The 53,140-nt window shown below is 36.4% G+C and overlaps 2 protein-coding genes and 1 long non-coding RNA gene across 4 annotated transcripts; all 3 read right to left on the bottom strand.

Annotated features, from left to right (window-relative positions):
* Positions 1 to 11,664: 11,664 nt before the first annotated feature.
* LOC141640591 (F-box/LRR-repeat protein At3g58900-like) lies at positions 11,665 to 40,114 on the bottom strand. Its single transcript, XM_074449328.1, has 3 exons — positions 39,335 to 40,114; positions 14,195 to 14,341; positions 11,665 to 12,157 (listed from the first exon to the last, which is right to left on the bottom strand). Exons 1-3 carry the CDS (start codon positions 40,112 to 40,114, stop codon positions 12,098 to 12,100), a joined length of 987 nt encoding a protein of 328 aa, XP_074305429.1. The 3' UTR covers positions 11,665 to 12,097.
* On the bottom strand, positions 34,840 to 36,065 carry LOC141642660 (uncharacterized). Of its 2 annotated transcripts, none has more exons than XM_074451519.1 (5): positions 35,926 to 36,065; positions 35,728 to 35,851; positions 35,469 to 35,651; positions 35,295 to 35,372; positions 34,840 to 35,175 (listed from the first exon to the last, which is right to left on the bottom strand). In XM_074451519.1, exons 1-5 carry the CDS (start codon positions 36,063 to 36,065, stop codon positions 34,996 to 34,998), a joined length of 705 nt encoding a protein of 234 aa, XP_074307620.1. In that variant the 3' UTR covers positions 34,840 to 34,995. The 2 variants fall into 2 exon arrangements, with proteins under 2 accessions (XP_074307620.1, XP_074307621.1); XM_074451520.1 differs by having other exon boundaries at positions 35,815 to 35,851.
* LOC141642661 (uncharacterized) lies at positions 36,644 to 38,298 on the bottom strand. Its single transcript, XR_012543387.1, has 3 exons — positions 37,714 to 38,298; positions 37,322 to 37,631; positions 36,644 to 37,228 (listed from the first exon to the last, which is right to left on the bottom strand). It is a non-coding gene; the product is annotated as an uncharacterized LOC141642661 (long non-coding RNA).
* Positions 40,115 to 53,140: the final 13,026 nt, after the last annotated feature.

Raw genomic sequence — 53,140 nt, 5'->3', positions numbered from 1 at the left:
AATAGTATGTAATGTTGTGCTCCGAATTTTTGGTTTATAACCTGATGCATGTTAGACACGATGCGAAGAGTCTGAATGACTGTAGATACCTCATTTCTGCACATCTCGCAAACCACCCGGTGATGATTGGGCCGCATGTTTGGTACGCGGAACGATTTGTGACAATTCATAAGTTTATCGTCGAGTGATTGCTCAAATATTAATGTCTACCTCTTAGTTGTCATCTACGTGCCGATACGGTCGTTTTGACAGTAATTAGAGTACATTTGGAGTCCGAGCCTAAAACCGTCTCCATTTTCTGATGATCGTTCAATCCCGAGTCGGAATGTTCTGGAATGTTCCGGATATTTCTATTCCATATTTTATAAATATTTCACAATCTTGATCTTTTGGCAAACAATTTCCCGTAATATTCATATAAAGTATTAAGGAAAACCAAATTATTCCGTCCTTCCATAACTCAAACACGGAAATCTTTCTTCCACAGGAGGAAACCACTAGGAAAGACGCAGCAGTCTTTGCGCCTCTTCCAAGAGACGCAGTGCTTGCTGCGCCTCTTCCCAGGTCCTATTCTGCGTAATTTTCGTATCTTTTTCATATCTTTCCGAGATTCACTTCCAAAGAGTCTCCGAAACCCTATTTCCTCCACGTGATTAGTATAAATAGGAGCCTTTGCTCCTCATATTTCTCACGCGAGTGTCCGCCCTTCTCTTCTCCCTTTGCATTCTAGACTTTTGTTCTTACTTTTTGGCGTCTACGTGCTTGATCTTTCAACCACGTAAGCTCGGATCCTTCTGAGTACCAGCCTCGTTTGCATGACCGACCAACTTGACCAACTCCACAATCAATCAACTTAATTAATCTAATCGTTTTCCTCTTACGAGGGCACTTTCTTTACATTCGCGTTGAGCATCACTAATCGATATCTTAGTCCTTCTCGTTTCGTCAACATGTAAGTCTGAGGGTGTAAATCTCTCTTTTATTTATTGTATTTTAATTATTGTATCACAATTGTAAGGTTTATGTCGAAAATACCTCTTAAAACCGATTTCTAAACCGTGCTTTAAAACCTCTTTTTTACGGATTTCCAGAAGACTGACCGTCGAGAAAGGACGCAAAGAATCGCTGCGCCTCTTGAAGGAGCGCGAGCACTGCTGCGCCTCTTCATGAGGCTGCCGCAGTTCCTGCTTCCTTTCTTCTTCCTTCGTCCTCTGTAATTCGTCAAATTCTTATTTGTTTATTCGTTTGATTGTTAATTCTTCGTTATAATAGTCTAATATTTGACATGTATATTATTCGTCATCATTAACACGTTTAATTCGTCATTAAATCCGACTTAAATCCCTTATAATCTCATATTTGCGGGTTTTCGTCATTAAACTCAATCCGGGTTGTAGAAGTTCGATTTGTTCATATTGAGTTTCTGGAATTCGTCTTTGATATATTTTAATCTGTCTTTTGTCACATTCATCGCATGTTCATCATTAATTCGTTATTAATTTGTCATATTTAACCTATTTTGTTCACCCATGTCACTAATCAATCATTAATCATGTAATTAACCCGCCTTATCTCCGTCTCATCCATGTTTTATCGTTTTCATGACCCATTAATCGCATGTAATTGACCTACTAATCACTTTCATCCGAGTAAATAAATTAATCCATCGTCAAATTCACCAATGAGCATTAACAACACGCAATTCCGGCTTCACAGCCAGAATTCAGGTCAGGAACAGACGCAGCGTCTGCTGCGCCTATTCCAAAGGACGCAGCTCTGCTGCGCCTGTTCCGGGTTGAATTCTGTCCCTGAACTCCGTGGTTGCCTTGACTTAGTTTAATTAGCTCACGTATAATTAACTACTAATCGTATTATCACCTTCTGATCTGTTCGTAATTTTATTCTTTTTCTCAAAACATCCGTTTTAAAGGTATTTTCGACATAAATCGCCTAATCCAATGTAATTATTGTAATTCTTTTATTGTAATTTTCTTTTATTGTATTTATCATTATTTCTTGTATCATTTGAATGTTCTCACATGTAATTGAGCATTAAATCCTACTTCGACCTTAATTGTATGCTAAATTGATTGTTCACCGACTTAGTATTAATTCTCACATGCTAGGATTAAAACTTGGATGTTGCATTGCATGCATACCATCGACGATATATCGAGTACTAATAACTTCCCTAATCATTAGTAGAGGCCGCTATCGAGGCGGGCGGGATTAGGTGTTCAATCAAAAGAGCTTCCTAATACGTACCCTCACCCCTTACTCCAGATCTCCGTGAACACCCGTGTTCATTGGCATCCACGAGAGTCATTCTAGACATAAAATGCTAAGGGTAACAATTGCTTAGTGTTCATGTCTCTACTTTGTGTCTTGACATGACACGAGGTATTCGAACGGTTCTGATTTCCCATAAAAATTGGTGGCGACTCCAACAAAAATGCAAACGCTTGTTTCTCCTCTCTCCCAAGCGCCCCCGTGGGCCCTCCGCTGTCCACAATGACACAGGGTCAGCCATAGGAAACCACTTTGATCAAACTTATCCTACATGAACAAAAGTAGAAAACTTCGGAGTATATTACATGTTAGTCGTAAAATGCAGTAACAATGAAAAAGAATAGAGATAACCGATTTGTAGTGACGTGGTAAGAGAGCCACTGCCTTGAAAACTATATTTCCGGTACGACCGTGGTGGCGATCATCAGATGACCGGTAGTTCCCCAAGGATTTACACTACTGCACTCAGGTACGCCCACTCAAGGCTGAGAGCATTGGAACGACAGAATTTGCTTTACCCAGAATTATAGAGAAAAGAAGAAGAGAAGAAGAGAGAGTGTTATTGTGTTATTTTTCTGGAATGAAGAAGGAGGTCTTATATAGGAGATATTAGCAGGTGAGGAGCCAAAAAATTGATTCCGCATTAACAGCAGTCAAACGCAATTAAAGAATCATTAACACAGATGATATGATTCTTAATTGTAGAGACTGTGTTTCCTATGTATGAACCTGGTCACTCCATCCTAACCTAAAAACACACAGCTCTAGCCCAAAAAGATAGGCACAGCCCGCCGCAGGCCAAATCCCAAATCCCGAATCACGAATCCAGGCCGGGCTCGGGCATGCGCGCGTGTGCGAGCTGAATTAAGCACCTCGCAAAGCTTCCACAAAAGCCTCCCATGACCCACTAGTGGTATGGTAAGGAGTGTGGTCATATATAAACACATGACAAAAACTACATTCTACCAATGTGGGACAAACTGGAAAAACTACAAAGGCATAACAAGCCCCTATTTCCAACTATCCCCCACTAGGGGCGACAGAGATAGAGAAAGAAATTCCTGGGTAAAGGAAGGATTGGATACTTAGGTATCAATATCTTTCGATTTGAATTGACACTTTAGTGAGATGAGGAAACAACTTACTTACAGCGAGAGAATATCTTGCGATTTGAATTCCTAGCGGAGCTTCGGCCGATACCCCCCACAACACATATCATACCTTCAGAATTGTGATCGTTCCGCGATTTCAAAGTGCAACGCGCTCTTTTAGAGCATTGCATTTACCTCGGTACTAATAGATGTGTTCACAAGACTTCTCATAGTCTTTATGATCAACACACCTACGTAGGTGGCTCAAGTGCTTCTCAATAGCACTTCTTGCATGAGCCATTAAGGACATAAGTCCAACCTTTGTGTATGATTTATCAAGTGCGTCTCAAAAGCACCACAAGTTAAGGCTTTGTGAATCATATAACGCAATAGGAATAGAAACTTTAGGCCTAGTCACTCTTGACTTAAGGACTTAAGTCCCATTCCCCTCGACGTTTCAACGACTAGTCTCCTAGTCAATCCCTTAGTAAAGGGATCAACCAAATTGCTTTTGGACTTCACATAGTCCAAAGCGATTACTCCATTATCAAGGAGTTGTCTAACTGCAGCGTGCCTGATTCGAATGTGTCATTTCTTAGCATTATAGACACTATTCTTAGTAGCACCAATAGCTGCTTGTGAGTCATAGTGTAAGGAGACCGGGATATTTTGTCCCCCCCACACTGGTACATCTGCCAACAGGTTTTTCAACCAATCAGCCTCTTGTCCTGCCAACTCAAGAGCTATGAACTCCGACTCTATGGTAGAGCGTGCAATACAAGTCTGTTTAGTAGACTTCCACGATATGGCACCTCCACCCATGGTGAAGACATAACCACTAGTAGAACAGATCTCATCGTTACCTGAAACCCAATTTGCATCACAATATCCTTCTAATACAGCAGGAAATTTACTATAATGCAAGCAAAGGTCAACTGTTCCTTTTAGGTATTTTAGTAAACGACGAAGAGCATTCCAATGTTCACTACTAGGGTTATGTGTGTAACGACTTAGTCGACTAACTGTATAGGCAATATCTGGTCGAGTACAGTTCATAAGAAACATCACACTACCTAGGATTTTAGCATACTCTTCTTGGGATACACTCTTACCCAAGTTCTTACATAAGTGTATACTAGCATTGTAGGGTGTCCTAGCAGGCACATCATCAAAGCAGTTAAACTTTTTCAAAACTTTTTCCATATAATGAGATTGACTTAAAGAAATTCCTTTAGTGTTTCGAATAACCTTAACTCCTAGGATTACATCAGCTTCTCCTAAGTCCTCCATCTCAAATTGTGATGACAAAAATTCTTTGGTTTTAATTATTACCTCCAAATTATTACCAAGTATTAACATGTCATTAACATAAAGGCATATAAGCACACAATCTGATTCTATTACTTTTGAATAAACACATGAATCAGAATTGTTTACTAGAAAGCCATTACTTACCAAAGTGTTGTAAAATTTCTCATACCGCTGTTTAGGTGCTTGTTTTAGACCATATAGTAATTTATTCAGTTTACACACCTTATTCTCTTGACCCTCTACCACAAACCCTTCAGGTTGCGACATATAAATATCTTCCCTTAGCTCACCATTCAAAAAAGCAATTTTGACATCCATCTGATGTATAAAAAGGTTATGAATAGCAGCTAAGGCGACAAGAGTTCTAATAGTCGGTATTTTGGTCACAGGTGAATAAGTATCAAAATCATCAATATCTTTATTTTTGTGTAAACCTCTAACCACAAGTCTAGCTTTGAATCTTTCTATTGTACCGTCAGGTCTCATTTTCTTTTTGAAAATCCATTTACTCGTAATGGGCTTACTACCTTTAGGTAAATCAGTCAACTCCCAAGTCTGATTAGACACCATAGAATCAAGCTCACTTTTAATAGCATCTTTCCAAAATTTAGCATCAATGGATTTCATAGATTCATTATACGTTTTTGGATCATCTTCTATTAAAAATGCTGAAACAAACTCGTCACTAGCACAAACAGTGTAACCATGTTCAGACAACAAAGTTGAAACAAAATCAGGTCCAAAGTTTTTAGGACATCTAGGTCTCTTAGTCCTTCTAGGTTCAACAACATGATTAATAGAAGTGCTACTACTGGCATGTGAAGAGATATCAACAGATGCAACAGGTAAACTTGGAGATGAATCAACATTCTTCTGTAATGGAAAAACATGCTAAAAAAACACAGCATCTCTAGGTTCAGATATAGAACGATCATTCAAAGACATGAATCTATATGCAGAACTATTTTGAGCATAACTAATAAAAACACAATCATAGGTTTTCGGTCCAACTGTAGGTCTCCTAAAGTCAGGCAAACCCACTTTAGCCAAACACCCCCATAACCTAAGGAAGCTCAGGTTAGGAGGATAGCCCTTCCAAATCTCGTAGGATGTCTTGTCTAGTTTCTTATGAAGTACACGGTTAAGAATATGACAAGCCGATAGAATTGCTTCCCCCCACATATCGTCAGATAGGCCAGAACTTAAAAGCATAGCATTCATCATTTCTTTTAAAGTTCTATTTTTCCGTTCAGCTACTCCATTGGATTGAGGTAAGTAAGGTGGACTAGTCTCATGTATTAGACCGTTTTTCTCACAAAACTCGGCTAAATAGTTTGATTTATACTCGCCTCCTCTGTCAGACCTTACCCTTTTGATTTTCCTGTCAAGTTGGTTTTCGACTTCATTCTTAAAACTTATAAACGAATGTTCTGCTTCATCTTTTGTCGTAAGCAAATAAACACGGGTGTACCTTGAACAATCGTCTATAAAAGTGACATAATAATTTTTGCCACCTCTACTTGTAACACCCCCTCATACCAAGGTACCTTACCAAGGACTACCCCAGTATGAAAGACTGTTACCATCTCGGTTTCCCGAGGTTAGCATATCAAAGTTACCAATTCCAAACAACCTTTATTAAAGTATAAAGAGTTAGTGATTACATGTTTCCAAAACCAAACCAAAGTATAACTGTGAAAGGTTTAACAACTACAAATAATGCAAGCTAAGTCTCTTGACGGCGGAAGCTAGACTCGAGTGATGACTCCCCATGATTGTCCCATAGCTAAACATCTGCATTACCTGTCATAATCTGCTCACCATCCCCGAATGGATCACCGTAGGTTTTACAAAACAACAACAACAACGGGTCAGTACCGTTCAATCAAGATAAGACAAACAAACAATGTAACCGGCTGATCATCCTCCGTCCTCGGTCTCCCGATCTCACACAGTAACCGACTAAACACTGAAGTGTGTAGCCCCGCCAGATTACCCATCGCAACAGGTAATCCTCGCCGCCAGTGGGTGACCGCAGCCCATCCCCACCTAGTCGAACTCATCAACGAGCGATTAACAATCCATGTCCCTTAATGTGCACATCCCCTCCCGTGACGGGTTCCACGAAGGGTGAACTAGGTTGTGAAGCCACTCCCGCAAGTGACTCCACCATAATCACACAACACCACAGCATCACAGCTGTCACAACTCCACAACCGTCACAACACAACCACATCACCACCGCCATCACAACCCCCATACTCCGATGATCAGCAGATAACAACAATTACAACACAAGCACAGTCTTAAATCAATTAACAGTAACTGAGTAGGGAAACCCTACCTTTTCGCAATCCGCTTACGCTGCAATCAACTATACAAATGCATAACAAATACCACATCGTCACCTACACCAACTATCACATAATACAATCACTAACTGCAAAACACCCATTTCCCCCAATTCATAATCAAGAACAAACCCTAAAATATAACTCAGTGAATATGAAGATGGGGACTTACCGACGATGAATCAAAAGGAATGAATGCAATTGATATGATCACCCACACACAAGGAGAGATTCAGAGATGATTATGGCGTCGTAGAATGTTTTTAGGTTTGTAAAGCGTAATTAGAAACCGTCTAGCGTAATATATATAATGCCCTAATCATTTCCTAATCAAACCGCGGAAAAACACTCGACAGACCGGATACTCGGTCGAGTATAAAGTATACTCGGCCGAGTACCCTCTACTCGGTCGAGTATTCCACATGCTCGGCCGAGTATTCCTAGGCAGTAGCCAAACAGGGACCACGACACACTTTACTCGACCGAGTAGGCCGTACTCGGTCGAGTACCAGCCTATAAAATCCGTAGTATTACAGTCTTCCCTCCTTAAAAATAACTTCGTCCCCGAAGTTCCAACCCGACCTATAAAACATGAACACCTAACACTAACTCCACCAACCACGCTTACTAGATAACATATCCTCTCGATATTGACTCCATAATATTATTGAATAACCATAAAATAATGTTGCCAACCTTGTCTCACTTCCATAACACTCACTAGAACCTCAATACCAAGACAATCCACAAAATAAGATCAATCATCAAAACAGAATGTTACACTACTTGCAACATTTTTGAAGTCAGCTAGGTCGGTGTGAATTAACTCAAGAAGACTCGTTTTCCTAGTGGTAACTGGTTTACTAGGTTTCTTTGTGAATTTAGCCTCAACACAGCTAGCACATTTAGAGAATTCTTGACTCGACAAACTTGGAATTAAACTCATAGTTCTAAGTTTTTTAATGTAGTCAACATTCACATGACCTAATCTATCATGCCAAACATCAATAGACTCAGCGATATAAGCAGAAGTAGAAGCAATATTATTAGAAACTGAATCAGTGTTCAATACAAAAAGACCCCCAGAAAGATAACCCTTGCCCACAAATTCCCCATTACGCGACATTACCACCTTGTCAGCCTCAAAAACAAGTTTCAACCCAGCTTTGTTTAATAAGACACCAGACACAAGGTTTCGACGTAACGAGGGTACATACAAAACATTATTTAGAGCAAGTGTTTTCCCCGAGGTGAGTTTGAGAAAGATCTTGCCTTTGCCTTTGATCGGTGCGGATGAAGAGTTACCCATGAAAACGTATTCCCCATCAGCTACCTCCTCGAACTCAGCAAATAACCCCTTATCAGCACAGAGGTGTCTAGAAGCGCCAGTGTCCAAGACCCATTCAGCAACATTACCCACCACATTGGCTTCCACAACCACAACAGCAATGATGTCATCAGTCATAGCATTGGCTTCAGCAGATTTCTTTTCGGAGCATTGGTAGGCTTTGTGACCAGCTTTTCCACAGACATAGCAAACAATTGGCCCTTTTGGTTTCTGAATCTTAACAACTGGTTTGGTATGCTTCCCTGGAACATTTTTCTTAGCAGGACCCTGGTTCTTCCCCTGACCAACCCTGGCCTCACCCTTACCCTTGAATTTCTCAACATTGGACGGACCACTCGACTCAACCAGATTAGCCTTGACAGAAGCATTAGAAGAATTTAGTCTTTGAGACGATTTTCCTCCTCGATCCTCATGTGACTCACTAATTCTTGGAGAGAAAGGTCTTTTTTCTTATGTTTCAGATGGTTTCTATAGTCAGATCAGGAAGGGGGGAATTTTTCCAGTAACACATTTGTTAGAAAAATCTCATCTAGTTTCATCCCTTCATTAACTACGTCAGCACAGAAATTCTCATAGACATGAACTTGTTCCATTATAGGCTTGTCATCTACCATCTGTAACCCAAGCCATTTCCCAACGATATATTTCTTTTTACCCGCGTCATCAGTCCCATATTTTTTCTCAAGTAATTCCCATATGGTTTTAGCAGATTTATGAACCATAAACAAGTCAAATAGGGTATTAGTCATAATATTAAGGAGGTGAAACCTAACTGTTTTATTATCCTTATCATGTTTTTTAATAGCCTCTTCATTTGACTTGACTATAGAAATTGCAGGAGGTGTGGTCTCAACAGATGATGCAGCAATTTCGGTTACAGGCGTAGGCGGGTCAGAAAATAAAACGTAATCAATTTCAAACTGCTTAAAAAACATCAGTAATTTTTGAGACCAACGCTTATAATTCTGACCATCTAAGGGTTCGACTTTTGACAAATCAGGAGCATTCTTAGACATGATCGACATTGTTACAACAACAATAATATAGTTTTCAAATTGTTAGTCGTAAATTGCAGTAACAATGAAAAAAGAATAGAGATAACCGATTTGTAGTGACGTGGTAAGAGAGCCACTGCCTTGAAAACTATATTTCCGGTACGACCGTGGTGGCGATCAGCAGATGACCGGTAGTTCCCCAAGGATTTACACTACTGCACTCAGGCACGCCCACTCGAGACTGAGAGGATTGGAACGACAGAATTTGCTTTACCCAGAATTATAGAGAAAAGGAGAAGAGAAGAAGAGAGAGTGTTGTTATGTTATTTTTCTGGAATGAAGAAGGAGGTCTTATATAGGAGAGATTAGCAGGTGAGGAGCCAAAAAATTGATTCCGCATTAACAGCAGTCAAACGCAATTAAAGAGTCATTAACACAGAGGCTCTTACCTGTTCACTCTATCCTAACACAAAAAACACGCAGCTCTGGCCCAAAAAGATAGGCACAGCTCGCCGCAGGCCAAATCCCGAATCCAAGCCGGGCTCGGGCACGTGCGCGTGTGCGAGCTGAATTAAGCAACTCTTAAAGCTTCCACAAAAGCCTCCCATGACCCACTAGTGATATGGTAAGGAGTGTGGTCATATATAAACACATGACAACAACTACATTCTACCAATGTGGGACAAATTGGAAAAACTACAAAGGCATAACAAGCCCCTATTTCCAACATTACAGACGGAGAAACAAAATAAAAATGACACACTAACAACGTATCACGATATACACTACATTACATATTCTAACTTTGGGCGACCTATTGATCCTAAGCTAAACAAAATAACCATGGCAAAAGAAGAAACTTGTTAATTAACATACAACGTCTTTTACGTACAGATCCGATTAGAAAAATGCAAAAGACACGTACTGATACGATTCGAAATGATGACATATTAGAAAATTCAGTAGGGGGAGGGGATCGAACACGGGTGAGCTGAGTTCGGATTATAGGAAGTAGTTTAGGTTAATAAAAACTTATCATTCTATCAGATTTAGTTGTTATGAATTGTTAGATTAAGTTTAGAATTATTTAATTACTTTTACTTAGGTTAGGAGTCTTGTCGGTTAAGAAGACGTTAGTTATTTATTGAGAGTTGTATGTTATTTTTAGGTAAGAAAGTTAATAAAAGTTAATGATTACAAACTGGTTGTTGTTTGTTTCATAATTTTGAGAAGTATTTCGAAATTCCTGAGTTAGATTGAATAGGTCTACAATCCAATTCACTAAATCATACGAAATAAGGCTTTCGTAGAATTATATCCCTTTGTTTTCGTTGTTTCTTGTTTTATTACTCTTTCATTTTAATCACAAAACCATCAAAAAAAGACAAATCTGTTTGTTCGCTTCTACATACTAATCTTTTTTCGTATCACTTACACTCTTGTGAATAAAAATGGAACATTACCAAATATAAGTGTTGTCAATGGGAAAATGTGTTCCACAATATATTACGAATTTTTTTCTAAAATAGGGTTGAAAATCAAAGAAATTATCAAAATGTGTTCAGTTTCAAAGTAATTACCCAAAATGGGTCCACGTCAGCACCGAAGCTAGCTTCGGATTCAAGTCGCTCTCCCCGTAAGCGACTACATCCCGGGCAACAAGTTAATATTATTGATTTTTAGGCTTGGAGGTTTTTGGCCCAAATCGCTTAGGGGGAGAGCGACTTGAATCCGAAGCTAGCTTTGGGCTGACGTGGACCCATTTTAGGTAATTACTTTGAAACTCAACCCATTTTGATAATTTTTTTGGTTTTCAACCCCATTTTAGAAAAAAATTCATATATTACCCTCTTGAAAAGAGTATGTCTCTTACCAAGGCTTAAAAACACACGCTAAATAGTGTGGAGGTTATTCCAATTAGCACGTAGTGTATCGTTTATCACTTTGTTGTACATGGATAAAGAGTAGTACCTTAGATCATGACGATAATTGACAATGAAGAGCCAGAGAGTAATCAATTCGATAATGAGGATAATAACATACATTCAAATAAAATGATTAGACAATGACGATCATCACACACCATTGGAAAACAAATGGCGAGAATATGGGTCCAGATATTGAAAACGAATATGAATCCGTATTGCAAATGTTTTGATAAGGCACCTTCAAAGTGTTTTATCAACTAATCAGATAAAATACGGAGTAATCAAGTTGAAACCCTTTCACTTCGCCGTCTAAAATTTCTTGATTGCCAGTTTGCAAATGTTGCAAATAAATTATAAACTCTTCTGCTCATAGAATTTAAAGGATTTTTTCCATATTACTCCATTAATTATACAAAGCATCTTGCTTGTGACGGGCTAATACCCTATATGCTTCCCCAATCACCTCTCATGGATAGTTTGTGAGAGGAAATGGTATCCGTTACAAGCTTGTGACGGATATTGCCGTCTTCAATGAGATTTTGTGTTAAATTATAATTGTGATAGAAAAAAAGTTACCTAAGAAATACTTGAAATAAAAATGGCCTTTAAAAGGGGTGATTGTTGAACAAAGCAATTGCATGCATCTAGTCGAAATTAACGGACCATTGATCATCGATGAAATGTAGAATTACAATCCCTGTATGATATGCTTTGCGAGGAAATGGAATGAAATACCCGTAGTGTAGATAAGTTGGGAAAAGTGAACATAAAAAGGCGACCAAGGCTAGCAACCCGTTACAAGAAAGTACAAGGTAATCGGCAGTTCATCACTACGCCATGTAATCTGCACGTTTACAATAATAATAATAACTGAAACTTATTATGCTGCAACCCGTTACAAGAAAGTACAAGGTGAAGCTTGAATTGTTAACAATCGTTAAAACACAATTGATCAACATCACTTCATAAACAACTTTGAGAAAAAAAAAAGATTTGTTCTCCTAATGATTTGGATTAGACAACATAAATCAATCATATAAAACCGTTAATATGAGTTGACACATTAACATATAAATAGGATGTCAGCGGGGCGGGTATAAGTGGGTACCGCCCCACACCCGCCCCAGTTGGGGTGGGGATGGGTAGAGCTTTGGCGGGTGGTGGGGCGGGTGCGGGTATGAAAATTGTACCCGCCATGGGTCATGGGGCGAGGATGGATTTTGTATCTTACCCAGCTAATACCCGCCTACCCGCCAATCATTAAAAAAAACTAGTAGGATTATGACAATTTTATAAATCTTATTTAGTTATAATTAAGATATAAGGTTAATAATAACAACTATTTTATAAAGTTTTTTACTAACTTATTTGGTGAAAAAATAAAATTATAAAGATAAATTAAAAAAAAAATAGAAATTAATAATGACTAAACCAACTTTTACGAAAAAATTTATATGTTGAAGATATTACGGTATATTGTAATATACCGTAATCAGAATAATATAATATTATAGAATAAAGTATATTATGCTACTAATATTAGAAGATACGATTATTATCTTCGGATCTTTAGACTAGTATAAATGCGTTATCATTGTAACGGTTTCAGACACGAAATATTATCAATAACACGATTCCCTTTATGTTTTCCTCCCTCTCTATTTCTAATATGGTATCAGAGCCTCACGCTCTTGAGGCCTAAAAACACAGAATTCCGCTGCCTGCCGGTGGGTTATGATTAATGTATAACACCCACCGGCGGGATTTCGTGTAATAATATTTACTTCGTAAGTTTTAGTAATCAAAAAAAAAAAAAAAAAAAAAAGAATTTTGATCCAAACTTCCCTTCCATGCGATACATAATGATTACTTGATTAGAGCAAAGTGGAGGACGTCCATTTTGGCAATTGTTTTCTTTGACGAGATTCGTTTACTTGTTAAATTGAAATTTTGTCGGAGTTCGAAAAAAAAAAATGGTGTTCTCTTTCGATTGACGACTTTTGTCAGGTTCGAAAAACTGCGGCGTTCCTGACAACGATATTTCAACGAGTTCGAAAAAAATCGACGTTCTCGTTTCATTATAATTTCGACGGGTCCGAAAAACTACGACGTTCCCGTCCGCCGATTATTTTTTGACAGGTTCGAAAAGTTGCGACGCTCCTGATCTCGAAATTTCAACGAGTTCGAAAAAATCGACGTTCTCGTTTTGTTCGAATTTCTACGGGTCCGAAAAGTTACGACGTTCCCGTACACCGATGATCGAAGATTGAAGATTAAAGGTAGAAGAAATGGATTTTTTTCTTCTTTCCTTGTTTGGCAAACCCATGGAAATTCTTACAAATTACCATGGGTTTGAGGGGGGATGTTGAAGATATTACGGTATATTGTAATATACCGTAATCAGAATAATATAATATTATAGAATAAAGTATATTATGCTACTAATATTAGAAGATACGATTATTATCTTCGGATCTTTAGACTAGTATAAATGCGTTATCATTGTAACGGTTTCAGACACGAAATATTATCAATAACACGATTCCCTTTATGTTTTCCTCCCTCTCTATTTCTAATATTATAGAACAAAATTATGGTGTAACGGGTTAATGGGTAAGCGGGGCGGGTACGGTTTTATACTTCCACCCGTTGAGGCGGGGATGGTTTTGGAAACTTGTACCCGCCACGGGTTGTGGGGCGGGGATGGGTACGAGTTTTTCTTGGTGGGTACGGGTACGGGGGAGCCTATATCCACCACCGCCCCGCCCCAATAACATCCCTACTGATATAAAGATAAAAAAAGGAAAACATCTTAAAAAAGTGAGACAAATCAAAACATGTAAATAAAACGTGAATAACTTGCAAGTGAAACAAACATAACCTCCAGCGTGAATTCCTGCAGCGCTGGGCATGCCTTGAGAAAGTGACGTATGACGACAAGGTCAAACTCGGTATGACCTATAACAATTAAAGTCAACTGCTTGACCTTGCAGAAAGTTGGAAGAAGTCCAATAGGAATCGCCAGGCACTAAGACATAAAAATGGATCAGAGTTAGCTCAAAAGTATACATACTTGCACAAGAGTGCCTACAAAGATAGTTGGTGATAAAAAAAAAATTACTAGTTTTATGCCCGTGTAAATTGCACGGGATTGTCGTTTAGGGTTGAGAAGTAGGGTTGTTAATAGGAGATGCTCTTTCATGGTAGTATTAATTTTGGAATTCTAGAATAACAGAAAAAAAATCTCAAAATTATAAGAGTTAACAAAAGTAGACAAATTGCAAAGAAATAAGTACAACAAAAACTGTTACGGGGTACAATCATAAGTTAATTGAACTATAGCTTCTCAAAAACTTCTTTATATACTACGTTGTTTGTTCTATTGGACACGCGTTTATCATTATCGCAAATCAGAACCTTCAATCCCTTTTTGCTTGTCACTCTTGAAATAGCGACATAGAGTTGACCATGCGTAAACACCGACCTTGGAAGATAAAGCCCAACATGTGCTAGTGACTGTCCTTGGCTCTTATTTATCGTCATTGTAAAACACACCGCAACAGGGAATTGTCTTCTGTCAAACTATACCGGGAACTTACTGGAATCAGATGGAGTAAGTGTAATACGGGCAATATGCACTTTATCGCCCTTATGACTACCCGATAAAACTGTTGCTCTAATCACACGTGATCCCAAATCATCACTTTATCGGTCCGAGTGCCATTGCACAATCCGCGAGATTGGTCAATGTTTCGAAGAAGCATAACTATAGCACCAACCTTCAGCTTTAATTCGTGATTTGGAAGCCCCGAGCACTTAATAGAGTTAAGAAATTATGTGGTGTACAAATCACGTGTTGGGGCTGGTGTCCTTTACAGTTAGTGCAAGGACTTATAAATCTCTAAAAGGATTAAAGGGTATACTTTTGTATCATAATCAGTTGGTCCACGCTTATCAATAACGGTTGGCTTGCTAGATAAGTTTGACGTTATTGTCATACAGATGTGTGGACAGCGGGCGGCCCACGGGGGCGCTTGGTGAGAAACGGGGACAAGCGTTTGCATTTTGTATGGAGTCGCCACCAATTTTTATGGGAAATTGGAACCGTTCGAATACCTCGTGCCATGTCAAGACACAAAGTAGTGACATGAACACTAAGCAATCGTTACCCTTAGCATTCTATGTCTAGAATGACTCTCGTGGATGCCAATGAACACGGGTGCTCACAGAGATCTGGAGTAAGGGGTGAGGGTACGTATTAGGAAGCTCTTTTGATCGAACACCTAATCCCGCCCGCCTCGATAGCGGCCTCTACTAATGATTAGGGAAGTTATTCGTACTTGATATATCGTCGGCTATATGCATGCAATGCAACATCCATAGATTAATCCTAACATGTGAAGAATTAACTAAGTCGGTAGACAAGTAATTAGGCATACAATTGGGTCGAAGTAGGATTTAATGTCCATTTACATGTGAAAACATACAAGGAATAAAACGATAAAGATTACAATAATGAAAATTACAATAATTACAACGGAATAGGCGATTTATGTCGAAAATACCTTTAAAACGGATAATTTGAGAAAAACGAATAAAAGAAATAAAAGAAATAAATAAACGAACAGAAATCAGCGTGATATTACGAATAATAGTTAGTTAATACGTAGACTAAGCAAACTAGGTCAAAGCAGAAACGGAATTCAGAGACAGAGCTCAACCTGGAACAGGCGCAGCAGAACTGCGCCCTCTGGAAGAGGCGCAGCAGATGCTGCGTCTGTTCCAAGGGTGAGTTCTGGCTGTGAAGCCGGAACTGCAAATCGTTAATGTTTATTGGTAAATTTTAATGGATCGATTGATGATATTACTCGGATGAAAGTGATTTAATGGATTATTTACATATGAAGGGGTCATAAAAGCAGTAAAATATGAATGAGACGGATGCAAACGAATTAATTACATGATACAAGATTAATTAACGAATTAACAAACTAACTAAACAAATTAATTAGGCTAAACATAATGAATGATGACGAATTAACAATGAATATGGATGCAAATATACCAAAGATAAATTCCAGAAACTCAATATTGACGAAATTGAATCTCTAAAACTCGGATTGAATATTAATGACGAAAACCCGCAAATATTGATTACTTGAGATTTAAGACGGATTTATGACAATTAAAACATACGAATTAATGAGTGATGATCAAAATATACATGTGATTATTAAACTACTGTGAACGAAGAATTGAAGAAAACAAACGAAAACGAATAAAACAGGAAACGAATTACAGAGGATGAAGAAGAAGAAAAGAAGCAGGAACTGCGGCAGCCTCACGAAGAGGCGCAGCAGTTGCTGCGTCTTTTCTCGACGTCTGTCTACTGGAAATCCGCAAAAACAGGTTTTAAAGAAGGGTTTTTAGAAATCGGTTTTAATTAGATGTTTTCGACATAAACCTTACAATTGATACGATAAAGTAAATACAATAAATAAAGAGAATTATACACCCTCAGACTTACATGTTGACGGAACGAGATGAACTAAGTATCGACTGGTGAATGCTCGACGCGAATGCAAAGAGAGTGCCCTCGTAAGAGGAAAACGATTGATTAAATTAAGATTGATTGAGTGTAGTTGGTCAAATTGGTCGGTCATGCAACGGAGAGGTTGGTACCCGGAAAGATCCGAGCTTACGTGGTGGGAAGTCCAAGCACGTAGGCGCCAATTAGTAAGAACGAAGTCTAGAATGCAAAGGGAGAAGAGAAGGGCGGACACTCGCGTGAGAAATATGAGGAACGAAGGCTCCTATTTATACTAATCACGTGAAGGAATAGGGTTTCGGAGACTCTTTGGAAGTGAATCTCGGAAAGATATAAAAAAGATACGTAAATCATGCAAAGAAGGGCCTGGGAAGAGGCGCAGCAGCCACTGCGTCCCTTGGAAGAGGCGCAGCACCTGCTGCATCTATTCCCAGGAGGTTTCCTCCTGCTGAAGAAAGATTTCCGCGTTTGAGTTATGGTAGGACGGAAATAATTCGATAATCTTGTGAATATTACGGGATATTATTTGCCAAAAGATAAAATTTGTGAAATATGGAATAGAAATATCCGGAACATTCCAGAACATTCTGACTCGGGATTTAACAGCTATCGAAAAATGGAGACGGTTTTTGACCCGACTCAATGTACTCTAATTATCGCCAAAACGACCGTATCCGGACGTAGATGACAACTAAGAGGTCGACATTAATATTTGAGCAATCACTTGACGATAAACTTACGAACTGTCACAAATCGTTCCGCGAATCAAACATGCGGCCCAATCATCACCGGGTGGTTTGCGGGAGGTGCAGAAACGAGGTGTCTACAAGATGGCGGTGATCAACTGGTCCCTAAAAGTCACACCTATAGGATACGTTTGAGAGATGTGACGGTATGAAAATACAGTCATGTTGATGCCAAAGTTGACTAAGCAGTTAGTCGGAGTTATTGACTAAACAATTAGTCAAACGCGATGTTGAGATGATTATTTAATACGGATTAAATAATAATGGCTAAGACGAATTAAGCAGTTAATTCGTAAATTGAATATAAACGATTTATATTTAATTAATGTATATTGAATTAATTAATTATACAATATTGTCTTTGTCGGACATGTATTAATATTTCAACTAATCCGTGTTATTAGTCGATATATTAATAACCGATAACCGATGACGATTTATAATAAAACCGCATCATATACATTTAGCATTTTACGAGCCAGACCACGAGTTAAAATTAAAAGGAAGTGGAAGCCCACTTCCCATAGAGGCTCACGGTTTTGGCCGAATGAAGCAAACAAAAGAGAGCTCTCTATCTTTTGTAACCTAAGGATTTTTCATTTGCAAAAATATTAGGGTTTTGGAGGCACTTTTCCTCTGAAATTTCTAGATCTCACATCGTAAAATTCACAACAATTCTCTCAATATTGCAAGGCAATTAGAGAATACATTTCTAGCACAAGGGCATAGTCTCAGACGGTCTTGGGTGCAAATATTAGGAGGAAATCTACTTTGATTTATGTTCTTCGGCCGCATCTCAAAGGACCCAAGGTTATTTCTAATGCTTTATCGTTTCATTGTTGTTTTTCGTTTATGACAATAAATTTCACATGTAAATTTGCGTTATAATCCTTAAAATTTAAGGGAATTTTACGGATATTTCCCTTCAAGTGGTATCAGAGCGAGGCCACGTAAATTTTCATTGTGATTTTTCATAAATCGATTTGAAACGATTTTGTTTTTGCATAAAAACCGTCTGGCGTATATATATTTTTTTACACGGCTGAATTTTTGTGCATTGAAAACCGTGCCATGTAATACACGGCTGATTTGTTTTGCATATTGTTATTTTACTCGATCATTATAGCAATATGTTAAAGTTTTGCAATTTGTTGATTTAATTTTACACGAATTAGATCAATTTTGAAATGGTTTTGTTTCGACAAATCTGTTTTCACGAGGGTTTCAAGTTTTCAGAACTTTTCTGTCATGTTTTTACTCGATCGAGTACATGTTTAACTCGATTGACCTGTTTTAAAACCCCCCACTGCTCGATCGAGAAGTCCTCGTACTCGATCGAGCAGTATTGCTAATATAAGTCCTCGATCGACCACGAGTTCTGTCGATCGAGTACTTCCTGTTTGGCAAACCTCTCGATCGAATGGCAGCATCATTCGATCGAGCCCTTTTTGTCCTCGATCGAGAACTTTTGTCCCTGGATCGAGGGATTTCGTTTTTGGCAGCGTTAAAATTTATTTCTTTTGTTTTAAATTTTATTTTGGCCATAAAATGTACTTTATACGGATATTGTACACTCGCTTGATAGTGAAACGGTTCACTCACGTACCATTTAGTTATTTTAAAACGATTTAAAGTAACGGATTATCACGGATTAAAATTAAGTTGATTAAAGCGGTTTGTCACATAATTTTAATCATTAAAGGTGGTTTGGATAAATTTAACATAATTACGGAATTATGTCACGAATAAATTTGTTTTAGTTGATGCATTTTATTTATCGTTATTTTGAATGTTTTGAATGCTTTTAATTACGTATTTAATTTTTACAATCGATTGTAACTTAGTGTGGCCTTAGGAGGACGTGTTACCGTAATGATGGAACACGGTCTTGGTTGTATTTTGAGATCTCGCATCTCCGTTTTGGTTTTTCTTTTATAATTACAGTTTTTATTTAGAATGTAAATAGGTTTATATTTTGTAATTTTAATTGTAATTTTGAGAAGACCAAAGATGGAGAATCGGATGCTCACTCCCGCTACATGAAAAAGATGGAACATCAAGACAAGCTTCTCGGGTCCAACGGTGGATTCCAAAGTTGTATTATGTTCTTTTTACTAGGATAGGCGACACTAGGAATTTTTTATTTACGTTTTGCATTCTTTTATTTATTTTATCGTAACGATAGATTGCATAATTTTCCGCCTAAAAACCAAACCACCTAATAATTGCATGAAAACTGACTCATATAGAGGTCACGCGTTAGTTTTCTATGACATTCTTATGTCACACGATCAAGTTTAAGCCATCACCTAAGTTAATTCATTCACGTAATGCTAGTTATTCGTTCACTTAAAATGAATTAAAACTAAGTTGATGGGATCTTCCTCGTATAAACAAAAATTGAGAACAGTCTTTATAGGTCAAACTCCAATGAATCCCTTCTTCGTCGGTAGGCATAATATTACCCCTTCTACGTCGGGTAAGTTGGAACTGATTGACTTATTTTATCTCAACACCATGGTCACTCGTACGATCCTGTGATTATGGTGGACTATAGATAGGATTTACGGAAATCTATCGACCAAGAGTTCTTACAGAAGAACTAGCTAAACAGTTGGCTTATCAATTTACGGAAATTGAGTCTTGGGATCACTTGTATTATTCTTGAGGGAGATCAATTATGCAAGTGCAATGAGTCTACACGATTAAAATGAATTTTAAATAGACTTAAATCACCTCGATGAGTTGCTTATTTCGTTTTTGTTTTTCTTTCTTTTTCAGCGTAGATCACGTTTTTTCTAAACTGCTAATAACATAATGGCTGGCATCCTCGATGACCTAATGCCAAGTGCCACATTGGACCGTGAGTCCTGGCTTCGGATCTTTATGAATCAGATGAATCAGTCTACTAGACTGAAGAATGATGGATCAAACTTCGCGGAATGGGAGGCGGCATTACGGAATGCTGCCACTGCTGACGGGAAGCTCAAGTATTTGATTGAGCCCCTCCCGCCAGCCCCAGGCCCCACGGCTCGAGTTAACGAGGTCTCACGTATAGCGACTTCGTCCTGGAAGCGGGTGCGATTAAAAACGTACTCATTTTTGCAATGTAATCCAATTTGCAGAAACGCTTCATAGCCCAAGGTGCAAACAAGATTTTCACCACGCTCACTAAGGAATTCTCGAAAGCACCGAGAATCGTGACCTATGAGCATACCACTCGCTTCTTTGATGCGAGACTCCAGAAGGGCCAACCGGTTAGCCCACACATTCTCAGCATGATTGAGAATGTCGAGAGACTGGAGGCGCTTGATTGTAAAATCAGCGAGAACATTGTGATTGATCGCATGCTTCATTCACTCCACGATGGTTTTGCGCTCTTTAGAGCGAATTACTATATGAATGATTTGAAGAAAAGTCCCCATGAACTGCACTCCCTTCTCGTACAGACCGGGAAGGACATGAAGTTCAGTGGGAGCTTGAAACAGGATGTTCTCGTTGTGTCAAACAAGGGCAAGGGTAAGGGCAAAGCTCAAGCAGACCTAGCTGTAGGTAAACCGAAGTTTAATAAGTCGGGATCAAGTAAAAGTGGGCCTGGTGAGGCAAGTAACTCATCAGGCACGACAAAGAGCAAAACCGATAACATGGAATGCCATCATTGCCACAAGACTGGGCATTGGAGGCGTACATGTCCTGTTTACCATGAGGACATAAAAGCAGGTCGCGTTAAACCTGTTGGTATGTCTTCATCCTTTTCTACTTATATTCATATGATTGAGATTAACCACGCAAGTTACGGAACTTGGGTACTAGATACTGGTTGTGGTTCTCATCTATGTAATCATGTGCAGGGGCTCCGGAACATCGAACCCCTCGTAAAGGGTGAGGTGGACCTGCGTATCGGGAATGGAGCACGATTGGCTGCCGTCTCGAGGGGAACATACGTGATCCAGCTTCCTAGCGGATTTGAGTTATTTTTATATAACTGCTATTATGTACCCAGTCTTTCTAAAACATTATTTCAGTTTCTGCACTTGACAAACTTGGTTTTTCATTTGTAATAGAGAATAATAATTGCATTTTCTCATTACACGATATGATTTTTGGCAAGGCAGTCTCCATGAATGGAATTTATGTTTTAGATCCGACCACCGAAATATTACACGTAATGAATAAGAAGTTAAAGGTTGGTGACAAAGATCAAACGTATCTATGGCACTGCCGTATGGGACACATTAATGAGAAACGTGTTAAACAGCTCATACAGAATGGAGCTATCTCGGCTTTTGATTTTCAATCATTTGGCACGTGTGAATCATGTCTCATCGGTATGATGACTCGGATTTCCTTCAAAGGTGTTGGAATGCGCGCTGCTGACCTATTAGGACTCATACACACGGATGTATGTGGCCGTATGTCAATCACCGCATGAGAAGGCTATAGGTATTTAATCACTTTCACGGACGATTTAAGTAGATATGGCTATGTCTACTTAATTAAGCACAAAAGTGAATCCTTTGAGAAATTCAAAGAATACCAGAATAGGGTACAGAACCTACTGGGAAGAAAGATTAAAACACTGCGCTCAGATCGTGGTGGCGAGTATCTTTCTCACGAGTTTGATCAACACCTTAAAGACTGTGGGATTGCCTTACAGTTAACTCCACTTGGAACACCTCAGTTGAATGGTGTGTCCCAACGGAGAAATCGAACACTACTTGATATGGTTCGATCCATGATGAGTCACACCGTGTTGCCTGACTCATTGTGGGGTTATGCTCTTCTGTCAGCTGCTCTAATACTTAACCGAAGTCCGTCTAAAGCTGTTGACAAGACTCCATATGAACTATGGAAGGGAACGGTCCCTAACTTGTCCTTTATACGGGTTTGGGGCTGCGAGGCTTATGTCAAGTGGAGACACGAGGATAAGCTCGGCCCGCGATCGGTCAAGACATACTTTATAGGTTATCCTAAAGGAACACTTGGTCATTACTTTTATTCGCCAACCGAACAACGTGTTTTTGTTGCGGCCAGTGCGACATTCTTAGAGAAGGAATTTCTCGAGAATGCAAAGAGTGATAGAACCTTCGACCTGTCGGAGATTCCAGAACCAAATACCGAGCAACCATTGGAGGAACCAATTCCTTCAATCCCGGCTGCGGTGAATATTCCTGAGGAACCTAGGAGGTCGGAAAGAGTCTCTATTCCTCCGGACAGATACATTGGTATGGTCGAGGAACATGACATAGATGACATTATACTCTTAACGAGTAGTGAACCCGCAACCTATAAAGGAGCCATGACTAGTTCCGACTCAAAGCTTTGGCTTGAGGCCATGAAATCCGAGGTGGACTCCATTTATGGACTTAAGCAAGCTTCTAGGAGTTGGAATCATCGTTTCGACCAAGTGATAAAAGACAATGGATTTACTCGATCAGTCGAGGAACCATGTCTATATATCAGGTCAAGTGGGAGAAAGATTGTCTTCCTAATATTGTATGTCTATGACATACTCCTGATTGGGAATGACATACCTCTCTTAACTTCGGTAAAAGTATGGTTGAAGAACCATTTCCAGATGAAAGATCTGGGTGAGGCACAAAGAATTTTGGGCATCCGTATCTATCGAGATAGATCACGTCGGATGTTATCTCTCAGTCAGGAGTCTTACATAGATAAGATCCTAAAGAGATTCAGCTTGACTAACTCCAAAAGGGGTTTCTTCCTATGGCTCCAGGGGTGCATTTGAGCAAGTCTCAGGCACCAGAGACACCGGAAGAGAAAGAGCGCATGACACGGATTCCTTATGCCTCGGCTATAGGATTAATCATGTATGCCATGATATGCACACGTCCGGACGTGGCATATGCATTGAGTATGACAAGTCGATTCCAACAAAGATCCAGGTGAATCACATTGGATGGCTCACAAGAACATTCTTAAGTACCTACCGAGGACTAAAGATTGGGCATTGACTTATGGAGGCGATCAAAAGCTATGCGAACCGATTCGCAGATGCTAGCTTCCAAACGGATCGAGATGACTCGAAATCTCGGTCTGGATTCGTTTTTACTCTTAATGGCGCTCAGTCACCGGAAGAGTTCCAAACAAAGTGTTACAAAGAGATTCTACGATCGAGTCCGAGTACTATGTCGCGTCTAGACATGTACAACGAAAAGCTCATCTAATCCGAGATTACGTGGAGCAAAAGGAAGTAGTGATAGAAAAGATTGCTACACATGATAATATAGCAGATCCTCTCACTAAACCATTACGACAAGATAAGCATGAAGGGTATGTTAATTCCATGGGAATTAAACGTGTTCCTGAGTTGTAGTACTCTTTTATGGATTAGAATCATTTTCTTGTGTACTCTATACGACATCATCGTTTTGATATTTATATATTTTGTTTTTCATGTGGAATTGTACGACAATTTTGAACACCACAAAGTGAACTGAACAAACATTATATTTTTAGTCCTTAATTGCCCACGTGAGCTGATAACTCAAGGTAATTATTTTGTGACGTTGGTTGATGGTGGGTTCAACGAGCCATAAGTCAACAAAGTTGACCGACCAATCACAGAGGCGATTTATACGGATATCTCGTAGGACACAATTGTGACATCGACGTGGAGTCCTAAATGTTTTATAACATTCGGTGCCCGGTCGTGGATAGGACCTCCATGGTGATCCTAAGAGTCGATTCTTTTGACTATCGACTGTCTCTTGAGACTAAGGCAGATTTTGGGTGACTTTAGTTTCTTTCTCACGGTCATCCGTAACAGGGGGCTAAGTAGATTTTTTCTGGGTCATTTCATGTTGTGCTTAGATCGGAAGGAGTCGAGTTGAAGGAAATATTCAGCCTTTATCAGGTACTCGATATTTCTCAGGGCCACTCGAGGAGTCAGAATCGAAATGCATGGCCATGCTCGAATACGAATTCGTTTTATCAGTTGAGTTACTCTCTAGTCGGGGAAACCACTCTTGATACAGATCGATTGTAAAATACGACCTTTGCGGATCCGGATCTGCAAATTGTTTTACATTGAGTGGGAGAAATTTTAAATGAATATGAGAATCGGTTATCGCACATACACTTGTACGGACAAGTGGGAGCTTGTTGGGGCTGGTGTCCTTTACAGTTAGTGCAAGGACTTATAAATCTCTAAAAGGATTAAAGGGTATACTTTTGTATCATAATCAGTTGGTCCACGCTTATCAATAACGGTTGGCTTGCTAGATAAGTTTGACGTTATTGTCATACAGATGGCGGTGATCAACTGGTCTCTAAAAGTCACACCTATAGGATACGTTTGAGAGATGTGACGGTATGAAAATACAGTCATGTTGATGCCAAAGTTGACTAAGCAGTTAGTCGGAGTTATTGACTAAACAATTAGTCAAACGCGATGTTGAGATGAATATTTAATACGGATTAAATAATAATGGCTAAGACGAATTAAGCAGTTAATTCGTAAATTGAATATAAACGATTTATATTTAATTAATGTATATTGAATTAATTAATTATACAATATTGTCTTTGTCGGACATGTATTAATATTTCAACTAATCCGTGTTATTAGTCGATATATTAATAACCGATAACCGATGACGATTTATAATAAAACCGCGTCATATACATTTAGCATTTTACGAACCAGACCACGAGTTAAAATTAAAAGGAAGTGGAAGCCCACTTCCCATAGAGGCTCACGGTTTTGGCCGAATGAAGCAAACAAAAGAGAGCTCTCTCTCTTTTGTAACCTAAGGATTTTTCATTTGCAAAAATATTAGGGTTTTGGAGGCACTTTTCCTCTGAAATTTCTAGATCTCACATCGTAAAATTCACAACAATTCTCTCAATATTGCAAGGCAATTAGAGAATACATTTCTAGCACAAGGGCATAGTCTCAGACGGTCTTGGGTGCAACGATTAGGAGGAAATCTACTTTGATTTCTGTTCTTAGGCCGCATCTCAAAGGACCCAAGGTTATTTCTAATGCTTTATCGTTTCATTGTTGTTTTTCGTTTATGACAATAAATTTCACATGTAAATTTGCGTTATAATCCTTAAAATTTAAGGGAATTTTACGGATATTTCCCTTCATCACGGACCCCAATATTACTCTCATCTTTACTAACCTCGTTTGAGCTGAAGTAAATTTTCTCTGTTGCATCTATTCGAGATAATACGTAGTCATTAACCAAATCAACGATCTCATGTGTAGGTGCAAGGATGGCCCTTTCCTGAAGATACTCGGGATTCGATAGTTGATTTTCGAGGGATGGGTAAATGGCATCTACAATCGAAGCGATAGGATCTCCAGTGTGCTGAATCAAAATGTCATTCGGAAACTCTAATTCAACTTCCCCATCATTCGGATATCCAGCTACCCCGTCTCCAACTTTTAGTATCCATTCTGAAAACTCCTTTATCTGAGCAAGTTCGGAACACGAATCTCCGCCTCGAAGGCGCATGTTTTTTGTCAATTTCAGCACCTTGTACGAATAAACAAATATGTAATTTATGAGATTATATAGAATAAAGTAAATTTTTAACCGTTACATATGGAATAGTTAATTCAAAACGTGCATTATTTTTCGTACCTTGCAAGAAGACCACAAATTTGAAGAACATAGTGACGCATTCACGATTTCCGATCTGCTGCCTTTAGGGATAACGGGAAGTATTTGTCGAAAATCACCTCCAAATACGACAACCTTACCACCAAATGGTTGATTGATATCTCCGTCGTTCGAAAAACGCATGATATCTCTTAAACTCCCCACAACAACCTCGAAAGCATATCGTAAGTCGTCATTGGTGCTTCGTCCCATATAATAAGTTTTGTCCTAATTAAGAGTTCGGCTAAATCACTTCCTGGTTTAATCCTTGAACACGTAGAATTTTCAACTACATTGAGTGGGATACTAAGTCTCGAATGAGCAGTTATTCCACCGGGAAGTAAGGTAGCTGCAATGCCGCTGGATGTTACAGGAAGCATAATTTGTCCTCTACTTCTCAATGCCGCACACAAGGTTCGCCAAATAAAAGTTTTACCCGTCCCTCCATATCCATATACAAAGAAAACACCTCCGCGATTATTACGGACTGCGTCCATTATCTCATTGTAGACAACCATTTGCTCGTTAGTCATGGAAGATAAAAGGTGCACATGTTCTTCCCCTAAAGAAACTCTGTCATAAGATAGCTCGTCGGATACTAACGTGTTCACGGGATGAGGTGTGGATGATTCGGGAAAAGGCATGTCTTCAAACCTACGTAAGCTACTGCCGTTGCGTTGAAGACATGCTTCAATATCTAGCAATGCATAATTCTTAAGTTCATCCTCCGTTAATCGCAACGCTGTGAATTAAGCAATTATTACACGGCAGTGCTTAAATAAAAGGGGAGTTACTATAATATTATATGAATTTACAGTAATCACAAAATGCTCATAACAACTAACCTTGGTTTTGAAGCGCATTACGTTGTTGATATAGGATGTCATCTGAAAGATGCTTCCAAGTTTTCTCCCACACTTTACTTGGCATCGCTATAGTAGCAGACAACAATAAAGTGACAAAGAGGTTTCTTAAATAAGACCCGGAACCCCAATGACTTGCTTCCTCTATAGCGTCAATGTACTCCTTATCATCTCCAAGTAGCCTACGCGCATAACATGCACATCTGAATGTAGGATGCAAAACATCACCAAACCACTTTAAATCCTCATAAGATTTAGGACCCTTGACGAAATTTAATAAAGTTCTCATATAATATAGTTCACCACAATTAGGGGAAACATTATGCATTCTTCCAAGAGCAAAACCACTTTTTCTAGGATGCCAAGCACGTTCTTCTTGTTTCCACACGAATTTCGTCGGGAACTGGCTATATAATAGTTGTTGTGCCTCCTCGCTAGATTTATTACAATCCATCCAAGCCAAGAACTTTGTCATACCGATTGTGGGATTATCGATGACTGAATCAATAGGGTCTTCGTCGTTAAAAACAACGCTTTGCTCATCAGGAAGGTGAAAGCGCAATCTTTCAACAGGAGGAGTCCTATAATGGATTTTAAAACCAAAGATTCTCCACACAGCTTCGCATGCTGAGATATAACGACAATCATGGAACCTCTGTATCTCATCTATTTGGTCGGGATTCTCCTCCTTTCGATGACGATAAGAAGATTGCATTGTGGCTCGATCAGGCCCCTTATTTATGTACTTGAACAAATACTTGATTGATCGAGCTTGATTACACCATTCGACATTTATGTGGGCACGATATTTTAACAATAATTGCGCATTATATGGAACTACCCACTCATTGCCCAGTTTCCGTCCACTCTTCACCACGGTAAATCCCTTCTCCCTCCTCTTATATACAGGATACCCGTCGTCGTCAACTGTTGTGCTTTCGATGCACCTCTTCGGAAAGTTTCTGGAGCACTTAGATGCAACCATACACGGGCAAGTAGGGAAGTCTTTGCCACATGGACCGTGTATTATATTCTCCTTCACAAGAGCATATAACAAAGGGTTTTCATCAGGATCGGGTATCTCGGCACTAATAATTTTATCTACTTTTGCGGCCTCCGGGAATTTGTCGTCACGATGAAGAAATATTAGAATATGAGCATGTGGCAATCCACGTTTTTGAAATTCAATAATGTACGTGCCTGAAAGATTAGCCAAAACAATTTTAGGTCTTTTTTCATACGACATTAGGAAGAAACATGAATGGTAATGCTCGAAAGATTTATGTGTAATCTCACCTCCAATGACACGTCCGAATATGTGATGTTCTTTCAAGTCTTTCATTAATTCCGCCAGTTTCATCTTGAAAACACGAGTAAGAATATCAGGTCGATCCTCCGGCCTCAAACCTCTTTTAGAGACAAATCTCATTATTTCTGGCCATTTTGGATTACATGTAAATGTAATGAACAAATCTGGATACCCATACCACTTGCAAATGGTCATAGTATCTTGGAAATTACCTATAGTGTACCCATCTGATTGCAAAACCGATGAAGACTTTTTGAGAAAAATCTCATTATTTCTGGCCATTTTGGATTACATGTAAATGTAATGAACAAATCTGGATACCCATACCACTTGCAAATGGTCATAGTATCTTGGAAATTACCTATAGTGTACCCATCTGATTGCAAAACCGATGAAGACATGAAAATACGGCTCCCGGCAGAGGATGGTTCGGTTTCTCCACGGTCGACCGCATTCGCAAGATTTTTATACGTTTCCACACGAAGCAACCCCTGATTATGACGAAGAAATGACAACCTCTGCGACTCAACCATCATATAACCATCGACAATAAATTGTTGAAGTAATTTAGCGGCTAACAAAAGAATTGGAGATTGAAGGAACGAAGATCTATCCTGGAGATGAAATGCAAGCCACTCTCTCATTGTTACTTGATTTCGTGGCTTCTTTTTCTTACTTTTGCTCAGAGAAGCTTCGCTATGTAGGTTGCCCGGCCTCCAACCGTCTTCGCTATGCGGAAACAACAAAGGATACTGAAGTGCTAAATATAAAGGGTGCAACTCGGATATACGCTGAAGTTCACCACTTTCCTTCTCAATAATAATATCCCTCTTTTCCACGGCGTTTCCAATGTCTCCTTCAATAAGAACGACAACCTCAGAAGCTGTAGGACGGTTGTATGTTCTACCATCAGTTTTTCGTCTTGAAATAAGTCGAATAGAGACATCTCTTTCTATATCATCTGATAATCTATCTCTCGCCATTCTGAATCGCATAGCTAATATATTTTCCGCATCGATCATTCTTTGCAACAAATAAATTAGGTCATCATTAAACCGTTCTGGATTATTCGGGCTGCAAAATATAAAAGAATAATTACTCCGCAGGAAGGTTATCATGAGGCGCAGTCGTATATTGTATTAAATTCGCAATAACATATAATTTGTTGTTATACCTATGAGCATTCTTACGGTTTTGAACTTCTTCTTCTGTGTCATATATGTACAGCTGGCAAAACTTTGGAGTATTTCGATCTGGCGGCAACAAACTCCCGATGCGGTGGACGTTTTGGCCACCCATCCGAAAAGTATATGGTCCTCGACCTTGATTTACAGAATTATCGATCTTTCCTCCCATTGACGTGAACGAAAACATCATATTGTAAGCTCGAATGTTATCAATAAAGTGGTTGCTTAGTAGGTGTCGCCGACTTAAAAGATCCAACAACAATTGAGGTGGTTGTTTAAGAAGAGGAAGAGTAATTTTGCCATCAGAACAACACAATGAAAATGTAGGATGTAATGTATTCCTATCCTTACGTACGCGTTCTAAGTACCACAACATTGCACCGCATTTGTTACATGAAACGTCGGGGTCTCCAATATCCCAATATCCTTCAAGCTCTAAATCTAAAAATTTAAAAATTTAAAAAATTTGAAAAAAAAATGGGACGACATTTATGATGTATAAACAGTTAGTGTAACAATAATAATAAATAATATGTAATTTTAAGAACTTAAACCTTCTTCATTAGCTCCCCTACTTGATGGATCATCATATTCTTCGCTTAAATTTCTAACCAAATCACTCACCAATCTAGCCACATGATCGAGAGCTTGTTAACCTGAACAGCTTGGTCGGGAACTGGTACCTAAAAAATCAACAACAGCATTGACAAACACTTTGACAATACCACATACCTATTTAAGAAGTAAACCATCCCTTCAATCAAATAACATAAATACTATAAGAAGTTAAACCTTCTTGTGGATTAACCCAACTTGATGAACCTCCGTTGGTTGGACTTAAGTCTCTGATCAACTCATTGACTAATCTTGTTACGGGGTCAGGTTCTTTTTGACTCGTACAACTTGGTCGAGAACTACTGCTGCTACCTAAGAAATATGACAACAAACATTATTTTAATATAAACATACCTAATTGTTGAAATTTTTTCCAAAATCGTTAAGAATAACGTAAATAACCTGCGGCTCTACAACTTGACGGTATAATCGGAGTATCGAATGAACCATTCCTAAATTTCTTATTGCCATGTAATTCTTTTCTGTTAACTCTTGCCATCTTTGAACGTAATGACGCAGGTAAGTTGTTATCATTTTCCGTAGATGGTGTAGAGGGAATAATTGGCCGGGTTGTCAATGTAGTTCGACATACCCTTTTGTTACTGTGGTTTGAGTCGCTACCTTCTCCTGTGACACGGGTGACTTAAACGAAAATGGGATTATATAACATGTGACTAAATTAAATTGGAAAATTTTAATTTTTAATTTTTTTAATAAATATGGAAATAACATATATGGTAAAATTTCTTCAAAAATTACCATTTATTATTGAAAAGAAAAAAAAAATCATATTGAACTAAATGTACAAAAATACAAATGAAAATTAAAGCATATTATTTGAAATTGTGCCACTAAATAACAAAAGTAATATACGATTAAGCTAAAAAGAAATTACCATTAGTGATATCAGACAATGGAACACGATTACTGTATCTTGAATCTTGCGTTGTTGAATTAGATACAGGTTCCGACCGATTGTTATTAGCTACATGTACGGACCCAAATGAATCAGATAAACAATGGACCAAAATAAATGACCCACAAATTAACTAATATGCGGCCCAAAGCTTCAGGCATAATTTGACCCAAATAGACGGACTCTTTAACAACAAAAATTAAGGCCCAAAACCAATGAAGTAAACCTATCCGCTCAACCTATAAATACAGTGAGAATAGAAAACCCTAAAATTATTACCACAATTCACTCCCTCACTCTAAACTCTTACAGCCGTCTCAGCCTCTCACTATACTCCTCTCTCAAACCCTAAAATTATTACAATCTCATTCACTCACTCTCTCCCTCTCTGCTTCACCGCCGCTGCTCTCACTCTCTCAATCTAAACTCTTACAGCCTCTCACTCACTCACACTAAACTCGCCGGATCTTATACTAACAATGTTCAATATAGCAAAGTCGCCTCTCACTCACTCACTCTAAACTCTTACAGCCGTCTCAGCCTCTCGCTATAAACAAATCTTTCCGTCCTCCTCTAACATTCCGATCATCATTTATCTTGCCGGATCATTGTTATAGGCTTATTTTATTGAGGTTAGAATCAAATATTTAATAGATCTTATACTAACAATGTTCAATATAACAAAGTCGCCGGATCTGAGGCGATTTGTTTCAAATTTTGCGTTTTTAAATGCTCAAAATTACTTATTTGTTAATAATGGTGTTAATCCATATATTAAATAGAAAAATTAATCATTTTTTGGAGAAATGCCTATGTATTCATCTCTATAATTGTGATTTTCATTAATTTTTTTGGTCATAAATCATGTATTTCGATCATTTTCTGAGAAAGTAATTTTTTTCTCGACTCTTACTTTTGTTTTCATGTTCATTTGATATTAAAGTATTAGATCTAATGAGTATTAAATCTGAGGCGATTTATTTTTCAATTTTTTCATTTGTAAGTGCTCAAAGTTACTGATTTGTTAATAAAGGTGTTAATCAATTTGATTTCATAGAAAAAGTACTCATTTTTTTGGGTTATTGTATATGTATTCATCACAAAACAAATGGGTTTTCTTATTTTTTGGGTGTTTATTCAAGTATTTCTCCCATGTATTTTCAGAAAGTTATTGTTACATTGGTTTTTATGTTCATGTCATCTTAAACTGTTAGATCTATTGAGTATAAACCCTTATTTTGTAATTATAGGTTTCGAAAGTTAATTTATACACATTGGGTTCTGGTAACGTCGTGACCGTGGCCGTCCGTCTCCGGCAGCTGCGTTCCTCTCCTTCTTAGTCGAGTTCATTAGGTAAATCGATGATTAATTATTCTGTTAAATTGTTTTACATTTTTGATTTTTGATGTTTTTTTTGGTTAAATTATTCTAATATAAATGAAAGTTGTTGTTTTGAACAGGCCGAGACAAAGCAATGCTCATTAAAAGTGGATCAACCTGGCTAAACTGTAAGTGGATCGACATACCCCGTGCAAAACAACATCAATAATGAAAATAAATTTTAAAGAATTAGCATCGACAGTGTAAAAGGCAAACCGTATACAAAGGCAAACCTATCAGTCCCATAAATTGAAAACTTATCAGTCCATGAAACTGACCTAAGGTAAGCTCTCCTACCATTACCATGGCTTTTACACTGTCCCGTTCAATTTATTCAAGTATAACTTATCAGTCCATGAAACTGACCTATGGTTTGCCTTTTACACTGTCCCGTTTAATTTATTCAAGTATTTCTCAAATGAAAATAAATTTTAATTTATTCAAGTATTTCTCCCATAAATTGATTACATAAATTGTTGTTTTGCACGGGTTTTCATTCATCTTCAAATTGTTTACCTTTGCTTCTACTGTGACCTGATTACATAGAGTAAGAATCAATTTTTTCGAGTTTAGTTTTCTAAAAATAAATTTTGCTTCTTCTGTGACGACTTTAAATTAACATAGATGGTAATTTTTGTTGAAGGCTGATAACCCAAGTTGATTTGAGCCGTTTTTTTTCTGCATTTAAAAATTGTTAAATATGTTGATCTATGTTGAAGGCTGATAACCCAAGTTGATTTGAGCCGTTTTTTTTCTGAGCCGAACATTTTAAATCTTTTGGTAATTGTAATTTACTGAAACCATAATCAGATCATTATTGATTGCATTATTCATGTTTCTTTTCCCCAATTTATAAGGACACTGTCTATGCTAATGCTTTAAAATTTATTTCGCTACATAATTTTTTTATATTGGTTTAATATGTTTTTTATGTATTTTATAGGTAGATTATTTGGCTTAAAAAAAAATTGGATCCTAATCTTACCAGAACTCCTACTAATCTCAGGTACCGTCTTATTAATTTTTCGATTAAATCCCTAAATTTTTTTGTTTCTTATTTTTTACATGGTTTGAGGTTAAGTACCATAATCGTATAATGAAAAGTTTCTAACAATAAACAATCTTGTGCAGTGATCTTTCGACAACAAGTGTATGCATCTGGCCCGAATACAACCAAATAAAGATAAGTATCAAATTTACCTCTGTTGATTCTCCTGCTTTTTCTGGTTTCGTTGTTTTGAGAAGTCGAACTTTGATTGTTTTCCATGATATTCAACCCTCTATTTACTTCAATTCCTTTGTAGTTTCAACCTTGTACAATAGAGTGCAATTTAACCTTAATGTAGTAAGGTCATTATAAATAAATTTGATAACAGTATTGGATTGAAATTGATATGATGTTAATGGTGTGCTTTGGTGCTTGCTAGGTTTTTGGTTTGTGGTAAATGATGAATGATGATGAATAATGATATTTCTGTTTAGTTGTTGCTGCAACGTTTTATATTTGTGTTGTGTAACTGGTGTTGGTTTCTCAATATTTATATTTTTTAAATTATTATGATAGTAGTGGTCAGTTTTCATGATAAATAATGGTAGTAGTGGTCAGCTTTAATGTTAAATAATGGTCAACTGGTGTAAGTGACAGCTAATTACAATTTACTGCTTTTAATTCGTGTTCTCCTTGCCAAATCTGAACTGGTCATTAAAAATTTAAACCCGTGTAAGTGACAGCTAAGTCAAACCATAAATAAATCCGTGGTAAATTCAGACTTTTTATGTGATTTTGCATATGTGGAATAAAAGTGAATAAAATAGTTTCGATTTTTGTTCACATTATTTCAGATTTAGAATTTAAATTTTTTATGAAATCGCTATCCTATTAATCCACATTTTAGTTCAGAATTTGACAACTGGTGCACTAGTAATCCAAATTTTAGTAACTTTAACTAAAATTTACTGCTTCTAGTTATTGTTTATTTAAGCCAAGTCTGATCTGGTCATTTAATGTTGTTTTACACCCGTCTGTGATATTTTTTTGCTCATTTATGTCAGTTTTCCGTAGTAGGTATAATTTGAAGTTATTTTTTCGTGGTATAATTTGATGGTTCTTATATTTATTTTGCAATTTTTTTGTCATTTTTACCTTCTTTAGCTTTTAATATTGTCTTATTTTAAACCTAACAGTCCTTTAATTTTTTTTTTTATTGTAGATTAATCATAATTGTTAAATCACAGCAAGTGGATATCTTTGGTTGAAGATTGTTAAGATAAGTTCCATTCTTTATCTCTTGTGAATTAACTATTTAATAAACAATGTTCAACTCAAATACGAAAGCATCACCGTACTTATAAAAACAAACAAACTTCAAACGTCATACAAATTGTTCAAAACGTAAACAAATACAAAAAGTACTAAAAAGTCTTCAAACGTAAACTGAAAAACATACTTCAAGATAAGGCTCTTGTAACAACACAAAGAGAAAGACTACTTCTCGATTTTAATATTCTTGATTGGAATAGTCGCTTTGCTTGATGACCCTTGATCCGCTGACATTTCTCTTACTTCAGTTATTTCAAATCCGTCATATTCCAAGCATGCTCGCTTTTGAGGCAATTTGCTCATTGGTGTGTTTTCTTTCTCCTCGTCGTACGTCTTCACGTTTTTCTGATAGTACAATAATAGTAACATTATTAAATTGGTCTTTAAAATGGTCTAAGCATATATGTGTAATCTATTGAGTCTAAGCGACGTTGTCAAAAATATCAATGAATGGATTTACTTACCAATAGCATGAGTTCTGTGTTGCTGATCTCACTTCCAGAGATTGTTATTGCTGAATTTTTTCCGCTGCTTTCCGCTGCCTTTATTTCCAGAATAATCGGTGTTAGTCATAGTTGTTAGTCTTATGAATTGAATTTCGGAATAATTTTTCGTGTTGTACGTGATGATAAAAGTACCTTTCCGCATTCTTCTAGTTCTTTCCATTTGGCTATCACATCCTTGTCGCCACACAATTGGGTTGCTTTGTAGCAAATTGATTTCTGTCGTATATTATACTCTTGGTCGACCATGATTTTGGCGATGAACTCACGATCCATAATCTCACGAAATTCAAGGGGCACCGCCTCTTTGTCTCCTTCCTGTTTTTTCACATGAGTTAGTCAAGTTTCACATGCAATAAAAATGAAGACATATTTTAAATCAATGATATTGTACGCTTTCTTGTGCCTCTAGTATGGTTGATGCTTGTTTGCCTACAATTTTAGAGATTGGGGAGTCCCACAACATAAGTTGCGCCCTAACCTGATCCCCATCACTTGCCTCGACTTTTAGCTGGAACCTGTTTTTTAAATCGTTTAAAAATATTAGTAGTTGTTAGTTGTAGCTACATTTTCGTTTTAGATTTTAAATTACCTTGGGTATGCCTTGGGGACCCCAATATTTTCTACTTTACAACCGGGTTTTTTGCAATACCATAGTTGATCAGCTTCTTGAGTAACCTTTCCTAGGCATTTGTCGCATGAGTTAAAATACCAATGAACAGATAAGTTCATTTCTTCAATGTAGACTAATGTCACATAATATCCGGCCTATAATTAAAAAAGAATGTTGATTCATTTAAGTGTTATTAAATAAAAACATCGACTTATGAACTTGTTTAAATGTTCAGAATGTTTAGTAGCCAATCTTTACCTTATTTGTTCCTTGGATTGATGCTAATGATTTTACTTTTGCACCTGCGAGGATTTTACTTTCCTTGGATGCTTCCCCAATTGGACCAGAAATAGCATCATTTGATATGGCCTTGATCCTTCAAAGTCGCATTATAATGAAGTTGTCATCAAATTATAAAAGGTAAGTGATTGATTTATGCTACTTAGAATATTATAATAATCTAATGGGTTAAATATCGAGTAAAACATACACCAATGACCGAGTTTCACATATTTTTATAATCATAATATAAACGGCACTCTCCGGCCAGTCACCGGTGAAAGGGCTGTGTTATTTGTATTCGGGTTTGGGTCGTTTTGGAAGGTGTGAAAAAGGGTGTCCTTGTTGTAGTTGTAAATATAGTAGTGTTATTTTTATTGTATGTAATGAAGAAGAGTGTTTATCCCTTATAAAAAGGGAAAATATTGCAGGCAAAACAGTGCTTCTATAACAAACAACGGAAAATTTCCTTCCTAGTGTAACGATAGTCTTAAATATAAACCATTCATTGGCTGTTTTTTTGGCAGATTCAGATAAGTAGATTTTCTAAACATGAAGTTCAGTGTTTTAATTTTGTTATCATCATCAAACTATACACATTATATGTCATAAAAAAACAACGGATAATTTTCTTCCTAGTGTAACAAAAGTTTTAAATATAAACCATTCATTGGCTTTTTTTGGCAGATTCATATAAGTAGATAATCTAAACATGAAGTTCAGTGTTTTACTTTTGTTATCATCATCAAACTATACACATATTATGTCATAGTTATGTCAAAATGTGTAAGTTAAAAATTGTAGGGATTTAACATTGCATGGACATAACCGTTTTAAAGGTTCCGTAACGACTAACTATATACACCAAGATAGAAGTAAAATTTAAAAGTAAAGCTTTTTGTAAACAAAATATGAAACCTGTTTTTGAACTCCTCTACTTGTGGAATGTTTGGATTGAGTTCAAATTTTGTCGCCCCTCTTGTTGTTGAAAGCGACACGTTACCTGTTGTAAATACAAAATTTTTAAGGCGTAAGGAAATAAATTTAAATGTAAATATATTCTGGTTGTTTGGAAATTGAGTGAATTGATACTTACCAAACCATTCCTTCCTTTGGACACATTTGAGGACCAAAATTGGTTTCTCATCCAAGTACTTGCATTGTTCTTGTAGCTTAGCTATCTCGGGAAAGTAGCGTTCCCAAATAGTTAGCTTTATTTCCTTTTCCTGTAAATGTTTGTAATTTAAATTTAAATAATGAGAAATGATTACATAATTAAGATTATAAGATTAAAAAAGGGAATTATGGTATAAAAGCTCATTGTTCGTCCATTAGGTCAATGCACAATTTCTTGTATCCCTTAATTTCTTCAAACTCATGAAATTGAGTTAAAACACCGATGACATCTTCACATGAAAATAAACATTTGTTATTCTTTTTAGATTATTTTTTTGATTGCATAAATAAAAAAGTAGTGAGTTTGTTCACCTATGTAGTATTCATTTTCGACATTCCCATGAATAATATCTTCGATGCTTACGAATGTGAACGCTTGAGATGGTATTTTGTGGCCATCAACTTCTTTCACCCTTGTTGTAAATTGCATCACAATCCTACATTTGTGAAAAGTTGCTCTATCCTTTCCAATATTATTTTCCGTCAAAAACTTCGAAATAGTGTAAATTTTTCTTTCGTGCATCATTGGTTTGAAAATCCGCACAAGTGTCTTTGCTACAGTTGCTTGAATTAGCTCACCCTAAACGATATAAATTTGTTAACATTAAAGACGGTAGTCATTATTTAGTGGTAACGAAAATATTGAAATCGTAAGAGAAATTTACCTCACTGTCGATACAAATGAACTCCATTCCGTACACTGTTCTTTTCGTAACATCTTGTTCATCCGAATCTCGAATCCATTTTCTAAGAACCCGAACCGTGACTTCATATGTCTTTTTGTATGCTTCCATCGCTTTCACTCTTGTTGGTACCATAATTGTTGCCATAGTATTTTCCTTTTTTTTTTTGACAAATTTCACGTTTTTGTTTGTCTGACAAATTTTACGTTTTTGTTTTTTTAGCAGATGAAATGAAGAAAGGTATAATATCTATAATAAATAAAATAATATGTGAAAGTTGGTTGAAAAGAAAGTGGTGAAGGGTTATGGAGGCAGTTTTAGGAGTTGTGGAATCATGTGTTCAACTTGCCTAAAAAACGTGAGGGTTTATTAGGGTTCATTACTGGACCACTGATATTTTATGGGGATGGATCTGTTTAGTCTGTTATTCTTAGTGATTTGGGTCCATTCTGATTCTAAATTGGACTTAAACAAATTTGCATACGGATTTGGGTTTAATTTTTTATATGATATATGATTTTTTATATGATGATATTGGGCCGTAAAGTTTTACTTGTAGTAGCAGAGAATACCGTGTAGCCTGTCTTTGCTACAATCCGAAAGCGGGTTGTTGTTTGATAGTAGTTGCCGTATTTTTTGCTCCAAGTATTACCCCGATGATGATTGGCTCTCTATCCAGATCTGAGGGGCCCTTTATTTTATTATATATTTTGTAATATTATATTATTATTAATATTTATATTATATTGAATTGGAAATTAATGTAATATTACCCTTTATTTTATTATATATTTTGTAATATTATATTATTATTAATATTTATATTATATTGAATTGGAAATTAATGTAATATTATTTAGACGTATATTATATTGCTGCTGTAATTTATATTATGCTGCTGTAATTTTATATTATTTAAATTGTATACTGAAAATTTCAAAAAAAAGTGATGTAATTTATATTGTAGACTTTGTATTTGTATTTTTGGTATTTAATAGAACATTGTACGTTAAAAAAAAAGTGATGTAATTTGTATCGTAGAGTTTGTATTTGTATTTAGTAGACCATTGTACGTTATGTAAATTAAAGCAAGGTTGTGTAATTAATTCAGAAATACTTAGTGATTCCTGAAAATAAGGGATTACATTTTTGCTTTGAAAAGTCAAAGGAACAACCACGTGATGACAACTCAGCACTGTGGTTGTTCTTTTAATGAATAGGATTATAAATAACTAAAAAAATACACTGACCACGAGATCAAGGGTAAGTTTGGAGATCTGTCCTTCAAGGTGAGAAAGTTGTCGGAAGATGGTAGTAGAATCAGGAAGACAATACCCACCAAACATTGCTTCAATAAGCATAGGCATGTTCTTGAACACAACATTTGTACAAGGATTCAAAGTACGGTAACGAAGATATAGAAGATTGACAGCATCAATTTCCAGTTGTTCTAAATTGCGACAACCAAAAATTGTCAATTGCTTTAACTTGCAAGATGAACTGAAAACCTTAAATCTCACCAGTGTTTCTGAACCCTCAACATGAAGCCGTTCTAAGAGACAACACTGGACCAATAAGTATTCAAGAATATCTCCACTTACATTAATCCCATTCAAATGAAGGGACTGAAGGAAATTGGCGCCACTCTCACCGACACCCAATGTTGGCTTCAGGATGTCAGTAAGAGTGTATACAGCAAGCTGAATTATCAAGTCCAGCTCCAGGTTCTTAACTTTCCTCGATACTGCAAATCGCACCCATTTGTCAATGTGATGAGCATCACTTCTATGAAAGCCTAAACAGATTTTGAAAGTGTTGATGCATGGGCTGCAATGTAAATCGACAACTTGATTCACCCAATTTATATATTTATTCTTTTGGGACCGAGGGGGAAGAAAGAGACTGTTTACATCGGGATCACTATCTGGAAATACAATTAAGTGACTAAAGTCAAGGTGAGTCGACTTGGCACAAAGGTATCTCCATAGTTTGGAAAAAATGCTGGTTTTGGCCGCTTCCTTCATCTCCATAAGAGATACAAAGTTCATAAGAATGTCATCTGGTATTTCACTTATACGGTCCCCACCATTGCCATAGTCATGAAACAATAGCCCCAATCAAGAAACCAAAAATTTCTTTAGACCGCAAGACATCAAGGATCAACCAAAAAGATAGTTGTTCTCACTTCACGGAGAGAGATGTGGAAAGGGCCATCAAGAGAATATTATTGATTCTGATGTTATGAAAATCTGATTCTTATATGAGGGGTTTGTTGGCTTATATACACAATATGTAACAACCTAACCAACTAACTAACCACTATGTAAATCAGTTACAAGTTTGTTACATACTTTGACCAACATTGACTTATATAGTCTATATTCCCCCCTCAAGGTGGACTTCAAGGATGCAGTTGAAGTCCAAGCTTGGCAACCAGAGACTGATGCTCATTGGTACCTAATGGCCTGGTCATGACATCTGCCAACTGTATTTTTGTTCCAACATGCTGAGTTTTCAGGAAACCTTCCATCTGCTTATCTCTGATGAAATGGCAGTCGACATTGATGTGTTTGGTTCTTTCATGGAACACAGGGTGCTGAGCTATAAACTGAGCAGCCTTATTATCACAATATAAACGAATTGGCTGCTTGACCGGGACTTTAAGCTCCTGCAATACTCCTGCTGTCCAAACCAACTCACTAGTCGTGTAACTCATACTTCTATATTCTGCCTCAGCAGAACTCTTGCTCACCGTCTTCTATTTTTTAGTCTTCCAGGAGATGAGTGAATTGCCCAAGAAAACGCGGTAGCCACTCAATGATCTTCTACTAAACGCACAGGTAGGCCAGTCAGCATCTGAGTATACTTTTAACTCTAAAGAAGCTGAAGCTGAATAAAAAAAGACCTGCATTGACCGTCCCCTTTAGATACTTGACCAGATGTTGTGCAGCTGTGTAATGCTCATCCCTGGGAGCACTCAGAAACTGGCTCAAATGCTGGACTGTGTATGAAATATCTGGCCTAGTCAAGCTTAAATAGAGCATTCTGCCAATAAGTCTTCTGTACTTATCAGGTTCTGCGAGCAACTGTCCTTTATCAGTTGACAATTTCAGACCCTTTTGCATAGGAAAGGATACTGCCTTTGAGTCTTCAAACCCAGCATCATGTATAATGGCAATAATGTACTTCCTCTGGTTTAGAATAATGCCATTTTTGTTTCTAGCCACTTCTAACCCCAGAAAATATCGCATCAAACCCAAATCTTTAATTGTAAACTTTGAATGTAATTGATCCTTTAACTGCTGAATTGTTGTAATCTCCTCACCAGTCACCAGGACATCATCAACATAAACCAAGACTACCAGGAACTTTTGAGTTAAAACATCCAATCTGGTGAATAAAGAATAATCCAATTTAGATTGAACAAACCCTAACTCCAACAGATACTTAGATAACTCAAGATTCCACTGTCTTGATGCTTGTTTGAGGCCATATAATGACCTTTTAAGCTTACAAACTTGCCCTTTCTTTGCAAGTGTGTAGCCCAAAGGAGGTTTCATATAAAATTCCTCATCTAAGAAGCCATGGAGAAACGCATTGTTGATATCAAGCTGGTGCAATGGCCAATTTTTCACTGGCGCTATAGCCAAAATGATCCTGACATTGGAAAACTTAGCCACAGGGGAAAAAGTTAGCTTGTAATCTCTATCCTTGACCTGGTTATAACCCTTAGCAACCAGTCTTGCTTTGTACCTTTCAATTGACCCATATGGCTTATGCTTAATCTTGTAAATCCATTTGCACCCTATAGCCCGTTTATTTGCAGGCAGAGTGACCAACTCCTAGGTATTATTAGTTTTAAGAGCTTGCAGCTCTTGATTCATGGTAATGACCCATTTATCTGTTAGGATTCATTAATCTCTTAGGTTAACATATTCATATATGTAATAATTTATTTAGTCATAAAGTAAATGCTAGATCTTATGCATGCAAACTAAAACAAGATAAGAGAAGAAATCATCAATCTTACTATGTGATTTCGGATTAAAGGGCACCAACAAATTCACCTATTTGTTAGTTCTTGAGCTTTCCTTAAAATGGATGAACAAGGTTCAAACTAGAACCTCTCCCAAAAGTATATACCCAAGGAAACCTCTTAATAACTAATATTATTATGATCTAGTAATAATATGAGTCTTTACTCAAAATTTGACACAAAAATAATTTGTAATTGCTCTTGAATAAATCGGTCCAAGAGGGAGTAATTTTTGTGGTTTTTTTTCTCTAAGATTTTCACAAATAGTAGAGAGAATTAATTTTCTTACACTAGAAAAATTAGGTAGTAAAGATGCGAATAATCAAAGAAAAGCCCTTGTCTTTTCTATGTAGAAAACCGGTTGGAGGGGGAAGGAGAGGCCAATGCATGGTCTTGTGTTCTTCTCAAGACAAGACTAGGCATGCATGGCTAGTCATTAGGCTTAATCATCATATTTTCCACTTAAAATAAAAACATAATATAATCCTTAAACACCCTCCATTTTCGGCACATATATATAAAATGGGAGGTCCATTTTATTTTTGTCATTTATCAATTGTGACATATGTGACATGTTACTTGACATGTGAAAATGTATTTTTAACATATTAAAAATCAACATACTCATAAAATATGTCATATACAAAATCGACTAGTAATTCGTAATTACTTGTACCAAAACGATTTATCAATTATAAATCACAACGTCTTGTATTTATAATAAATTATTCATTCAATTTCAATTTCAATTGTTTCGTAAACAATAATTTTATCCAAGTAATAAAACAATTCGATTACTTAGACCGTATCTAATTTAATTGAATTACAATAAGACACGTTAACTTTACTCACAAAATCATCCGTCAAATTTAAGCAATTTAATTAACTCGTATCGGCATACGATTAATTAAATAATCAATTAAGAGTATTTCCCTATAGGTATGACCTAAGGGGATCAACTGATCACCACCGTCGCACGACAGTAATGTCAAACTCTAGTCAGCCAATCATTACCGATATGTGTGGACCAGTTGACTGTAAAATATTACATCCCACATGTATTCTTAAAATGAGATTTAAACGTGTGATCATCATGATCGACAGTTGTGATCGCATTTTTGTCGGAGGACACTTATTCCAACAATCTCCCACTTGTCCTCGACAAGTGTGCGTCACCAATTCTCTTGTCCTATTACTATCTCCCACTCAATGCAAGGTGTCTTTCAGGTCGTACTTGCAAGTGATCATATCGAGAGTGGTTTCCTCGATCTGGAGAATAACTGATTGACCGGAATCATCTACCATAGATACCTTCTGAGCGTGGCCACGCATTTCCAGTTCATTACTCCTCGAGTGGCCCTGAGATATTGTTTTAACCCTGACAAGGGGGTGGACAATTCCTATCGCACTATTCCCTTCGACTAGCCACTGCCATCATAAACCAAAATATGCCCATTTGACCCCATTTATGAAGGTCGTAGTAATATAAATCAAAGTTAATCTGAAACTGTGCCACCTTAGGCGAACAGTCTTTAGTCAAAAGAATTGACTCATTAGAATACTATAGTAGCTCTTGCCACGACCAGGCTATATAAATTTGCCAGAACTCTATAAGCGGTCATAAGGCCCGACAAAGTGTTCCTAACAGTCTGCCTATGTGATCGACTAGTCATCTCACATGACTCTATGGCACTTGAACTTGCCATCAATCGCATCACACTCTAGTCACTTCGAGACGTCACCTCTTACAAGTGACTATGGGCAAATACCATGTTGATCCGGGTTCACTTTAACGGGGTTCAATATTGTCTCTACAACCCGTTTGGATGTAACAAGATATAAAAGGAGTTTTTAGATTTAAAAACTCGAACGACAAATGTGATTATCACATATGAATAGTCAATACCTGATTACTACTTCATAATTTTATAATCCATTTTCATCTTATATGTAGTTGTTCATCTTCTTGTACCTTACTCAAACTTACTACATACTCGTTTTCCTTTGTAATGTATACATTTGCATTACAAAACTTTCTGAGTACGTGTCTAGATCCAATCTAGACATAGGCCCTCTAACCTTAGAATAGCTCCCACTGTTTTCATAGTGTGCGGGACTCATCCTTCTTGCACATCTCATGATTGCAAGTGTACTCAATTTTCGTTGTAAATATCTCTCATTGTTCTTTATTATCTAGAATGATTCTAGCAAATCTATTTCTTAAATAACATAGCCACAATGGTTCCTTAACCATATTCACGTGTTTTGAATATGGTTTTGTCTGAAAACTTTCGCAATCTCAATTGTCATTCGTGTAACACCCTTACACAAATTAGTTAATTGCATAAAAAACACTTAACTTTCCATCCTTAATGCTTTCTCAAGCACTTAAGAATAATCTATATGGCTACTTGGTAACTATTACTTAAATTCGATTTTGAAACAATTCATCATACTCAAAGTATATGAAGTGTTGTACATCATTACTCATTTAATTGATCCGGCAGCGGAAACAAATGGAATCAATCAAATATGTTCAACTCGATTGAACTAATCATGAATCTTATCAACATAAGACTTCTTATTTGATGCTAATATCATGTAGATTTATCTCCATAAATCCGGATATTAAAGATGTATTATAATACTCTATAACTATCAAATCATTCCCAATGATCAATATGTCATCCACATATAAGACTAATTAAATTTTCCGTAACTCCCACTAAACTCCATGTATAAACACAACTTCTCGACTTATCGAGAAAAGTTTTATAACATGATCAAAACATTGATTCCAACTCATTGATGTCCTACTTAAGACCCTCTCTTAAGTTTCACATTATCTTAGGATTGCAAGAATATACAAAACTCAAGACATGTATTGAATACATTCTTTCTAATTGAAGAAGTGGGTTTTAGATTCACTTGCTATATGTATATCATCATAATGAAACACAATTCCTAAGAAGATCCAAATAGACTTAAGCATTTCAACTAATGCAAAACCCTTTGCCACCAATCAAGCTTTGATATCTCTTTTTGATATCCAACAATTCCACTTGGAATTTATTTCGGATTTTCATGGCTCTAAGCCTTGTATTGAGTTGTGACTTAAACACTCTTATTTAAGTCATATGATCATTACTTTCCAGAAGTAACTTGAATCAAACAATTTTTTTGTAAGTTGCAAGCTCTTTACTTTCTAAAAGTAACATGAATTCATCATCTTCAACAAGTGATGAGTTCAACCTCCTAGGTTTCGAAGAAACAACGTTATGTAGCCAAGAAAAAACAGTTTCTTGCGATATACAATTTTTGACACAATTCTTTTGCGGCTCTTGAATATTTTCTCCCACTCTGTCTTCTAGAAATAAACTTGTATTCTAGAAAGACAGCTTCACGAGCCACAAACTCGTTGTACTCATGATTATAGTAAGGAAAAATGAGCATTTGTTTCTTGTGAAAACTTACAAGCATGGTACTCTACCATTTCATATCTCATATGATTCGTTTTAGATTTAGTGTAAAAATTTAGACAAAATGATAAAATCCTCCAAAGGATCAAGTAACTCAAAGTAACTTGATTGAAGTCTAAACCATATCGAATAACGTTTGATTTCTTTATCCAACCACACATTATCCCATAATGCGTGCTAAGAGAGATTAATTTGTGATACTATATCACATTTCCTTTGGCTTATATCAAAGTCTTCACTTTGATAATCACATCACGACTAAATCGTGATACTTTGAACTCTTTGAACTTCTTCAAAGATTTCTCTATTTACTTTATTAAGTGAACACATTAGCGTCAACTTAAATCGTTGGTAAAATAAAGTGATCAACCTATTTTGGATCAATGATTTATAACCTCGATCTCCTTTTCAACCAAAAGGCACGAGACATCTTGCTTTGAATACAAGATACGCATATACCATAAGATTAACAATCTAATGGTTCCAAGAGTACTCGATAACTCTTTGCGTTCATCATTCCAGAATTTAAAGTTTAATCTTGGGTTACCAATTTGAGTCTTGTATCATCTACATGATGTATCATTCTAGTTTGGTTTAGAATATATTCACCTTGATAATGGGCTAGCCATACATCAAATCGTGGTGTATAGGGTCACAAAAGTGAAACCTATTTTGTATCTTAGCAAGATTATATTCTTATTCAGAGTTTATGCACTTAATAGTCATAATTAAGGTACAACTATAAACCCAAAACTAGATTTATTACACAATGTCTCTATCTCTCGACATTATTTGATGCTAGTCGTCATATTATAATCATCTTATGTATCGAATACAATGATGAAAACCTCCACTGGTTTCTAATATTGACGAAGTAGTACTAGTAAGATTTATGTTAAGCAAATAAACATTTAAAGAAGAAGATCTCATTAGATGTCCACAACTAACTTGCTGATTCTTCAATAATTTGGGGTAGTTTCCTTTCTAGCGTCAAACACTTAAGACAATGGAAACTTTATCGGTCGAGATTGATAGGTTTAGTATCGTTATTCTCAATAACTTTACTTTTAACATTACCTTGTATCAATTCCATTCTAATTTTACTTCTTTGAACCTCGTCCTTTTCTTAACGGTTAAAAGAATGCTCCCACTTATTTCAATGAGTCTTTGCTTAGAGAAGCAAAATTGAATTTCATGAAGACTACTCTTCAATTCATTCGTTTAGTCTTAAAACTTTCATTGAAGTGGTTGCGGTATTTTGGTCAATTTTGATTTCCTACAAATCTAGTTACCAAAATGATTTAACGTTTCAAAGTACTTAACTCAATTAAGCATATGAGAAACAATTCATTGTAAGTAGATATGTTAGTCAAGAATCAAAAACCCGTTTGCTCATGAATAACTTTTATCTATATTCTTCACAAGAGATCCTTACAATGGATAATACGAGGTTTTTAGAAGAACATTCAAATTTTGTCTTTAGTTACGATGTTTTAATGGAGATTTGAACTAAAATTGAAATGATATCGTATATAAATTGAGGTAAAGAAATAGAACAATATGATAACGGAATAATGAAAACAAAACATTTATCGTTATAATAATACTTGTAAATAATTTAACAAGTAGAGCATTTATATAGTGACCTCTACCCAACTATAATAAATGATTCCAAGATCCAAATTCATATTAACTTGGGCACGGTAGGGCCGATTCATCCCTTATCAATATAACTCGGTGGATTAACTCTTTAATCGATTCTACTTTTAGAACTCTTGGTCGATAAAATTACATTAATATTTATCTTTAGCCCAAAACACATCCGGCAATGGTCGAGAATACTTTTGTTGAGTTCAACCCAAATTTCGAATAAATGTATCCATGATCCAAATCCACATCAACTTGGGCACGGTAGGGCCGATTCATCCCTTATCAACATGGATTCGGTGGATAGACATTTATCACCCACTTCTCCTACGTAACAAGGTTTGTACCCCGGTGTGGCTGAGCGCACTCCCTCATGAAATAGGTTTTCATGGTTTCTACTTTTTGGTAAGGCTAAGTCTCAATTGTTTATTTTAGCTAGAGGTCATGTCAATTTATTATCTATCACGTTTTAAGTGAACTAAAGCGGTGAACTACGATAATTGTAATTGACACGGTCGATAAACTCGATTTAAAATGCATGTTTAGTTATGGCGATTTAGCGATGCATGCAACATATAAATAAAATGCAAAGCATAAAAATAAAATCCTAGTATGACCTTCCTAAAATAGTAAATCTAATAAACTATTACAAATTCGGAAACCAACTACTTTGGTCCCTTGAACTTCGGTCTTGGCACGCATTTCAAGGCACACTACTACAGAAATCATGAAGGACATCGGACTTCTAGACACATGGACATCGGATTATAGGCCGATGTAGAGTTCAGTCCCGTCCATATGGGGTGTAATAGACATGGGACTTTAAACCGATGTCCATTAATATATGCACATCGGATTTTTAAATATATCCGATGTCCATATGAGTAATGAACATCAGATTTTAACATTAATCCGATGTCCATATGTGTAATGTACATCAGATTTTTATAGAAAGCCCATGTCCTTTGAAGCTAAAATTACATCGAACTTTTATAAATCCGCTGTCCTTTATATTGTTTTTTTTTTTTTAAATTTGAAAAGAGCAGGTCAATTCATATTGCATTACACCAATTTGAATGCCAAAACATTAATACAAAACATGTCAACTGCCATTCAACCAAAATGATCGATTTCAATTAATAAAAACCGATCCCAATCAACATACAACGCAACCGTCTCCGTCATCCGAATTCAACAACTAACGAACAACAACAAAGGGCATAACAAATCCCAGCCAACATAACATATGGTCTTGCGATCATGTAATCGCTTTTTCAAAATGCAACTACCTAATACATTACTACGCTAGCTAGCTATCTACGGCTAGATATTGAGAAAATAGTTCGCCCACAAGTCCCGAACCTCATCTAATTCTTCTTGTGAATATGGCGTGGTGTCTTGAAAACCTGTAATGCATATTAATGACAATGGGGCGATCGACATGGCCTCACAAGGGCGACTTCATATAAGCTAATAATTAAGGGAAGAGGGTGCAGCAGACTAGCTCATTGAATTGGCGCGGTTCGCCCACAATGCGTATAGGCAGCAGGTCAAAGTAGGATAATTACTTGAAAAAATACCGAGTTTTGCTATAATGTCGAAACTGACCTCATTGATAGCTTTTGTTGGATTAGAACGCGTGACGATTTCCAGCATGTACCTCATGACGTAGTACCCGCATTCTACAATACTTCTACATTTGCAACTGAAACTTTTATTAGCTACATCATCTTCATCAAACTTCAACGCATACTCAGTGTCACACACTCACACCACTATCACCACAAGAAACAAAGGCCCGAGGCATTGCATTCATAACAATTCAGATTTCAACTCAAGTACACTACTCTTAGTATAAGATTTCAACTAAATCAAGAACCACTCCAAAATCTCTCATATCCCAGTATATGAAAAAAATAAAAACAATAGGTAAATGAAAGGAGCGGAAATTATACAGCTACAGATTTCATAGACTGACAGAATATATATAGCCCCATCTCATACTAGTTGTCTAGTCCCCATTATCATCTTTCAATGCAACAATCTGTCAAGAAGTAAACAACCATAAATACAAGAACCAAAAGATCTAAACCTCACATACTACCAGCGCAACTGAAATCTATTAACATAAGAAAAAAAAAAAACTACGAGTACTAATAAAATCACCTTGGTGCATCAAGCGCAAGATAAGAATTAAAAAAGATGATATACCTACATTTTTTACAAGTACGGTCAACATGCAGCTTGGATCTTGGCTTTCTTTACCTATTAACCGAATCTTCCACAACAAATGTAACTCATTACGAACAAAAAAAAAATAAAATTTGAGCATTACTCAGTCAAATGGCACTACACGAAAATTGAAAAGTCCATCAGTATATATGTTCCATCAGTAAATGGATCCATCCGACTAGCCGATGAAGCATGCAAAGCAGATTATATGTTCCATCAGTAAATCTAAAGCTAGCATTGTCGGCAAACTCTTTACAACTTTCATAAGAAATTTAGCAGTTGAAGTCTTCAATTAAATTATTTTGCTAAATCCTAAAAATTAAAGCATTCAGAGCTTGGCTTAGCTCTACCTTTGACAAAATTGAAGTGACCTTATTTCCCTATTGACTAACACATGCCACTCAAGTCTACACTTTTAACTGAAGTTCATGTTAAGGGTTAAGGGCTCAGACAACACGTCACTTTCAAATAAACAATGTAACTAACCTTAACTTTTCAACTATTTTGGGAAAGTGACAGACCTGGCAAATAAGACCAACTGCTAAACTACTAAGAAGACTGTGCAACCAGATGATTTATCAAGGGACAAACCTAACACGAGAATAAGTAAAAAAAAAAAAATATCAAAAGCATACTAGAAAATGCATTACACAGTAATGTTTATGGGACTAAACCTGCATATTCCTAAGAAGTGGCACAAAAACTTCAAACAAAGTTGAAGTGGGATAAGTAGACAACTAATCTGCATGATGAAAATAAGAGTAAGTATGAAGGTACATTATCTGTATATAATTAACATCTATGATATCAAAAATATACATTTATACAGTTGTGGGTAGTGACCAACATAGAAAAGGTCAGTAAAAGAAATGGCATCCCTAGTTTAAGAAGAATTGCAAAGTAGAGTATTGTACGATGGAAGAAATCAACAGTAGGTGTTGTACACAAGTCAGGCATAGATCTCATGCTATCTGTGATGGTCAGCACACACTACGCATAACCAATAAATCTAGGACTTTCTAGTAAAACAATGGGCCTAGTACACAGCTTACTCTACATAAGACAATTGAAAAGTATAGAACATTCCATTTAGCAGTTACAAGCACCCTATGGAGAGGAGAAGAGAGACAGTGGAGGAGCAAAAGTGTACCATTAACACTATCAACTTTAGTGTTGATAGTACTCAGACCACTACAAAATCATTAATTAATTCATTTCAATCGATTTTAAAAGGAGTAGATTTGATGAAAGACTTAATTCAAGCTGTAATTCATCAATTTTAAAAGGAGTTGAAAGAAAACCATACAGCCGCATGCATGTAAATTATAGAACAATTATCTGCGGATATCACACCCCCAATTCATCAATTACAAAAAAATTATATCGAGGTAATATAATACTAAAATTAACATATAAGATCTATTAAGAAAACAAATTTCCTCATATATACGGAGTATTGAAGAGGGAATATGGAATACTCTAGAATTGAATGCCACAGATGTAAAAGATTGAGAAAATTACCAATTACTCAATTTTCGCTCATTTGCTCTTTGGTGTAATAATCCCCAATTTCTAGGGTTTATAAAAATAAGGACCTCAAAATAGCAATATCAACCTGAAATTTTCAAAGAAACAATTAATTTTCTTTAATTATAAAGGCAAAATCGAATCTAAAATAATAATAAAAAAATCCCCAAATTAAAACCTGGTATGCAAAACATAGAAATTTCGAATCAGATGAAGATGCGGAAGTAGTGATGCACGGCGATGATGCGTCCGACAAAATAAGGCCGTTGGCGCGTCTCAACCGTAGGTGGGTATGGGTGGTTTGTGAGAGTGAGGGAGATGAGAGAAATGATTTCCAGTAAGAATGATATGGAGTAAGTATAATAGATTGACTCAGTATGCTAGTGAAAATAATTTGGGGCGGGGGAATTGTTTTCATTTTGCGCCCAAATTGAGGATTATATGGACATGGGTTGTAATTTAATCCGATGTCCATTATAATGGACATGGGTTGAAAATAACAACCGATGTCCATATAATATAATTACATCAGACTTTTATAAAAATCCGATGTGCAAACTTATTACATCTGTTTTTTCAAAAATCCGATGTCCATCCACTGATGTCCTTGATGAATTCTGTAGTAGTGGCAACACTTTCTTTGATGGATCGCCTTCTCGAATGGCACCGTCTTCAAGGTACTCCGGAATAATTAAATTACATAATGAATTACATAATTTCCTATTATACATTTGTAATTAAAATAAAAATAAATCTATTAAATTACAAAACGGTGATACGAGATCACAATAAATACAATCGAATCGATATTTCCATACATTTCGGGTAATACCAATTAAAACTAAGGTCATACTAAGTAAAATTACATAATTCAAAAATTACATAAAATTAAAATACGACAATCATAAATAAAATAAAATGCAGCATTATAATATGTATGAACATGCTAAATTTTATGCTAAATCGCCTTTTAAGAGCCAATATCGTATATTTATCGGTTTTCATGGATTTGCGTGATTATAACTTGTTAAAATCACAATAATTACATAAATTCATATTTATGTACAAGTTAATTACCCTAACCATCTTAGGACTCAAAAATTAGTCTCCACTAACATTTTGACAATAATTAAACTTGATTTCTTAATATTGTTCATAAATGGACCCAAAAATACAAAATTATGCTATAAACTTCAAATTGAATTATAAAAATTTCAAATAAATTCGAAATTTGAAATTTAAACTCATGAACATTCTGGAAAAATACCATGACACTCATAATGTTCAAAACTTAGGTTAAAATTTCGAAAATTTATCGAGAAAAACAATGTTGCGGTTTATCGGTTTTAATAATTATGACCATAAAAATATGAGAAAAATTATTTTATCAACTTTTCACTTTTAGATCTGAAATATATGATAAAATGCAACATGTGAAGTTTTTCCTTTAGTCATGAAGTATGTTTTAGCATTATTACTAATTATAGTCACTATTTATGTGATTTTTCATCAAAAATTCCTACATCATGCATAAAGAGTTCATTATAGCCAAATATTTTACACACATCTTGTAAAATTGCATGTGACAACATACTAAATTTCTATGACCAGATTCGAAATATAACTCATATTAACCTATTTCCCCATTTAAATACGATTTTATCTTTAAAAATCCATATTTCGAGCAAAGCAACTCATTTTAACATAAAACTTTACAGGACATCAGTAGATAATATATGTGAAAATATATCCAAAAACCACTGAAAAATTCAAAGTTTAGCTATTTTTCGTCCAAAAATGACATTTTTATCATAAAAATCACATTTTAATGCCAATAATATATAAAATGAACAATAAAATCCATACAAATAAACCAAAATGTCCTAAAAATTACTTAGGACTAGAAAATTTTAACATGCAAAGTTATTTTAAGGTTTATCTTCATAAATCCAAATTAATTAGTTTTGTGAAAATGTTACTTGACATGTGAAATTGTAATGTATTTTTAACATATTAAAAATCAACATACTCATAAAATATGTCATATAGAAAATCGACTAGTAATTCGTAATTACTTGTACCAAAACGATTTATCAATTATAAATCACAACGTCTTGTATTTATAATAAATTATT

The sequence above is a fragment of the Silene latifolia genome, chromosome 2, assembly GCF_048544455.1.
Source record: "Silene latifolia isolate original U9 population chromosome 2, ASM4854445v1, whole genome shotgun sequence".
NCBI lineage: Eukaryota > Viridiplantae > Streptophyta > Magnoliopsida > Caryophyllales > Caryophyllaceae > Silene > Silene latifolia.
This window is presented reverse-complemented; position numbering and strand designations above follow the sequence as displayed.

What these genes read in the sequence shown, in the direction of transcription:
- LOC141642660 (XM_074451519.1), bottom strand. Translation starts at nt 36,065, where the DNA reads ATGAACTTATCTGTTCATTGGTATTTTAACTCATGCGACAAATGCCTA. An exon ending in GTCCCCAAGGCATACCCAAG is followed by an intron (nt 35,852 to 35,925) that starts GTAATTTAAAAT and finishes TTTAAAAAACAG; the next exon opens with GTTCCAGCTAAAAGTCGAGG. An exon ending in ACACAGAACTCATGCTATTG is followed by an intron (nt 35,176 to 35,294) that starts GTAAGTAAATCC and finishes TTGTACTATCAG; the next exon opens with AAAAACGTGAAGACGTACGA.
- LOC141640591 (XM_074449328.1), bottom strand. Translation starts at nt 40,114, where the DNA reads ATGGAGATGAAGGAAGCGGCCAAAACCAGCATTTTTTCCAAACTATGG. An exon ending in AACTTACCCTTGATCTCGTG is followed by an intron (nt 14,342 to 39,334) that starts GTCAGTGTATTT and finishes TTTATGTCTTAG; the next exon opens with TGCCTGGCGATTCCTATTGG. An exon ending in TGCAGGAATTCACGCTGGAG is followed by an intron (nt 12,158 to 14,194) that starts GTTATGTTTGTT and finishes GTAAACGTGCAG; the next exon opens with ATTACATGGCGTAGTGATGA.